Raw genomic sequence first — 61964 nt, 5'->3', positions numbered from 1 at the left:
CAGCAATCATCCTTTACATACTGAGGTCCTTTCTCTCTCAGTTAACACTTGAGTTTCTCAAAATCTACAGTCTTCTCTCCCTCCTGGTCAAGTCCATGTGAACAAGTCAACAGTACATGAACACCTTGCTGCTTACTTAAAACATAACCTTGGACAAGTTACTTAATCTCTTTGGACATTCTGGACACTCTTCTATAAGGTGTATGCTTCCCTGGTGGCTCAGAGGGTAAAGTGTCTGCCTGCAACACAGGAGACCTGGGTTTCATCCCTGGGTCAGGAAGATCCCTGGAGAAGGAAATGGCAACCCACTCCAGTACTCTTGCCTGGAAAATCCCAAGAACAGAGAAGCCTGATAGACTACAGTCCATAGGATCACAAAGAGTCGGACACGACTGAGTGACTTCACTTTCACTTTCTAATGATTAGATAATAGAGTTGTTTTGAGGATTCGATTCAGCAAATAATGTCAATTAGCTGAAAAGACATGTATACATCTTCTGGTAGAGTGTAGGTATTCAATCAAAATTTTGGCCACCTGATGTGAAGAGCTGACTCATTAGAAAATACTTTGATGCTGGGAAAGATTGAGGGCAGGAGGATAATGGGACAACAGAGGACAAGACAGTTAGATGGCATCACCGACACAAAGAACAGGAGGACATGAGTTTGAGCAAACTCTGGGGGATACTGAAACACAGGGAAGCCTGGTTTGCTGCAGTCCGTGGGGTCACAAAGAGCTGGGTATGACCTAGTGACTGAACAACCACAAATTCTTCATGTAATCCAGTCCTTAAGTGGAGTGTACTGTCCTGTCCTGTGCAATTCAAATAAGATAGACATCATCACTCATGATGTTTTCTAGAAGTCCAGAGCCTTCCTATAAGTTCTGTCATTTCCTAGGAATTTTGACTCTCACTGTCATTTCTCTCCTGGGGAAGGAAATGGCAACCTACTTGCCTGGAGAATCCCATGGACAGAGGAGCCTGGTGGGCTACAGTCCACAGGGTTGCAAAGAGTCAGACACGACTGAGGGACTGGTTCTCTTGGGCTCCCCATCTCATTCAACTCTACATTTCTTTCTTATCCTATACCCCATACGTACACATCTATATACTTGGCTGCAGCAGATTCAAGCATGCCTTCCTTTAATTCCCCCCAAAATTATCAGTATCAGGTAGTTCATGCAGTAAGCTCTTACCAAAGGTTCTGTAAGGCAATGTGTGCCTGTGTATGTACTATGCCTTAGCACAGGAAGGCTGGGATGCCAAAAATGAGATAAGACTTCTGGATAATTTTAAAGTCCCTGACATTTTACTAGCATGGATTAACTGTTGCCTCACTCTCCTCCCAATGTCCTTGGTCTCCAGTGACATTGCTGGTTTCCCCTCTCCAGGGTCCTCCTTCCCACAGCCCATCACACAAATGGTTTTCATAAATAAAATGTTCTCACACTAGGATTTCTCTCATGACAGTTGTGAGGACCAATTGGAGGAGGGGCTTGTACCTTGCTCTCCAATGCCCTGAAGGCAACCAATGAATGAGCAGCCAGTGTTTTAATTCAACATAAATAGTTTCCGACCACAGGATGCACACACCGCATTTATGCTGATTCATCTGCTATTAGGTGGAGTAGGGAGAAAATAAAACTAGTTTGAATACTCTCTTGTCTGGGATATCACAGAGAAGATTTTGGAAGGAGCACAGACTAGGCTTCAGAAGACTTGCTTGAAGCCATTAAGATGGACAGAGAAAGGGGCTGTGATTGGGGGGATGTGTCTTCAGCTTGCTGTCAAGAGTCCAGGTCTTGTCCTTTGTTTAGCTCTGCGACCTTTTACAGGTTACATCCATAAGAGATTTAATATGAAGTACTTAACTACCTTAAGTTCATGTTCATGGGGCCAGTCCTGTGAACCCAGCTCTGGGGCTTCCTGCCTGAGCAGCTAAGGGAGAAGCCTCAATGGGAAGGAAAAGGAGGTAAATTTAGAGGATGGTGCGCCTCCTCCAGAACATTGGAGGTGAGAGTCTGGGATAATGTGGAGTATCCACAATGGGGAGAAGCAGCCAAGGCCTAACCCTCAGCCAGTTGTGTGGATTTTGAAGCAGCTGAGGCTGTGGTCAGGAGGAGTGTGTAGATGTCTATCTCTTCCCCTCTGTGAGAGCAGGAATGGACCTGGTGGAGACTGAAGGGAAATGCTTGGTTGTGATACAATTTCTCTGGGGGCTCTGGCTTTGCCTTGTGTATACAGGGAGCACTGGTGACATCTGGGAAGGCCATACAGATGCAAGTGAAGTGAGGTCACTCAGTCGTGGCCCACTCTTTGTGACCCCGTGGACTGAAGCCCACCAGACTCCTCTGTCCATGGGATTCTCCAGGCAAGAATACTGCAGTGGGTTGCCATTTCCTTCTCCAGAGGATCTTCCTAACCCAGAGATCAAACCCTGGTCTCCTGCATTGCAGGCAGACGCTTTATCCTCTGAGCCACCAGGGAAGCCCAACACAGATGCAAGCAACAGGTAAATACCAATATTTGTGTTGGGATGTGGGAAGCTCACACTTCCCCCAAAGAATTTTGTTCCTTGCCCACAGCTTCTTACATAGGCAACTGAGAGCTGAAGTTTCTGAAAAATTAGAAAATTTGACTCATTAAATGGAAAAGAGACAGAGCAGCCACCAAGCCAAGATGGGGCTTTGTTGTTTAGTCTCTAAATCGTGTCTCTTTTCCGACCCCATGGACTGTAACCTGCCAGCCTCCTCTCTCGGTGGAATTTTGCCGGCAAGAATACTGAGTGGCCTGCCATTTGCTTCTCCAGGGGATCTTCCCAACCTGAGAACTGAACTTGCATCTCCTACATCTCCTGCGTTGGTAGGCAGATTCTTTACCCCTGAGCACCTGGGAAGCTCAAGATGGGGCTAGACTAGCCTTTTTGCAGAGCATGACTTCTGCGCCTGACCATAGCCTGGCACTGGTGAGCTGGGCTGCCCGGAGCAGAGCTGCTACCCCAGGGAATCATGGAAGAGTATGTTCCAAGCTGGCTATGACTTCACTGACTGGGGTCTGTCCAACAGTATGCCAGGCACATCACAGAGTGAGATTATCTATACCTTCATTTTAAAATTACTTATTGAGTGTGTACTGTATATGCTGGGGATAACATTAAAGGAGTTTCTCTAGACTGACAGAGCTCAGGCTTCCCAGGTGGTGCTAGTGGTAAAGAACCCGCCTGCCAATGCAGGAGAAATAGACTTGACAGAGAACTAACACGTTGGCCAGTGGTCAACTAGAAACAAATTTGTTAGCTCCACCCTGAGGGTGGGAAGCTGGGCCCCAAGCTTTTCTCTTCTCTTGCAGCTATTTTTATCAATATTTCCTCTACAGCCTAACTGGCTGGCACTTAACCTGCAATGAGGCCCTGCTCAGAAGACACCCACCTCTGCTGGGCCTCCTGGCTCCTGGGATTCATCAGTCTCCTTCTCAGTGAGTAGCCTGGGCTCCTGGGGAGGGAGGGATATTGGATAAAGCCGGCAAACCAGGACCCTACCTCTTGGAGTGCTCTTTAGGTTTTGACATCTTTGTTGAACAAAAAGGGAAAACAAATCTGTTACAAGTTTTGAAATGCAGTGTACTTGGTTTAGAGCCCCAGAGTGCAAGGAAAGGATAATATGGCCTTTTGATAATGTGGCAAGTCTGGGACCCCTGAGTTCAGGCAGCCTTGTCTGCATTAAGAGGACCATTTCCAGGGAGGTGAGGTTGCTTCTGCTGCAGTAACAGGGAAGCCAAGAGAGCCTGCCCGGGGTCCTGGGGAGAGAGAGGGAGACAAAGAACATGGCTCCTTGGGGGCAGAGGGCAAGGGAAAAATGTTCTCCTGGTCTAGACTCAGAGGGCCCCTGGAAGCTTACACAGGACATTGTGGAGGAGGAGGCCGACTAGAGCCCCAGGTCTGAGCCGGAGGAAGCAACTCTAGTCAGGTTCCTTGGGCTTCTCTACTAGAAAGGGATAGTGGACACGCACTCTCCACCAGGGTTTGGGGTGCAGATCCCAGCAGATCAAAGGAGAGGGTCCTTGCAGTCACCAATTTATCTCACAAGAGTTTATAAATTTTCCACCTCAGTGTTAGTTTTCATTTTGAAAAGTTGAAAAATTACCTCCCAGTAAAACAAGTTCTCTGGGAGGATGCCCTCTATAATGCAAAGCACTGTTTTAGGGCAAAACCCTAGAAACAATGAATCTTTACATCAATTTGGAAATGATTGAACAAGACGGGAAGTTTCTGTACAGTGGAGTATTATAAAGCCTTAAGATGAAAAACAGTCTACCAATTGGCTTGAAGGTATTTCAAATTTTTGATAGTGTCAGATGCACGATTTTCCATCAGTAAGATGCAGAAGACTGTATATAATAAAATCCTAATCTTGTAAATGAAACAGTAGTCTTTGATATTAGAAATCATCTATACACCCATGTTATTATGAGAGTAGGAAAAAATTCAGAAGAAAATGTAATAGATGACTAACAGGGGATTAAAATGGGGGAAAAGTTTGGAGGTGGGAGAAGAAAAAGTGGAGAGAATAAGGAGTTGAGCAAAAAAAGAGGAACTGAGAGAAAAAGAGAATGTCCTAAAGAAGGATGTGTACCAAGCAATTATCCTTCAATTAAAAATAAATTAATTTAGAAAATTCACAAGAATGATGTGAATACATCTATAAATTTATGAAAGATTAGACATTTGTACATATAAAAATTAATTACAAATGAATGAAGAAAAGATGAAAATATGGTAGATTGTGAATTCTGGATAAAATTAAACAAATTAGAGAGCACTTGTAAAAATGGGCCAACTTATATTAATAAAGGGCATTGAAATAAGGACTATATCCATTTAACTAGATTGTCCCTGTCTACAGTAAAATGTAGACTTTCTTCATTTTTCCAGTGTTCAGTTCAGTCGTGTCCAACTCTGCAACCCCATGAACCACAGCACACCAGGCCTCCCTGTCCATCACCAACTCCCATAGCCCACCCAAACCCATGTCCATAGAGTCGATGATTCCATCCAAACATCTCATTCTCTGTCATCCTCTTCTCCTCCTGTCCTGAATCTTTCCCAGCATCAGGGTCTTTTCCAATGAGTCATCTCTTTGCATCAGGTGGCCAATGTTTTGGAGTTTCAGCGTCAACATCAGTCCTTCCAATAAACACCCAAAACTGATCTCCTTTAGGATGGACTGGTTGGATCTTCTTGCAGTCCAAGGGACTCTCAAGAGTCTTCTCCAACACCACAGTTCAAAAGCATCAATTCTTCAGTGCTCAGCTTTCTTCACAGTCCAACTCTCACATCCATACATGACCACTGGAAAACCATAGCCTTGATTAGATGGACCTTTGTGGACAAAGTAATGTCTCTGCTTTTTAATATGCTGTCTAGGTTGGTCATAACTTTCCTTCCAATGAGTAAGTGTCTTTTAATTTCATGGCTGCAATCACCATCTGCAGTGATTTTGGAGCCCAAAATATCAGCCACTTGTTTCTACTGTTTCCCCATCTATTTGCCATACCACAAAAATATGTTCAAAATTATAGTCTTATCCAAAGTCTAGGACTAAAATTTCACAGATAAAATATAAAGAGATGGAGACAAACTGAGATAAAGGGAGAAAAACAGGGAGAGAAATGCTATGAATTTCTCATGTTAGAGATGAGACAATCTACACACAGAGAAGGAACATGACTTCCTCGGGGTCCCCCGGGGTTTTGGGAAGGAGTGAAACTTGTTGCCCCCTTAGCCCCAACCTCCATGGCACTGAATGTGATGGACACTTCCCAGCGGGGTCAGGCACCCTTGGTGAACCGGACGAGGCATCACCGGAAGGAATGTTAAACTGCTCTACACATTTGGAGGGGTGAGTGGAGAGGAGCGATGCTGTAGGTGAAGTATCTTTGTCTTTAACATTCTTAACATCTTTAACCCTTTTCTGGACACGAGTTTGGAAGTAGTGGGAAAGGAATCTTGAAGGTGAGTTCAGTTCACACTGCAATTTCCCAGAGACACAGAAGCTACTGGTGAGGTTGCGGAGATGCACTCACCATAGCAATAGTCTCCTTCATGCCCTCAGTGTGCCCCTGTGTCTACTGGCAGAACACAAAGAAGACAGGGTCCCTACCATCACTGGCATCTAGAGAGAGTCGTGGAGACGGAGGAGATGTGCAAAGGCACAGGTGGGTTGATTATGAGTTGAGAGAAAACGGTGATTGATTTCCTGGTGTGATGAGGAAGGAAGGGTCAGAAACAGGAACAAAATTTTATGTTGATTTTTAAATTTTATATCATTTAAATTAGCTTTACTCTCTTGTTTTAAACCACAGCCTTTCTGGCTTTTCTTCTTCAGGATTAGCCCTTTTGTAGTTCACAATGCTCTTACTGTCTGCCTTCTTTTTCTGTGTCTTTTATCTTCCTCACAGCTGGTGCTCACCACCAGCTTCTGAGTCCATCCTCCCTGCAGCCTGAGGGCTGAGCCTCCTCTCTCCCTGATTCCCTCATTTCCAGCAAGTGTAAGGTCAGGTGGGTCTGCTGTTTAACTCTGCTGGCCAGAAGTCCCTGCTCTGCTGTGTGTGCATGCTAAGTCGCTTCAGTCATGTCTGACTAGCAAATTCATGGACTGTAGCCCACCAGGCTCCCCTGTCCATGAGATTCTCCAGGCAAGAATACTAGAGTGTTCTATACATCTGTGTCTCTTTTGCTGTCTCACATACAGGGTTATCGTTACCATCTTTCTAAATTCCATATTTGATGTATGGCAAAACCAATACAATATTATAAAGTAATTAACCTCCAATTAAAGTAAATAAATTTATATTAAATAAACAAAACCAAGTTTTAAAAAAATAAAATAAATATTAAAAATTTTTGTCTTTCTTTTTTTCTTTTTTACTTTACAATACTGTATTGGCTTTGCCATACATCAACATGAATCCTCCACGGGTGTACATAAGTTCCCACTCCTGAACCCCCCTCCCACCTCCCTCCCCATACCATCCCTCTGGGTTATCCCAGTGCACCAAATTAAAAGAATACTAGAGTGATTTGCCATACCCTTCTCCAGAAAATCTTCCCGATCCTGGGATGAAACCTACAACTTTTATGTCTCCTGCATTGAAAGGCAGGTTCTTTATGACTAGTGCCACCTGGAAAGGTACCCCTTGCTCTGCTAAACCCCTGTAATTACTTGCTTGCCTTTTCCCAGGAGAGAAAGTTGGAGGATGAGCCTCCAGGAGCTGCTCAGATCCTGGTGATGAGACAGCAGTGCTGGGAGAGAAGCCCCCGGGGAGAGCAGGGACAGGGTCGGGGGCTGGTGGGAGCTCCTGCAGGGGAGAAGCCCTGGGCTGGGAGAGGGGACCCCCAGTGCCAGGTGTGGCTCTACCATGTGTGACCCAGGACAAGTTCACCTGCTGGGCGGCCTCCTCCTCTGTGACAGGAGAGGCCTGGGCAGATGCCCGCCTAAGGCCCTTCCCAGCCTGACTTTCTGTCCCCAGAGAGAACGCTCCTGTTGTCCATCAAGGCCTCTGCTCTGTCTCCTCATCCCATGTTGTCCTAGTCCTGTGTCACGACAGGGACCGACAGCAGTGAACCTGTTTAAGGTTCCTTCAAAGAGGAGAACCCAGACCATTACTGTGGTCACTTCTCAGCCCGTCATGGAATGAGGGATGCTCTTCTTCAAGCATCTCCTCTGGAATCCAGTCTGACCATTTCCTCTGCCTCTGCTCCTGAGAGGGGTGTTTAGACCACTTCCTGAAAGACATCATCTTTCACAGTCTATGGAAACTTTGTTTGCACACCATGCTCTGGAAATATAGTAAAACAGTATTAAGCCTAATGTAAGGCCCCAGGCCTGTGAGGGGAGCTGAAGGGACTGGGATGGAGACTTGACCTCAAGGAGATGCCTAATTCAGTGAATAAGTGATTAAATAAATACAAAGAGATATCTGAAATACACATATATATGAATACTGGCCTGAGTCATTCTCTGCTTCTAATGAGAGCCAGGAATGAGTATAGTTACAATAGAGGAAGTCAGGCTTGAGATGAGGAGAACTTACTCATTTGGAGAGAGAACTTTTTTTCCTGGCAGGCAGAGGCCAACCCAGGCGGATCCTGACCTCCTGGAAAAAGCAAGTTATTGTTTTGTTCAGGATAAGGCTGTTCTGCATTACTTTCTCTGGTCCTGTTCTGTCCTACCCTGTCCCCAAAAAGGACAAAGAATATCCAATCCCTGGGGCCACTGTCTGAAGAGGGAGGGTGGGCTCAGGATGGGGTGGCCCTGAGGGGAATGTGCCCACTGGTCACAGCTCTGCAGGAAAGTGATCGAGGAAGGCCCATTGCAACCTCTCGGGGACTGGCTAGGGAAGTGCTGACTCGGTGGCAGGGACAGCAGAGCTCACTAAATGGTCACTGGCTCACTCTCATATTCTCATCCAGGGCAGTTAGCCAGGGCCTTGTGAGCAGTGCTGGCCCAAAAGCAAGAGCAGACAGCATGCTACTTCTGGACAGAAGTCTGATTCTCCTGTTTCCCCTCTCTGCTGTGGGGCTGGGAACCTGTGAGGATGCTGTGGGCTCCATGGAGGTGGTGGAGCCTCCACTCTGTGTGACGGGAACCCTCCCTCACTCTCTGAGGGGACCTGTGGTGAGGGATATAAACTCCTCTTGTTCTAAGACCTTGAGGTATTAACTGCTTGTTACACAGTGCAGCCTAGCCTATCCTGACTACCACAATGCCTAGAAGCAAAAAGGAGAACAGCATTCATATTTGTATTAGGTATTTACTGTTGCATAACGCATCACCCCAAAAGTTAATGCCTTAAACATCATCAGATATAATGTCACAATTTTCTCTAGGTCAGGGCCCAGGGGTGGGTCAGCTGGGTCCTCTGGCTCAGGGTCTCTCAGACTGAAATCAAGGTCTTGATTGAGGCTACATCAGCTCAGGTCATCTGGGAAAGATCTGCTAGCAGGCAGCTCCTGTGGCTTTTGGACTGAGGGCCTCAGCTCCTCCCTGTGTTTTGACCAGAGGCTCCCTCAGTTCCTCGTTACATGGGTCTCCCCAATAGGGCAATTGACAATATGGCAGCTGGATTCCTCAGAGCAAGCAAGGGAGAGAGTGAACGAGAAAGAGGGTGTGTGAGTATAAGCAAGAAAGAAGTCACAGTCTTGTGTACTCTAAAATCACTGAGTGACATCCATTGTGTCTGCTGTGGTCCATTCCTGAGAGCAAGTCACTAGGTGCAGTCCACACTCCAGGGAAAGGGGTTAAACAAATATGTGAACACAAGGAGGCAAGGATGTAAGGAGACATTTTAGAAGCACCTTCTACAGTTTTGCACCTAATTTGTGCCTAAAAATGTGTTGGTGCTTTTCACTTGTGTCATTTAACTTATACTGACCTTATGAGGTCGGTAAGGAAATGTCAGGTAGGCAAATTTATGTAACCTATTCAATGTTAAACTTCATTAGAAGGAGGACTTGATTCCAAAAGTTGTTTCAATTAATTGTACTTGGCTGTCTTACTAAAATCAAGGGATTATCCGGGGTGGATTTCTTTACAAAGAGGTTTGTGTGGGTTCTTTCCTTTATTATTGATGAAAAAAACATATGTCCAGTTTCCAGTCCTTTAGGCATCTGCTGCACTGGGGCTAAGAGTTCTGCAGCACGTGGTTCTGAAGTTCATGAATCTGGAGCCCGTGTTCCCCTGCAGGGGATCCGAGGAGGTTCTGTGTTGTTTCATGTTATCAAGAAGCAAGAAGCTGAACCAGAGAAGGTCTTGTGGGCCTTTGGCCCTGAGTCAAACTACAGTGTCTTGCTGCAAGTCCACCATGGGGCAGACACTCCAACCTGGGTCAGCCTCCAGGACAAGTACCAGCAGAGGGTCCATGTGCCCAACATCTTGTCCCTGAAGATTGAGAACCTGACCTGTGAGGACAGTGGACAGTACCGGGCTCGACTCAGCTTCCATGGAGGATTGGAACTTGCCCAGGTTTTCCTCCTCACTGTCTATGGTAAGTGACACCTCCTCACCATGGCTTCCCTCCTGCTTTTGTCCTAGAAGGGTCACATAGACCCCATTCTGTAAGATTTTATTTAGACTCCAACCTTCAGACTCTGACTTCTCACCCAACAATAAGGTGAGCATGTTAGCCACAAAAGGAGAGCAGACTTGAGATTCAAAAACAGGAGAAAATCACTTCAGTATTTCGAGGGAGGAAAATGGGAATTTATATGGTAACATTTATTGTTCTTTCTAAAACTGAGTTGCTTAATTTCTCTATTTGTTTTCTGTTACTACTGTAACAAACTGCCAGAAAAACTTATGGCCTTAAAACCTCTCAAATTGATTATCTTACCATTTTGTAGATCATAAGTCAGACTTGGGTCTCGTGGGGCAAAATCAAGGTGTTGGCAGGCCTGTATTCTTACCTGGTGACTCAGGAGAGAATCCATTTCTTGCCTTTCCCACCTTCAAGTGGATACCTGATTTTCTTGGCTGGTGTCCACCCTTCATTCATTTTCAAATCATCAAATTCATCTCACATTGTATCCGTCTGATCTGTTCTTCCGCCTGTCTTTTTCACTTTATTTTTGATGAGAAGTATTTAATTTTTTTTAGAGTATGCCTTTTACTCTGATCTGTGACAAATAAACTAGATTCAGCATTGTAGCTAACAATGACAGCAATAACAACAGCTTGATAGCAGCAAGAAAATTTTTTATAAAAAAATTAAGAAGTCCTTGAACATTTGCAGTTGCCAAAATACATAGATACAAAATGCATAGATATATCAGATGGGCTCTTAAATTATAATAAAATTTATATTAATTATATAGTATCAGTTTTCAAAAGAACTACAGGTAATGTGTGTGTGTGTGTGTGTGTGTGTGTGTGTGTATGGATTTCCCCAGAGGCTCAGAAGTTAAAAAAAAAAATCTGCCTACAGTGGAGGGCCACAGAGGACATGGGTTCTATCCATGGTTTGGGAAGATCTCCTGGAGGAGGGCATGGTAACCCACTTCAATATTCTTACCTGAATATTCTCCATGAGAATCCCATGGAGAGAGGAGCCTGGTGGGCTGTGGTCCATAGGGTTACGAAGAGTCACACATGACTGAAGTAACTGAGCATGCACATACACTAGTGAAACTGTCACCATAACTTATGCCAAAAAATCAGATGCATCCTCTCCAAAAGCTTCCTCCTGCCTTCTTTATTTGATTGTTATTGTTGTTGCTTATATAACAGCTCAAAATTAAGTGTAGTCTATAGTGTTATTAATTATAGGCATTAAAATTACATTTATGTATATTATATAGTATTGTTAACTTTAGGCACTATGCCATACAGTAGGTCTCTAGGATTTATTCATCTTGTGTAACTGAACCTTTGTACCTTTTGACTAATACCTACTCATTTCACCCTCCTCCCAGATCTGTGCAAGAACCCTTCCACTCTTCACTTCTATAAGACTGATAATATTAGGCTCATCATATAAGTGGTTTCATGTAGTATTTATGTGTTCTTCTCTCTCTGGCTTGCTTTACTTAGTGTAATGTCCTACTGCTTCCCCTATGTTTGTCATAAAAGGTAAAATTTCCTTCCTATTTAAGTTTCAATAAGATTCTTCTAGATGAAAGTGAAAAAGGAGAGTGAAAAAGCTGGCTTAAAACTCTATGTTCAAAAAACTAAGCTCATGGCATCTGGTTCCATCACTTCATGAAAGGGGAAAAAGGGGAAATAGTGACAGACTTTATTTTGGGGGAGTCCCAAATCACTGCAAACAATGACTGCATCCATGAAATTAAAAGATGCTTGCTCCTTGGAAGAAAAACTATGACAAACATAGACAGCGTGTTAAAAAGCAGAGACATCACTTTGCAAACAAATATCCATCTAGTCAAAACTACTGTTTTTATTGTAGTCATGTACAGATGTGAGAGTTGGACCATAAAGAATGCTGAACATCAAAGAATTGATGCTTTCAAATAATGTTGCTGGAGAAAAGCCTTGAAAGTCCCTTGGACAGCAAGGAGATCAAACCAGTCAATCCTAAAGGAAATCAACACCAAATAGTCATTGGAAGGACTGATGCTGAAGTTGAAGCTCCAATACTTTAGGACCTGATGCGAAGAACTGACTCATTGAAAAAGAGCCTGATGCTGGGAAAGATTGAAGGCAGGAGGAGAAGGGGACAACAGAGGATGAGACAGTTGGATGGCATCACTGACTTGATGGACATGAGTTTGAGCAAGCTCGGGGAGTTGGTGATGGACAGGGAAGCCTGGCATGCTGCAATCCATGGGGGTCACAGAGAGTTGGACACAACTGAGTGACTGAACAACCAGTTATATTTTTAATTTTTGAGAAACTCTATACTATTTTCCAAAATGGCTACACCAATTTACAATCCCACCAACAGTGTATGAATATCCCTTTTTCTCTACCCCATCATCAACACATCTTTCTTTTCTTTTTGATAGTAGCCATTACAACTTTATACTCACTGTGGTTTTAGGCTTCCCCTGTGGCTCAGCAGCAAAGAATCTACCTGCAAGGAGGGAGACACAGGAGATGAGGGTTTGATACCTCAGTCAGGAATATCCCCTGGAGGAGGAAATGACACCCTGCTCCAGTATTCTTGCACACACTGTGGTTTTGATTTTCACTTTCCTGGTGATTAATAATGTTGAGTGATTTTTCATATACCTGTTGGCCATTTTTATATCTTCCATTGACAAATGTCTATTCAGTTCATTTCCCCATTTTTAACTGGATTATTTAGGTTTTTTCCTATTGAATTGTATGAGTTCCCTTATAAAATTGAGTATTGAGTAAAATAAAATTATGTAAAGTAAAAATAAAATTATGTATTGAGTTCCGTTATAAAATTTGGATACTAACCATTTATCAGATATATAGTTTGTAGCTATTTTCTTCCATTTTTTAGGTTTCCTTTTCACTCTGTTGATGTCTCCCATGCTGTGCATTACCTTTTCAGTTTAATATTATCCCATTTGCTATTTTTGCTTTATTTTCTATGCTGTTGTTGTCATAGTCAAACAATTATTGTCAAGGCCAGTGTCAGGAAGATTTTTCCCTTTGCTTTCTGCTAAGAGTTTTATGATCTCCAGTATTACTTTTAGGTCATTAATCCATTTTTAGTTTATTTTGTGTATGGTGTAAAAGCTTAATTTCATGCTTTTTCATGTGGATATCCTGTTTCCCCAGCACTACTTACTGAGAAGACTTCCCTTTCCCCATTGTGTTTTCCTAGTTTCCTTGTCAAAGATCAGTTGACCCTATATGCATGGTTTATTTCTGGGATTTTTACTCTGTTCCATTGGTTTATATGTCTGTTTTTATGTCTGTACTGTACTGCTTTAAAAGCATTGTGATATACTTTGAAATAATGAAATGTGATGCCTCCAGTTCAGTACCTCTAAGTGGCTTCTGCTATTTGGGGTCTTTTGTGGTTCCATATGAATTTTAAGATTTTTTTCTCTTTTTGTAAAAACTCCCTAATTATATTCACACAGTTTGGTTAGAATCTACATTGCTTTGGTACTGTGAACATTTCAACAATATTAATTCCTCAGATTCATGAACATGTAATGTCTTTCTATATATTTGTGTGTTTGCAAATTTCTATCATCAATGTTCATAGTCTCTGGTGTACAGATCTTTCGATCCTTAGGATTATTCCTAGGTATTTTATTCTTTTGGTTGTAATGTAAGTGGGACTGTTTTCTTGTTTTCCTTTTCAGATAGTTCTTTGTTAGTGTATAGAAGTGCAAAAGATTTTCATATGTTGATTTTGTGTTCTGCAATTTTGCTGAAATCACTGATTAATCCTAAAAGGATTTTTCTGTGGAATCTTTAGATTTCTCTACATACAAGATCATGTCATTTGCAATAAAAATAATTTTACTTCTTCCTTTCCAATTTGGGTGCCTTTTATTTCTTTTGCTTGCCTGATTTCTGTTGCTAGAACTTCCAGTCCTAAGTTGAATAGAAATAGCAAACAGACACACTTGCTTGTTCCTAATGTTAGAGGAAAAGCTTTTAATCCTTCACCACTGAGTTTGATGTTAGCTGTGAACTTTATATATGGCCTTTATTATGTTAAAATAACTTTCTTCAATTCTTAATTTGAGAGGTTTTAATCATGAAAGAATATAGGTTTTTTCTCATATGGTTTTTCCACATCTATTGAATTACTGTGTGATTTTTATCCTTCATTGTTTTACATAATATATCACATTATTGATTTGCATATGCTAAAACATCCTTGCATCTTTAGATTAAACCCCAATTGGTCATGGTGTTTGATCCTTTTAATATTTTGTTGAATGCCATTTGCTAGTATTTTGGTAGAGATTTGGCATTTTTGTTCATCAGGGTTATTGGCCTATAAGTTTTTGTGTGGTGTGTCAGTTTGGCTTAGGATATGCCAACATCTTTAAATGTGTTCCCTATACTGTGATTTTTTAATATATATTTATTTTAATTAGAGGCTAATTACTTTACAATTTAGAAGAATTTAAGAGGGATTAGATTAATTCTTTGGTATGTGATTAGATAAAATTCACCTGTGACTCCACTGAGTCTTGGAATTTTCTTTGTTGGAAAGTTTTTGCTGATTACAACTAATTATTTGTTATTATTAATCTTTGTGAGTTGTGTATTTCTTCTTGATTCAAGCTTTAGAAGATGTATGTTTCTCAGAATTTATCCTTTTTCTTTTCAGGATTGTCCAATTTGATAGTATATAATTGTTCATAAGAGTTTCTTATGATATCTTTATTTCTGTGCACCAGTAATCCCATTTTCTGATATTAATTTATTCTTTCTTCTTTTTTCTTGTCTTGCAAAGGGCTAGCCAATATTGCTTATCTTTCCAACACACTCTTAGGTTCACTGAATTTTTTATTCAATCTTTCTAGTCTCTATTTCATTCATTTGTGCTGTTAATCCTTATCACTTCCTTACTTCCACTAACTTCTGGCTTAGATTTTTCTTTGTTTTCTAGTTCCTTGAGATGTAAACTTAAGTAGTTTGAGACCTTTCCTATTTTTTATTCTGTTTATCACTATAACATTCTTTCTTGGTACTGCCTTTTTAAATTCATTTTTTAATTGAAGAATAATTGCTTTACAATGATGTGTTGGTTTCTGCATTACAACTCGTGAATCAGCCATAAGTATACATATGTTTCCTCCTTGATCCTCCCTCCCACTCCAGCTGCTGCTGCTGTTAAGTCGCTTCAGTCGTGTCCGACTGTGTGACCCCATAGATGGCAGACCATCAGGCTTTGCCATCCCTGGGATTCTCCAGGCAAGAACACTGGAATATGTTGCCATTTCCTTCTCCAATGCATGCAAGTGAAAAGTGAAAGTGAAGCCGCTCAGTCATGCCCGACTCTTAGCGACCCCATGGACTGCAGCCTACCAGGCTCCTTCATCCATGGGATTTTCCAGGCAAGAGTACTGGAGTGGGTTGCCATTGCCTTCTCAGCCACTCCAGCTAGACCACCCATCTAAGTCATCACAGAAAACCGGTCTGAGCCTGCTGTGTTAACTTCCCACTAGCTACCTATTTTGCACATAATAAGGTATATATTGCAAAGCTACTCTCTTAATTCATCCCACCCTCTTCTTCGCTCACTGTGTCCACAAATTTGTTCTCTACTTCTGCATCTCTATTCCTCCCTGCAATAAGGTTCATCAATACCATTTTTCTAGATTCCATATATATATGTTAATATGCAATATTTGTTTTTCTCCTTCTGACATACTTCATTCTGTATAACAGGGTCTAGGTTCATCCACTTCACTACAACTCAATCAAATTCGTTCCTTTTATGGTTGAGTAATATTCCATTGTATATGTAACAATTTATCCATTCATCTGCTGATAGACATCCAGGTTGCTTCCATGTCCTGGATATTGTAAATAGTGCTGTAGTGAACACTGGGGTACGTGTCATTTTGAACTATGGTTTTCTCTGAGTATATGCCCAGTAATGGAATTGCTGAGTCATATGGTAGCTTTTGAGAAAGGAGTATGACAAGGCTGCCTGCTGTCACCCTGTTTGTTTAACCTATACACTGAACACATCATGAGACATACTCAGCTGGATGAGTTACAAGAAGATCATGACATCCAGCCCAATTACTTCATGGCACATAGAAGGGAAAAAGGTGGAAGTAGTGACAGATTTCCTCTTCCTGGGCTCTAAAATCACTATGGATGGTGACTGCAGCCATGAAATCAGAAGACAATAGCTTCTTGGCAGGAAAGTTATGACAAACCTAGGCGGTGTGTTGAAAAGCAGAGACATTATTCTGCCGACAAAAGTCCATCAAGGCTATGGTCTTCTCAGTGCTCACATATGGTTATGAGAGCTGGACCGTAAAGAAGGCAGAATGCCAAATAACTGATGCCTTTGAGCTGTGGTGCTAGAGAAGACTCCTGAAAGTCCCTTGGACAGCAAGGAGATCAAACCAATCAATCTTCAGGGAAATCAATCTTGAATACTTATTGGAAGGATGGATGCTGAAGCTGAAGCTCCAGTGTTTTGGTCATCTGTTGAGAACAGCTGACTCATTGGAAAAGTCCCTGATCCTGGGAAAGATTGAGGGCCGAAGGAGAAGAGGGCATCAGAGGGGTGAGATGATTGGATGGCATCACCAATGCAATGGACATGAATATGGGCAAAGTTTGGGAAATGGTGAGGGACAAGGTGGCCTGACATGCTTCAGTCCATGGGGTCACAAAGAGTTGAATACAACTGGGTGACTGAACAACAACATGGTAGTTTTATTCCTAGTTTTTTAAGGAATCTCCATACTGTTTTCCATAGTGATTATATCAGTTTGCATTCCTGTCAACAGTGCAAGAGCTATATCTGTTCCCCACACTCTCTCCAGCATTTATTGTCTGTAGAGTTTTTGATGATGGCCATTCTGACCTGTGAGGTGATACCTCATTGTAGTTTTGATTTGCATTGCTCTAATAATGAGCAATTTTGAGTATCTTTTCATGTGTTTGTTGGCTTAGTACTGCTTTTGCTTCCTTCTGTGTTTTCTATTTTTTCCTTTTCTTTTACTCAAGATATTTTCTTATTCCCTTATGATTTCTTCTTTAACCCAATGGTTGTTCAAAGGTGTATTGGTAATTTCCATGTATTTGTAAATTTTCCCATATTCCTTCATTTATTGTTTTATAATTTCATTCCACTGTGATTGGAAAAGATATTTTATATAATTTCTTAAATAATAAGTATTGTTTCAGGGCCTAATATATGATGTATCCTGGAGAATATTCTGTGTGCACTTGATAGAAATATGAATTCTCCTGCTGCTGGGTATAATATTCTGTTTGTTAGGTCCATATAGTCCAATAATATATGTTTGTTAGATCCATTTGGTCTATAGTATTGTTCAAGTCTGCTGTTTCCTTCTTGATTTCCTGTCTGAATTTTCTATCCACTCTTAAAAGCAAGGTATTCAAGTCCACAATCATTCCATTGCTATTTCTTCTGTCACTGTTTGCTCTATATAACATAGGTGCTCTGATGTTGAGTGCATAAATATTTATCATTGTTATATCTTCCTATTAAATTGACCCTCTTTCATTATGCAATGACTTTCTTTGTCTTCATGACAGCTTATGATTTAAAGTCTATTTTGTCTGCTATAACTAGCCACCCACACTCTTTTTTGGTTCCCATTTGCATGGAATATCTTTTCCCATTCCTCACATTTAGCTTATGTGTGCCCTTAAAACTAAAGTGTGTCTCTTGTAGATATCACATATATATAATATATCTAGTTGAATCTTGTTTTAGTCATTCAGTCATTCTCTGTTTTTTATTGGAGAGTTTAATCTATTTATATTTAAAGTAAATGTTAATTGTAAGAATTTATAATTTCAATTTTGGTTTGGGGAGATATTTTTTTACTGGAGTATAATTGCTTTACAATCCTGTGTTGGTTTCTGCCATACAACAGTGTGAATCAGGTATAAGTATACATATATCCCCTCCTTCTTGATCCTCCCTCCCACCCCACTGCCTATCCCAGCCCTCTAGGTCATCACAGAACAAGATGAGTTCCCTGTGTTCTACAGCTGCTTCTCACTAGCAATCTATTTTACACACAGCAGTGTATTTATGTCAATGCTACTCTCTCAGTTCCTCCCACCCTCTCCTTCCCCCACTGTGTCCACAAGTTCATTCTTTACATCTGCCTCTCTAGTCCTGCCCTGCAAATACATTCATCAGTACCATTTTCTAGATTCCACATATATGTGTTAATATACAATCTTTGTTTTTCTCTTTCTGGCTTATTTCATTCTGTACAACAGGCTCTAGGTTCATCCGCTTCACTACAACTGACTCAGGTTCATTGCTTTTTATGGCGGAATAGTAGTCTGTTGTATATATGTACCACAACTTCTTTATCCATTCATCTCTTGATGGACAGCTAGATTGCTTCCGCATCTGGGCTATTGTAAATAGTGCTGCTATGAACATTGGGGTGTGTGTGTCTTTTTTAAAGTTTAACTATTTTTTAATGTTTGGAGTAGCTTTATTCATAATCACTCCAAATTAGCAACAGCCAAGATGTTTTGCTAAAAGACAGCTATCAGAAACAAACACATTTTTTAAAAGTTATATCTATACAACGGAATTCTAGTTGGCATTAAAAGTAACATGCTTGATGCATGCAACAGGTGGATGAATCCTAAATGTATTTTTAAAGCGAAAAAAGCCACAGCCAAAAGACATGTGTCTTTTTGAATTATGGCTTTCTCAGGTGTGTGCCCAGCAGTGGAACTCTGGGTCATATGATAGTTGTATTTTTAGTTTTTAGGGAACCTCCATACTGTTCTCAATAGTGGTTGTGTCAGTTTACCTTCCCACCAACCGTGCAAGTTCTCCACACCCTCTCTAGCATTTACCATCTGTAGATTTTCTGATGATGGCCCTTCTGACCTGTGTGAAGTGATACCGCATTACAGCTTTGATTTGTATTTCTCTAGTAATGAGCGATGTTGAGCATCTTTTCATGTGTTTGTTGGTCATGTGTATGTCTTCTTTGGAGAAACATCTGTTTAGGTATTCTGCCTATTTTTTTTTTTTATTTTTAAATTTTGAGCTCCATGAGCTGTTTGTATATTTTGAAGATTAATCTTTTATTGTTTCACTTGAAACATCTTCTCCCATTCTGAGGGTTGTCTTTTCACCTTGTTTATGGCTTCCTGTGCTGTTCAAAATTTTTAAGTTTAATTAGGTTATGTTTGTTTATTTATAAATGTCACCTTTTTACATTGTTTTCTGCTTTGTAGTTCTTTTGTTCCTTTCTTTCTCCCTTACTGTCTTCCCTTGTGACTTGATGATTTTTCTGTATTAACATGCTTTGGTTTTTTCCTCATTTTTTTGAACGTATCTCTTTTAGGTGTACTCTTTGTGGTTACCATGCAGCTTAGATGTAACATACTTACAACAGCCTGTTTTGAACAACTAATTGAATTTCAGTCGCATACAAAAACTCTACACTTTTACACACACACATTTTATGTTATTATGTCACAAATTAAATTTTTTCTATTTTGTACTTATTAACATACGTTTCTATTATAGTTATTCTGAATACTTTTGTCTTTAACTGTCATGTCAAAGTTAAAAAGTGGTTTATGCACCACAATTACAATATTATTGCAATATTGCATATTATATTTATCTATATTGTCAGTGAGATTTATATTTTCATATGATTTTGTATATTTTTAGCATCTTTTTTTTTCAACTTTAAGGGCTCCCTTTGGCATAGCTTATAAGGCAGTTTTATTGATGAAATACTCTCTCAGTTTTTGCTTTGAGAGTTTTTATCTCTTCTTCTTTTTTAAAGAACATTCTTACCAGGTATAATAATCTTGGTTACCAGTGGGGTTTTTTCAGTACTTTGAATACATCATTCCATTCTCTCTTGGTCTATAAGGTTTCTGCTGAAAAATCTGATGATATTCTTATAGAGATTCCCTTGTATATAATGCTCTTCTCTTGCTATTTTTAAAAGTCTGTCTTTGTCCTTGAATTTTGAATATTCAGTTACTATGTGTCTTGATTTATACTTCTTTGATTCTACCATCATGGGACCTTTCGGGTTTCTGAATGAATCTGAATGTCTATTTACTTGCCCAGACTTGGGAATTTTTCAGCCATAATCTCTTTAAATAAATTTTCAACATTTTTTCTTTGTGTTCTCTTTGGAACTCCCATAATGTGTGTATTGATTTTCCTATAGTGTCCCATAGACTTTTTTCATTCTTTTTCCTTTTCCTGCTCTAACTGGATAATTTCAAATGCTCTATCTTTGAGTTTGTTGTTTGTTTCTTCTGTTTGATCCAACCCACTGATGAGACACTTTATTCAATTTTTAATGCAGTTGTTGTATTTTTAGAACCCGAATTTCTGTTTGGTTCTTCTGAATGTTTTCTATCTCTGTGTTGAACTTCTCATTTTGGTCAAAAATTGTTTTCCAAATTTTGCTTAGTGATCTGTCTGTGTTCTTTGGTAGTTTGCTGAACTTATTTAATATGATGATATTGAATTCTCTGTTAGGCGATTCATAGATCTCTATTTATTTCTGATTGTTTACTGGAGTTACTTTTATTCATTTGGTATTGCTATGTTTTGCTGATTTTTCATTCTTGTAGCCTTGCATTGGTGTCTGTGTGTTTGAATAAGCAGTCTCTTCTTCCAGTCTTTTAGGGCTGGCTGTAAGGGGGAAAAAGACAGTCACTGTAAAGCTCAACAAAGTTTGAGGCTTCAGCTATAGAGGCATGTGGGATGTTGGCTGCAGGAGTATGTGAGGTTCTGGGTAGAGGGTTGTATAGACCACCATCTGTGGATATTTGTGAGAAATGGTTTTCAGGGCCATGTGGCCCAGTTGCTGCGATCTCCTTCCACTTATATTTGCTTGGAAAAGAATCCACCTGCCAATGCAGGAAACATAAGAGATGCAGGTTTGACCCTTGGATTGGGAAGATCCCCTGGAGAAGGGCATGGCAATCCATTCTAGTATTCTGGCCTGGAGAATCCCATCAGCAGAGGAGCCTGGTGGGCTACAGTCCATAGATTTACAGAGTTGGACATGACTGAAGTGACTTAGCATGCATGCAGGTACCCTCAAATAATGTCCTTAGTGTTCTGGGTGCAGTGAGACAGAAGCCAGCTTCCCAGGCAATGTCTCACAAATTATGGGGAAACTAGACTGTCACTTCATTCCCTCTTTTTCCTGTGGGAAAGGTCGCAGTCTAAAGGTATCTCTCTCAGCACTAAGTCATCCTGGCATGGAATCAAGGTGATGAGGTAAAATAAAAACTGTTCTTACCCTTTCCCTGTGGCTGACCTAGGATTTTTGGTCCATCAAAGTGCTGGAATCCCCCAACTGAACTCTAAAGATCTCGTAGGGGTATTTCTGACCATGGATAGTTGTTAAAATCATATATCCTGGTGTCTTGCTAACATCAATGACTTCTTTCTCTTTTAAGGAAACTTATGATTGCATTTTGCCCAGATAATCCAGATTAATCTCACTATTGTAAAGTCAACTGATTAGCAGCTTTCATTCTATCTTCTACCTTAATTCCCCTTTGCATGTAATGTAACATAGCCACAGGTTCCAGGGATTAAGACATGGACATCTTTGAGGGGCCATTACTCTACCATGATTTGGAAATCCAGGTGTAGTTAGTATCTCCTGTACACTGTCTTCTCACTCAGAGCCAACCTGTTAATGGCCTCACTCAGAAAAAAACACCACAATTTAGCTCTTAAACACTACATGAGCATAGGAGAAAGTTTACACTGCATTGCTTATTAAGGAACCCATTTAGCAAACACTGTCTTTCCCTAAAGATCCTCTCCGCATAGGGAAATATCCTTCTATGAAGAAGACAACTCATAAGTCCCCATGGGATTTCAAGGCAGCTTGTAAATCTGACACTTTTCTTCCTGTCTATACCACAATTTCATCGGCATGTTCTAACCACGCTTGGAATTGTCATTCCTAGTTGTTTCCACTGCATCTCCCACAAATGTCTCTTCTTCTAGGAAGGTAGGGCCTTTCTCTGGCCTCCCAAAACTAACCAGATGTCCTTCCCCATAAGAGCTGTGCTGTCCCAAACTTCAACTCAATTGGAGACACAGATAAGGGCCATGAACCAAGACAAGCCCTTCTGTCCCAAGCTTCTTTCTCTTCTGTGAAAAATTCCAAGTTTTTTTAAAAAAAATCATAGGCCTAAGAAAATGAAATCTAAATTTTATTTCCTTGTGGATGATTTATAAGGCTTGTGAAATCTAGTGATGTTGCATAAGCCTAACCCAACTGCCCCATTTCTAGTCTCTTGGTGAATGTTTAGCTTTAGAAAATTTAAGTATAAAATGCACCCACTTTCTTTATAGGAGAAGGAAATGGCAATCCACTCCAATGTTCTTGCCTGGAAAATTCCATGGACAGAAGTGACTGGCAGGCTATGGTCCATGGGATCACAGAGAGTCAGACATGACTGAGTGACTGTCACTCACTCACTTTCTTTATAAGGCTCCCTTATACACCTTGGCTTCAATGAGGTACTAGATATTAAACTGTGGCATGTAAAGTTTTCCACATATGTGAAGTTTAATTCTTTTGTTGCCTCCTACCCCAGAGCCCGTGCCTTCTCCCCAGATTCTGATGGAGTCAACATCCATCACACCAGACTGGTGCAACGTCACCCTGGAGTGCAGAGCCTCTGGGGCCAGAGAAGATCTGAATGTGACCTGGGAGAACAAGGGCCTCCCCAAAGAATGGGAGCAGAAAAGGACGTTAGAACCAGCCTGCAACTCATACATCCTGGCCGTGAGCTTGCCTAGAGGCCAGCCCAATGCAAGCCTCGTCTGTGTGGTCAGCAACCCGGTGGAACATAAAACTGCCTCCTTCGACCTTGGGGGAGTCTGCGTCCATGGTGAGTGCAATCTGCCAGAGGGGAGGAGCACTTTCAGAGCTCAAATAGCCCTGGGGTCTGGGGGTTCAGGGCTTTTCTTCCCACCATTTTGTTAGCACTGCTTTCTATCTGGCCACTTCATACACAAGTCGAGGAAAAACATTCAACTTATTTTTGCTTTTTGAATGTGTCTCACATCCATGACATAAACTGCTTGCCCCTGCTAGTCCAGGTAGTAGTTTTTCAGTACCTCTCTCCACCACTATCCAATACCCATTGTTCATTCAGCATGGTCTTCAGGAAAGTAATCATACTAGGTCATTTGTGCCTTTTCTTCAAGTCTGACCTCCATGACTTCCTCTAGGATGTCATGGAGGGGCTCAGACACTCCTCTGTCCACATTTCTGATCTTATTTATACACTTACCACTGAATTCCTTGTTTGTTGTTCCAGAATGTGCCCTGCTTTTGCAAGTTTTTACACCTCTGGACATGTTGTTTCCTTGACCATCAAGGGAACAACCATCAAGGTGCCCTTCTTCACCCTGTGTCCTCGCCTTCCTGTCTTACTCTTCATGAAGGAGTCTCCTCAGCCACTGCAGATATGTGGGCATGTGAAAATGCATTCACGCATGGCCCTGACCTAAGATAAGCCCCATGATTGGTCTAAAAATATGCTTATTTGTCTAAAAATCTACCAATGTTTTGAAAGTTCCATAATTTTTCAACAAGGAGTCTGCCTTTTCATTTTGCACAGAGCTCTGCAGTAATGTAGCCATCCCGCCTTCAGGCATCGACTCCCTCAGGGTGTCTGTGGCCACCCTACACTGAGTGGTGATTATCTGTTTATGGATTTGTCCCTCCATGAACAAGAACACTATGAAGGCAGGAGCCATGTTTTGTTCTCCTTTGGATCCCTGTGCAAGCACAAGCTTCTGACCAAAGTTTATGTAATCAAAGTTGCATTGAACGAATGAATAACTTTATCCTGTGTGCCGTCTCACCCTCTGTAAACCATCCTCCATGAGCTGGTGCAGGGGTCTGAAATGTCAGAATCACTTAAAACATCTGTTAATTGGACCTCTCTACCCCAAGGCTAGAGTGTCAGGTAACTTTCAATACTCAGCATTACCCACAAACCCTCACTAATCACCCTCACCTACATCTCATTCGCTGCCCAGTCCTGCCTGCTGCAATAAGGTGCTGGCAACTCCCAGGGGCTGGTTTTAGATACTGCCGTTTCCCAAATGTGGCATCCCTCCTTCCTGGAATGCTATGCCCACCCTGAATATCTGGGAAACTGCTTCTCATCCCTCAAGGTCAGTTTATGCATCGCCTCCTCTTGGAGACCCTCCCTGAGGACCTCTGTGCAAGAGGTAAAGCTCTATTTTACTGTAATCCCTCTGGTTAGCAGACTTTGATATTTTCTCAGTCCTCTCTGCTGGGTGACTCCATCTTACTCATCTCAGTACCCCTGGCACCAAGCAGAAGTTCAGGACCTGGTTGAATGAATGATACTACCAGGCTCCTCCCTTTTCAGCTTCTGAACCAAGACTCTTTAGACTTTTGCATTTGCTGTCTATCTTCCATGGCAGTGGGTATCTCAAGTTCTCTCTTGACTTTAACTTATTTGCCTTTGTGTTTGAGGAAAACAGATTCAGCCAACCAGGCCAATGCTGACCTCCTGCCAGGCATCCTCAGGGCAGTTGCAGCTGTGTTCTTGATCCTCGGAGGTGGACTGTGCCTTTGGAAGATACATGGAAAGAAGATGGAGACTGGAAGAGGCAGGTTGTCCTTCTCCTTCCATGCCCACATTCCTCTCTTCCTTCACTGGATTCTTGACATCCTTTCTCCTACAGTATATTGCCTGGAAATGTCCCTGCAGAGGGGTTAGTGGGTGTGGCCATGGTCTGTGTCCATAGCAGTGGAAGAGGGTACAGATTTCCAAGGCTTAGATTCAAGCCACTCTGCCTCTCTCTCAGGTGCAAGATCACAGGAGGATGGTGATGAAAGCATTCAGTATGCAGCCAGCAGGAATCTCTAGAGTGCATGAACAAGGTAAGAATTGGGCACTGTGCTTTTCCAGGTCTCTCACTGCCTGGCCTGGGTTTGTCAAATCTAGTCACTGGTGTTTCTTTCCCTACTTCCTCTTTAACACTTTCCAGAAAATCAACAGTGTTAACTAAGAAAATTTATGTTTTGGATGAATATACCTCTGGTCACTTAGGGGAATTCATAAGTATTACATATCAATAGCATTGATTATTTTCTGGTCCTCCTAGGGCTTCTCTATCCCTCAGCTGTTTCAGGAACCCTTTGTCTTCCATTTCCAGGTTACCAGGGAACAGCATCTCAAAGAAAAGGGACCTCTCACTACTATCTACAGTGAGGTCTATAAGCCAGGTCATGCCCTGAAGATAATTTAATTGGAGGAAACAGAAGAATTGGCACTCTTGGGACACCTCCACCAGGAGCTTGATCCCTGAAGACACCTGCCTGTTCTACCTCTGGTCCAGTTCCAACTGCCTTTTGTCTGTTACCTGGGCCTATGTGGTCCTATTACTTCCTCTAACACCTCTCCAAACTGCCTTCCTATTCAGGATCCTCACAGTTGCAGGATGAGCATTCCTCCTCTGCCATTGGCTCAACTCCTGACCTCTTGCCTTCTGAAGCTTTCAAAAGAAGACTTTTCTGACTGTGTTAATCTTCACAGCCTCTGCTGTGTGGTTCATGTGTCTTTCCTTGAGAACATGAGCCTAGGCATGGGGACTGTGAGGAGATGGTCCATGCCACAGAGGAGGGAGTTATGACCTTGGTGTTGAATGCTGAGTTGGGGGTCAATGGAAGCAGCATGGGTAGGTATGAATCTGTAAAGGACTGGCCTGAGGATTCCTTTGCACCTTACATAGAGCAAAGTGTGTGTCAAGTAGTACACTTGTACTGGGAAGAATGTCTAGTGTATCTTGTAACCTTCTTCTTGGTAACTTGTGTTAACCTAGACTTTGGCCTCAACTTGGCCCCTGGGCCCCAAACCCACCTTCCTGTAAAGTGGAAAGAGGAATTTGTAACTCTTAACCCCCTTCCAGGACTTGATTTCTCAGAAAATAATCCTAGAACCTAGATGTCAGGAATTTCATTCTTAGGAAAATAGCTTCAGCCTGTCCCTTTCTGGGATAGGGGTACTTGGTCATGATGATGAATGTGCAGTATCCTCTGACCATCCTTAATGAGGCTTCCAGGAGATAGGAAGAGTGAAGTTTGTAGGAAGATCTGAACCAGCCCTCTATGGTCTTTTTTTATTGAAGAGTCTTGCTGGCTTCAATCTAAATGTCAGCCTCCTCTTAGCTCACTCACATCCCTTTGTCCAGAAAGATGGTTCCCTCTTCCTGCTCCTTGCTCCCACTCCTGCCTACTGGAATCCTATCATTCTGCCCAAAGCCATCTTCAAAACCACATGTCCCATGAAGCCTATCTGGTTCCCAAAGGTTTAGAAACTGTCTCTCCTATATCTGACCTTTTCAAACACCTTGGAGGCCCTGACACAGTCTGCCCTGGATTGGTCATGAGTCTTTCCTGCTGGACTCACCTCGGGCTCCCTCAGGAGGGTGTTGGAGCCACAAAAAGCCAGCACCAAGGAGACAAGCACCTCTGTCTGTGAAAGATCTGAGCAACCCTTCTTTCCAACTCCTGGGGGGCTCAGCAGACTGAGACCAAGAGCAGAGGCTGCTGAAGGTTTTTCTGGCCGTGAGTCCACAAGGAAGCAAAGATGGATGTGATGACCTCCAGCAACCCCACCTGTCCCAGAGGTCAGAGGTGGGGATATCCTCACACCACCTCCAGCCTCACATGGCCCGAAGACCTATTTCAACTGCAGAGTTGTGTGTGAGAACTTCTCCTTTCTCTGGGGGTCCTCACCTCCTAGAAGCCCCTAATTCCTGCCTTGGGTCCCAGCTATTGTGTAAGAAGTGGACTCAATCTAGTAGTGAGCTGCTGTGGTTTCTAAACTGACCTAGATTCTTGAGTCACTTGGTTCTCCTCCTTGCTCAGCTCGGTTGAGCTGCTTCATATCTGCCTTCAGACTGTCTAAACATGGTTCCTGCTGAGGGCTTGAGCATCATGAAGCAATACCATGAGCCTATTGGATGGTAAGCAGGTGAGAGGGGGAGGTAAGGGATCTGCAATAAGTCACCTTTTCTGATCTCTTGTCCCTCAGGTGGAGCAGAAACCTGAGGGAGAGATAGGCACCATCTCCTCACAGACTTCCCATGTAACTGGTCTTGCTGGGCATCAGTGCCCATAAGCCCAAGAGCACTGTAAGATGGGACCATCCAGTAGCCATTTCCACCCCACCAAAAGTAGAAAAAAATAAAATGAAGGGACCTGGGTTTTTCTGAACCTATAGTGAACCAGGGTTTGTCCCATGCACTTTAGAAATATTATTCTTCTAATCTTTATAAGGACACTCGAAGATCGGTATAATTATTCTCATTTGAATAACAGGAAACTGATATCTCAGACTAGTTCAGTGGTAGAGCAAAACCTTAATCTAACAAAGGTTACAGCTTACCACTTCACCATTAGTCACTGGAGACCTCGGAATTCTAGAGTATTCAGATGGGACTATCCAATTTTTCCTCTCCCAAGGATCTTGGACTCTGACTAAGGTGCCTCAATATCCTAATTGATATGGAGCAGCTGGTGGGTTAAAAAGGAATTACTCCTGAAGTGGACAATGTGGCCTTGGTGGGTGGGAAACCATAGAATGAAAGATCTTGACTTCTGATGCAAATGAGACATTTTAAGAGATGTTTCTGCCTCTTGAGTCTCTTTCCATGCAAGGTGTGTGTGGAAGTCATCACCTCATCTTCAAACCAGCTTCCCCTTTGCAATGTTATTCATAAAATCATTCAACATTCAATAGGCTTTCCATAAGTCTGCTGCTGATGCTGCTAAGTCACTTCAGTCATGTCCGACTCTGTGTGACCCCATAGACGGCAGGCCACCAGGCTCCCCCATCCCTAGGATTCTCCAGGCAAGAACAGTGGAGTGGGTTGCCATTTCCTTCCATAAGTCTAGGTTTGCCTTTAACAATTCTGTGAGCAAAGATCCCCATTATATAGATGAAGACATATAACCCACAGATATTAGGTACTTCCATAAAGTCTCGTGAGTGTAAATGATTTGGGTCACATAAATCATAATTTCATTCATTTTGACTCCTTCTTCTCCCCCATCCCAGACACCCGATCAGTCACCATGTGCCATTGAGATAATCCTCATTAAGTTTCTTGTATTCCACTCTCTTATTCTTTTAACCCCATTGTCTACCTAAAAGATCTACTACTTACATGACATCTTCATTTGGATGTCTAGCATGTCTAAACTTGAACTCCCTAAATGTTCTTTCCATATACATCCATTAAATAAATATTACCTCTGTCCTTTCTTTTGTGGATACCAAACATTGGTGTCATCCTTAATTTTTTATTTATACTCCAAACTCTCTCAGTAAATACTAATTATCTTTTCATTTTATATATATAAACACACACATAATTTATAACTACCTGTCGCTACCTATTTGATCCAATACGACCATCATCTCTCATCTGGACTTCTACAATAGTCTCACAGTCTTTCTGTTTCTGCTCTTGGTCTCTTAAAAACTGTTCTCATGCATGATACTGGATGCTTGGGGCTGGTGCACTGAGACAACCCAGAGGGATGGTACAGGGAGGGAAGAGGGAAGGGGGTTCAGGATGGGGAACACGTGCATACTTGTGGCGAATCATGTTGATGTATGGCAAAACCAATACAATATTGTAAAGTCATTAGCTTCCAATTAAAATAAATAAATTTATATTAAAAAATAATTTTTAAAAACTGTTCACAAAATAGCATCAAAAATGATCCCTTCAAACATGTTTAACTTCATTACTCCTTAGCTGAATATTCTTCCTTCACTCCCACTTTTCTTGCAAGGCCCTACACCACCTGACCCCATCTCCCACACTCCTTCTTTTTCTTACTCCACTCTAGGACACTAGGGCTTTTTGCTATACCTTTAACATAACAGTCATGCTCCTGCCTCAGAGTCTTGGTTTCTGCCTAGAATACTCTTATTCCAGGCATTTATATGTCTCATTCTTACCTTCTTACCTTCTTCAGGTCATTGCACAAATTTTATCTTCCTCACCCCCCTGTTTAATACTTCACCCTTCTTCTGGTACCTCCTCACTCCTCCCTGATCTGTTTTATCTACAGCACTCATAATAAGGATGTACTTAATCTAGGCTGTCCTCTAAGACAAATATGCAAATCAATTCTCAAAGAGTAACCTGCAAATGCTAATACAAATATAATTATTATTCCCAGGAAATTGCAACACTGATAAGTTAATAAACTTGCTCCAGGTTATATAGCTAATAAGTTGGCAGAGCTATGATTTAAATGTTTGAGTCAGATCAAGTTCCTGATCTTGACCACTGCATTATATTGATTAAATAAATTATATGAAGAGATACTATTTAGGGTTAAAAATAGTGAAATACATCTTTATATATTTAAACTGCAGAGTGTCTATGAATATTAAATGTTCTAATCTATTGTTGATTCCTTAGAGTGAAGTTTTTAGTTCAGAAGAAAAAATGCATGAACACAGTGAGATGTTGAACAAACAATTTTTTTAATTTTTATTTTTACTTTATTTTACTTTACAATACTGTATTGGTTTTGCCTTACATTGACATGAATCTACCACGGGTGTACATGAGTTCCCAATCCTGAACCCCCCTCCCACCTCCCACCCCATATCATCTCTCTGGATCATCCCCATGCACCAGCCCCAAGCATCCTGTATCCTGTATCGAACCTAGACTGGCGATTCATTTCTTACATGACAGTATACATGTTTCAATGTCATTCTTCCAAATCATCCCACCTTCTCCCTCTCCCTCAGAGTCCAAAAGTCCATTCTATACATCTGTGCCTCTTTTGCTGTCTCGCATACAGGGTTATCATTACCATCTTTCTAAATTCCATATATATGTGTTAGTATACTGTATTGGTGTTTTTCTTTCCAGCTTACTTCACTCTGTATAATCGGCTCCAGTTTTATCCATCTCATTAGAACTGATTCAAATGTACTCTTTTTAATGGCTAATACTCCATTGTATATGTGTACCACAGCTTTCTTATCCATTCATCTGCTGATGGACATCTAGGTTGTTTCCATGTCCTGGCTATTATAAACAGTGCTGCGATGAACACTGGGGTACATGTGTCTCTTTCAATTCTGGTTTCCTCGGTGTGTATGCCCAGCAGTGGGATTGCTGGGTCATAAGGCAGTCTGTTTGCAATTTTCTAAGGAATCTCCACACTGTTCTCCATAGTGGCTGTACTAGTTTGCATTCCCACCAACAGTGTAAGAGGTTTCCCTTTTTTCCACACCCTCTCCAGCATTTATTGCTTGCAGACTTTTGGATTGCAGCCATTCTGACTGGTGTGAAATGGTACCTCATTGTGGTCTTGATTTGCATTTCTCTGATAATGAGTGATGTTGAGCATCTTTTCATGTGTTTGTTAGCCATCCATATGTCTTCTTTGGAGAAATGCCTATTTAGTTCTTTGGCCCATTTTTTGATTGGGTCATTTATTTTCCTGGAATTGAGCTGCAGGAGTTGTTTGTATATTTTTAAGACTAGTTGTTTGTCAGTTTCTTCATTTGCTATTGTTTTCTCCCATTCAGAAGGCTGTCTTTTCACCTTGCTTATAGTTTCCTTTGTTGTGCACGTTTTTTTTTTTTATTCCATTTTTTTTTTATTTTTGCTTTTATTTCCAATATTCTGGGAGGTGGGTCATAGAGGATCCTGCTGTGATTTATGTCGGAGAGTGTTTTGCCTATGTTCTCCTTTAGGAGTTTTATAGTTTCTGGTCTTACGTTTAGATCTTTGATCCATTTTGAGTTTATTTTTGTTTATGGTGTTAGAAAGTGATCTAGTTTCATTCTTTTACAAGTGATTGACCAGTTTTCCCAGCACCACTTGTTAAAGAGATTGTCTTTTCTCCATTGTATATTCTTGCCTCCTTTGTCGAAGATAAGGTGTCCATAGGTGTGTGGATTTATCTCTGGGCTTTCTATTTTGTTCCCTTGATCTATATTTCTGTCTTTGTGCCAGTGCCATACTGTCTTGATGACTGTGGCTTTGTAGTAGAGCCTGAAGTCAGGCAAGTTGATTCCTCCAGTTCCATTCTTCCTTCTCAAGATTGCTTTGGCTATTCGAGGTTTTTTGTATTTCCATACAAAGAGGACACTAATAGATGGAGAAATATACCATGTTCATGGATTGGAAGAATCAATATAGTGAACATGAGTATACTACCCAAAGCAATCTATAGATTCAATGCAATCCCTATCAAGCTACCAGTGGTATTTTTCACAGAACTAGAAAAAATAATTTCAAACATTTTTTTTAAAAAAAGGACTAAACAGAACTGAGAAACATAATAACTGAACTAAAAATTACACTATAAGGAGTTAATAGTAGATTAGATGCTACAGAAAAAAAAAGAAGATCAGCAAACTGGAAAAGAGAAGAGTGGAAATCACTCAAGTTTAACAGACAAAAGAAAAAAATTTAATTATGACCATTTAAGAGACTTTTAAGACAACATCAAGCATCCTAGCATTCACTAGACAGTGGGTCCCAAAAGAATAAAAGAAAGAGAAATGGGTATAGAACATATTTGAAGACATAATAGCTGAAAAGTTCCCTAATCTGAAAGAGGACACAGGCATCCAGCTCCAGAAAGAACAAGGTCCCAAGGATGATCAACCCAAATGGAATTACACCAAGACACAATGTAATTAAAATTGGAAAAATTAAAGAGAAAGAGAAAATATTAAAAGCAACAAGTTACGTGTAGAGAAAAATCACATAAGACTATCAGCTGATTTTTCAGCAGAAATTGTCAGTCAGAGGGTGTGGCATAATAACATGATGAAAGGGAAAAGCCTACAACCAAGATCATTCTATCTGGCAAGGCTCTGACTCAGATTTGATGGAGAAATCAAAGTTTTACAGACAAGCAAATTCTAAAAGAGTTCAGCACCAACGAACCAGCTTTATAACAAATGTTAAAGGAACTTCTCTAAGCAAGAAAAGAAAATACCACAACTAGAAATATAAAAACTACAAAAAAAAGTTAATAGTAAAAGCAGACTTGTAAACATAAGAAATCATCCATACACAAAGCTAGGAAGAAGGTTAAAAGAGAAAAGTAGTAAAAATTATCTACATTCAAATAAGCAGTTAAGGGATACACAAACCAGATATAAAATATGATATCTAAAACAGTAATAATGAGGGGAGGAGAGTACAAATGCAGGATTGCTAAAATGCATTTGAACTTGATATCAGTAACTTAAAATTATATACATTTTATATATATATATATATATATGCCAATATATATGCCTTATATACATTTAAACCTCATAGTAATCATAAGACAAAATCTATAACAGATTCACAGACAGAAAGAGAAAGGAATCCAATCATAATCCAATCATAAGAGAAGAGAGCTAAAGTAGAAAAAATAAATAAAAAGGAACTACAAAAACAATGAGCAAAATGGCAATGAGTACATAATTATCAATAATTACTATAAATTTAAATGGACTAAATGTGCCAATCAAAAGACATAGAGTGACCAGATAGATATCCCCCCAAAAAGGATCCATCTGTATGATGTCTGCAATAGGCTCACTTCAGCTCTAAACACACACTGAATCAAAATGAAGAGAAGGAAAAAGGTATTCCATGCAAACAGAAACAAAAATAAGCTAGGGTAGCAATACTTACATAAGACAACATATACTTTAAAGCAAAGATTGTAACAAGAGACAAAGAAGGACATTATATAATGATAAAAGCATTAATTTCAGGAAAAAATATAACAATTGTATTAATAGCTGTATTTGCTCCAAAACAAGAGAACCTAAAGCAAATATTAGCACACATGAAAGTAGAAACTGACAGTAATACAGTAATAGTAGGGGACTCTAACACCACATTTACATCAGTGGAAAAATCATCCAGACATAAAATCAATAAGGATACATTGACCTTGAATGACACATTAGATCAGATGGACTTAGATATCTACATAGAACATTCCATCCCAAAGTAAAAGAATACATATTCTTTTCAACTGTGCATGGAGCATTCTCCAAGACAGATCAGATTCCAGCTACAAAACAAGTCTCAGTAAATTTAAGAAAACTGAAATCATATTAAGCATATTTTCTGACCACAATGCTTTGAGACTACTATGCTCATAGTGTGATGCTCATAGTATTCTGACTACAATGCTATGAGAACAACTACCAAAAAAAAAAAAAAAAAAAAACAACCCACAAACATGTGGAGACTCTTATCCTTAAGCCTCTTATCCTTCTCCAAAAAGGGCAGACAGACTGAAAACTACAATCACAGAAAACTAACAAATCTGATCACACAGACCACAGCCTTGTCTAACTCTATGAAATTGTGAGCCATGCCATATAGGGCCACCCAAGATGGATGTGTCATAGTGGAAAGTTCTAACAAAATGTGGTCCACTGGAGAAGGGAATGGCAAACCCCTTCAGTATTCTTGCCTTGAGAAATCCATGAACAGTGGAAAAAGCAAAAAGATAGAGCACTGAAAGATGAACTCCCCAGATCAGTGGGTGCCCAAGATGCTACTGGAGATCAACGGAGAAATAACTCCAGAAAGAATGAAGAGACGGAGCCAAAGCAAAAACAACACCGAGTTGTGGATGGGACTGCTGATAGAAGCAAGGTTTAATGCTGTAAAGAGCAATATTGCATAGGAACCTGAAATGTTAAGTCCATGAATCAAGGCAAACTGGAAGTGATCAAACAGCAGATGACAAGAGTGAACACCAACATTTTAGGAATCAGCAAACTAAAATGGACTGGAATGGGTGAATTGAACTTAAATGACCATTATATCTACTCCTGTGGGCAGGAATCCCTTCGAAGAAATGGAGTAGCCATCATAGTCAACAAAAGAATCCGAAATGCAGTACTTGGATGCAATCTCAAAATCGACAGAATGATCTCTGTTCATTTCCAAGGCAAATCATTCAATATCACGGTAATCCAAGTCCATGGCCTGACCAGTAATGCTGAAAAAGCTGAAATTAAATGGTTCTTTGAAGACCTACAAGACCTTCTAGAACTAACACCCAAAAAAGATGTCCTTTTCATTATAAGGGACTGGAATGTAAAAGTAGAAACTCAAGAAACACCTGGAATAACAGGCAAATTTGGCCTTGGAGTACAGAATGAAACAGTGCAAAGGCTAATAGAATTTTGCCAAGAGAACACACTGGTCATAGCAAACACTCTCTTTGAACAACATATGAGAAGACTCTAAGCATGGACATCACCAGATAGTAAACACTAAAATCAGATTGATTATATTCTTTGCAGCCAAAGATGGAGAAGCTCTATACAGTCAGCAAAAAACAAGACAAGGAGCTGACCGTGGCTCAGATCATGAACTCCTTATTGCTAATTTCAGACTTAAATTTAAGAAAGTAGGGGAAACCACTAGACCATTCAGGTATGACCTAACTCATATCTCTTACGATTATACAGTGGAAGAGACAAATAGATTCAAGGGATTAGATCTGATAGATAGAGTGCCTGAAGAACTATAGACAAAGGTTCATGACACTGTACAGGAGACAAGGATCAAGACCATCCCCCAGAAAAAGAAATGCAAAAAAGCAAAATGGTTGTCTGAGGAGACCTTACAAATAGCTATGAAAAGAAGAGAAGCAATAAGCAAAGAAGAAAAGGAAAGATATACCAATTTGAAGGCAGAGTTCCATAGAATAGCAAGAAGAGATAAGACAGCCTTCCTCAGTGATCAGTGCAAAGATATAGAGGAAAACCAATAGAATGGGAAAGACTACAGATCTCTTCAAGAAAATTAGAGATACCAAGGGAACATTTCATGCAATAAAGAACAATATTGAACAATATTAGAACAATAAAGAACAGAAATTGTATGGACCTAACAGAAGCAAAAGATATTAAGAAGAGATGGCAAGAATACACAGAAGAACTATACAAAAAAGATCTTCATGACCTAGATAATCACAATGGTGTGATCACTCACCTAGAGCCAGACATCCAGGAATGTGAAGTCAAGTGGGCCTTAGAAAGCATCACTACGAACAAAGCTCGTGGAGGTGATGAAATTCCAGTTGAACTATTTCAAATTCTAAAAGATGATGCTGTGAAAGTGCTGCACTCAATATGCCAGCAAATTTGGAAACAGCAGTGGCCACAGGACTGGAAAAGGGCAAGTTTTCATTCCAATTCCAAAGAATGCTCAAACTACTGCACAATTGCACTCATCTCTAGTAAAATAATGCTCAAAATTCTCCAAGCCAGTCTTCAACAGTATGTGAACCAGGAACTTCCAGATGCTCAAGCTGGATTTAGAAAAGGCAGAGGAACCAGAGATCAAATTGCCAACATCTGTTGGATCATTGAAAAAGCAAGAGAGTTCCAGAAAAACATATATTTCTGCTTTATTGACTATGCCAAAGCCTTTGACTGTGTGGATCACAACAAACTGTGGAAAATTCTGAAAGAGATGGGAATACCAGACCACTTGACCTGCCTCTTGGGAAATTTGTGTGCTGGTAAGAAAGCAACAGTTAGAACTGGACATGGAACAACAGACTGGTTCCAAATAGGAAAAGGAGTATGTCAAGGCTGTATATTGTCACCTTGCTTATTTAACTTACATGGAGAGTACATCATGAGAAACACTGGGCTGGATGAAGCACAAGCTGGAATCGAGATTGCCAGGAGAAATATCAATAACCTCAGATGTGTAGATAACACCACCCTTATGGCAGAAGGTGAAGAAGAACTAAAGAGCCTCTTGATGAAAGTGAAAGAGGAGAGTGAAAAAGTTGGCTTAAAGCTCAACATTCAGAAAACAAAGATCATGGCATCTGGTCCCATTACTTCATGGCAAAAGATGGAGATACAATGGAAACAGTAACAGACTTTATTTTCTGGGCTCCAAAATCACTTCAGATGTTGACTGCAGCCATAAAATTAAAAGACACTTACTCCTTGGAAGGAAAGTTATGACCAACCTAGACAGCATATTAAAAAGCAGAGACATTACTTTGCCAACAAAATTCTGTCTAGTCAAAGCTATGGTTTTTCCAGTAGTCATATATGGATATGAGAGTTGGACTATAAAGAAAGCTGAGCACTGAAGAATTGAACCCTTTGAACTGTGGTGTTGGAGAAGACTCTTGAGAGTCCCTTGGACTGCAGGGAGATTCAACCAGTCAATCCTAAAAGAAATCAGTCCTAAATATTCATTGGAAGGACTGATGCTGAAGCTGAAACTCCAATACTTTGACCACCTAATGTGAAGAACTGACTCATTTGAAAAGACCTTGATGATGGGAAAGATTGAAGGTGGGAAGAGAAGTGGATGACAGAGGATGAGATGGTTGGATGGCATCACTGACTCAATGGACATGAGTTTGAGTAAACTCTAGTGATGGACAGGGAGACCTGGCATGTTGCAGTCCATGGGGTTGCAAAGAGTCAGAGACAACTGACAACTGAACTGAATTGAACTTATGTGGAAACTAAACAGTATGCTACTAATCAATGACAGTCATTGGAGAAATTTAAAAAGAAATCAAAAACTACTTGGAGACAAATGAAAATATATGATTCTTATTTTATGGGGTGCAGCAAAACCAGTTCTAAGCAGAAAGTTTATAGCAATACAAGCCTACTACAGGAAATAAGGAAAAGCTCAAATAAACAACCAACTTTATACCTAAAGGAACTTAAAAAAATATATACCAAACCCAAAGTTAGTAGAATGAAAGAATAATAAAGATCAGAGCAGAAAATAGAGACTAAAAATACAATATAAAAGATCAATGAAATAATAGCTTTGTTCTTTGAAAAGACAAGCAAAGTTGGTAAATTATTAGCCAGATTCATCAATAAAAAAATGAATCACCAGTCTAGGTTCGATGCAGGATGCTTGGGGCTGGTGCACTGGGATGACCCAGAGAGATAGTATGGGGAGGGAGGTGGGAGGGGGGTTCAGGATTGGAAACTCATGTACACCCGTGGCGGATCGGTGTTGATGTATGGCAAAACCAATACTGTACTGTAAAGTAAAATAAAAATTAATAAATAAATAAATAAGAAAAAAAGTAGACACAAATAAATAAAATAAGAATCTTTTTTTAAGTTACAACTGACACCACAGAAATAGCAAGGATCGTAAAAGTGTAATGCAAACAACTTTACACCAATAGAATGGACAGTCTAGAAGAAATGAACAAATTCCAGAAACGTACAATCTCCCAAGACTGAATCAGGAAGAAATAGAAAGTATGAACAGACTAACTACCAGTAATAAAATTGTATCAGTAATGAAACTAAAAAGCAAAAGTCTAAGACCAAAAAATTTCACAAGTTACTGCTACCAAACATTTAAAGATGAGTTAACAACTATCCTTCTCAAACTATTCCAAAAAATCACAGAGCAAGAAAAGCTTCTGAACTCATTCTACAAAGTAAGCATCACCCTGACATCAAAAACAGACACAGATATTACAGAATAAAAAATAATGTGAGTCAATATCACTGATGAACACAGATGTAAAAATCCTCAACAAAACATTAGCAAACCGAATTCAACAATACATTAAAAGTAGGATTTATCCCAAGATTTCAAGAATGGTTTAATACTCACAAATCAATCAATGTGTATATCACTTTACCAAATTGAAGAATAATATTTATAGAATCATCTCAATAGATACAGAGGAAGCTTTTGATAAAAGGTATATTCATTTATGAATTTTAAAACCCTTAACAAATTAAATATAGATGGTTTGTACCTCAACATAATAAAGGCCATATATACATAGGACAAGCCCACAGCTGACATTATACTTAACAGTGAAAAGCTTAAAGCTTTCAGTCTAAAATCAAGAAAAAAACAAGGATACCCACTCTCATTACTTTTATTCAACATAGTATTGGGAGTTCTGGCTAAAGCAACTGGGAAATAAAAAGAAATAAACATCATCAAAATTAGAAAAGAAGAAGTAAAAATGTCACTATTGCGGTAGACAGAATATTATATATAGAAAACTCTAAAGACTCCATCAAGAAACTGTTAGAATTAATAAATTCAGTAAAGTTGCAGGATTAAAAATCAATACACAAAAATGCTGTATGTCTATGCATTAATAACACTTATCAAAGAGAAATTAAGAAAATAATCCTACATATAGCTTCATCAAAAAGAATAAAACACCTGAGATAAATTTAACAATAGAGATGAAAGACCTGTATATTGCAAACTATAAGATATTGATGAAATAAATTGAAGAAGACACAAATAAATAATATTCAGTACTTCAATATTGGATGAATCAATATTGCTAAAATGTGTACACTACCCAAAGCAATCTCTAGATTCAGTGCAATCCCTACCAAAATGCCTGTGATATTTTTCAAAGAAATAGAACAGGTAATCCTAAAATTTATGGAAAAACACACACACTCAGAGCAAAAGCAATATTGAGAAAAAAGAACAAACTGGGAGGCCTCACATTGCATGATTTCATAATGTATTACAAAACCATAAGAATTAAAACAGTATGGTGTTGACATAAAGACAGACACATAGCAATAATCAGAACTGGGAGCCAAAAACTAAACTCATGCATATACAATTATTATTATTAATTGTTACAATTAATTATTAATTGTTACCATTAATTATTAACAAGGGACCCAAGAATATACAATGGGGAAAGGACATTCTTTTCAATAAATGGTGTTGGGAAAACTGCACAGCCATATGTTAAAAAATGAAATAACCATGACTTCACACTATAAACAAAAATTAGCTCAAAATGAGTTAAAGACTTAAATATAAAACCTGAAATCATAAAACTTCTAGAAGAAAACATAGGCAGCAATCCTCTTGAACTAGGTCTTGGTGATGATTTCTTTAATCTGATTCTAAGAGCAAAAGCAAAATCAATAAAAGAAAAAATAAATAAGTGGGACCACATAACCCCTAAAACCTTGTGCACAACAAAGGAGACCACCAACAAAATGAAAACACAACCTACTGAAAGGAATTGATTTTTAAAAATTCAAAACCAGTACAATATTGTAAAGTAAAAAAAATAAAAATAAAAAGGGGACATAAACAAAAAAATTCAAAACATATCTGATAAAGGGTTAATATACAACCTTTATAAATAACTCATACAACTCAATGGGGAAAAAAGCTAATGTTCCTCAAGAAAATAAATAAAACTACCACATGCCAACTTACTTCAGTCGTGTCCAAATTTTTGCAACCCTATGGACTCCTCTAGTCTCCTGTGTCCATAGGATTCTCCAGGCAAGAATACTGGAATGGGATGACATGCCCTTCTCCAGGGGATCTTCCCAGCCCAGGGATCAAACCTGTGTCTCTTACATCTCATATACTGGCAGGTGGGTTCTTTACCACTAGCACCACCTGGGAAGCCGTGAAACTACCACATGATCTATCAAACGCATTTCTGGGTATATATCCAAAGGAAATGATATCACTATCTGGAGGAGATACCCAGCTTTCATGTTCACTGCAGCATTATTTGCAGTAGCCACAAGAAGGAAACCTAAATATCAATCAACAGAATAAAGGATGAAGAAAAACGTAGTATATACATAAATAAATGTTGTTCAGCCATAAATAAAAAGAAAATCCTGCTGTTTGTGAGAAGATAGATGAACCTTGAAGGCATTAAACCAGCAACAGAGAAAAACAGATACTATATGTTTCTTACTTATGTGTGAAATTTTAAAAACCCAAACTCATAGAAATATGGTAGAATGATACTTACTAGGAGTCAGGATGCAGGAGATTGGGAGCTGTTGGTCAAAACATACAAATTTCCACTTACAAGATGAATAAGCTCTTTGGATCTAATGTACAGCATGGTGACAATAATTAACAATACTGTATTATATAGGGGACTCCCTGGTGGCAAAGATGGTAAAGAAACAGCCTACAGTGTGGAAAGACCTGTGTTCAGTCCCTGGGTTGGGAAGATCCCCTGGAAAAGGGAATGGCTACCATTCCAGTATTCTTGGGACTTCCATGGTGGCTCAGACAGTAAAGAATATGGAGAAGGAAATGGCTTTATATTACTTGCAAGTTGGATATCTTTTAATTCTTATTACCAAAAAAAAAAATAGTAATTATGTGGGGGTGAAAGTTTGACTAACCTCATTGTACTAATTATTTCATAATATTATATGTTTCATAATCACGTTAAACACTAGCTTACATGTCCTATAAATCAATAATATCTCAATAGAGATGGAAAAAATAGAGTATTTTGATGGCTAGCTTTGTGAGGTGTGATAACAAGTGATTTTTATTCTTCTGTATAATTTTTCAATGTTTTTCAAATTTTATATAATCAAAATGGATTATTGATTACCATGGATTATTCTTACCAGGAAAAAATTCACTTTTAAAAATTTGTTTGTCCTAATGCTAAAAGAGCAAAAGTGTGTTGTATTAGTGAATAATTAATGATTCTTTGTTACTGAGATCTGATTTCTGTATTTTTTAGTCACAAAGTTTATAAGATTTATAAGAGAGCTTAAGGCTAATGATCTCAGAGTTTCCTTGTTATAAATATTTCAAATATACCAATATCTTAATGTTACTAATGTGCAGGCTTAAAAATCAAGCCAACTATATTTTTTAAATAGTTTTATAGTTTTCTAACATATAACTGATTAAAGCTCAATTATATAAATATTTATACAATTTTCATTAAAGTTAGACACTTAAATGAATGTATAGTCTTTTGAATAAAGCTGTGTGCAGGTTTTTGTGTGGACCTGCACAGAAGTCTTCAACTCTTCTGAGTAAATACTACGGAGTACAATTGCTGGGTAGTTTGGAAAGAGTATACTTGGTTTTTTAGGAAACTGCCATATGGCCTTCCAAGACTGCTGTGCTGTTTTGCACTCTCACCAGCAGTGGATGATACTTCCTATTGTATCTCATCTTGTTGTTAGTGTCCTGGATTTGGCCATTCTGATTGGTGCATAGAGATGTCTTATTGTTGTTTTGATTCACATTTCCCTGATGACACATCATGTGAAGCATTTTTTTTCATCTGTTTATTTGTCATCTGTGTATATTCTTTGGTGAGGTGTCTGTTGGAGTCTTTGGCCTATGTTTTATGTGTGTTTTTTAATTTTTTTATGTGTGTATTTTATTTTTTTATTTGTTTTCTTATTCTTGAGTTTTTAGAGTTTCTCTTATATTTTGGATAAAAGTCCTTTATCCAATGTGTCTTTTGTATTTTCTCCCAGCATATAATTTAACTTCATATTCTTTTGTCATCGTCTTTCACAGAGCGATTTCTTTCATTGATTATGTCTTTGGTGTATTTAAAAGTCATCACCATACCCAAGGTCATCTAGGTTTTCTCCTATTATATCTTCTGGAAGTATCATATTTATTTTTTTAAAGAAGCATAATTACCTTACAATGTTGTGTTAGTACCTGTACAACAATGTGAATCAGCTATGTTGTTCAGCTGCTCAGTTATGCCGACTCTTTGCAGCCCCCCATGGACTGCAGCAGGCCAGGCTTCCCTGTCCTTCACGATCTCCTGAAGTTTGCTCAAATTTGTGTCTATTAAGTTAGCAATGCTGTCTAACCATCTCATCCTCTGTCACATCCTTCTCCTCCTGCCCTCGATCTTTCCCAGCACCAGGGTCTTTTCCAATGAATCAGCTATATGTATACATATATTCCCTCCCTCTTGAACCTTCCTCCCACTCCCACATTCCACCCCTCTAGGTCATCCAGAAGTTTTATAGTGCTATATTTTATGTATAGGCTTATGGTCCATTTTGAATTAAGCTTTGTGAACGGTGTAAATTTTTTTTCAGATTTTTAATTTATTTATTTATTTTTTACTTTACAATATTGTGTTGGTTTTGCCATACATCAACATGAATCCACCATGGGTGTACATGTGTTCCCAATCCTGAACCCCCCCCCCCACCTCCCTCCCCATACCATCTCTCTGGGTCATCCCGGTGCACAAGCCCCAAGCATCCTGTATCCTATATCGAACCTAGACTGGCGATTCGTTTCTTATATGATATTATACATGTTTCAATGCCATTCTCCCGAATCATCCCACCGTCTCCCTCTCCCACAGAGTCCAAAAGACTGCTCTATACATCTGTGTCTCTTGCTGTCTCGCATACAGGGTTATCGTTACCATCTTTCTAAATGCCATATATATGCGTCTGTATACCATATTGGTGTTTGTCTTTCTGGATTACTTCACTCTGTATAATCGGCTCCAGTTTCATCCACCTCATTAGAACTGATTCAAATGTATTCTTTTGTGTCCAGATTCATTTTTTTGTATGTCTGTGTACAATTGTTCTAGTAGTATTTGTGGAGAAGATTGTCATTGCTCTACTGTGTTACCTTTGCTGCTTTGTCAAAGATAAGCTGACAATTTCTGGGCTCTCTAGTCTATTTTCATTGATCCATTTGTCTATTGTTTTGCCATTGCTGTGTGTCTCAATTACTGTAGCTCTGTGTAAGTCATGAAGTTGAGTAGTGTTAGTCCTTCACCTTTGCTCACTTTCAATATTGTGTTGGCTATTCTGGATTTTTATCTCGCCAGATAAACTTTAGAATTTGTTTATCAGTATTCACAAAGTATTTTGGGGGGATTTTTATTGGAATTGCAATGAATCTATAGATCAACTTGTGAAGAACTGACATCCTGAGGTGTTGAATCCTATCCATGAACATGGAATATCTATTTATTTCAGTTCAGTTCAGTTCAGTCGCTCAGTTGTGTCTGACTCCTTGTGACCCCATGAATCGCAGCATGCCAGGCCTCCCTGTCTATCACCAACTCCCGGAGTTCACTCACACTCATGTCCATCGAGTCCGTGATGCCATCCAGCCATCTCATCATCGGTTGTCCCTTTCTCCTCCTGCCCCCAATCCCTCCCAGCATCAGAGTCTTTTCCAATGAGTTAACTTTTCACATGAGGTGGCCAAAGTTCTGGAGTTTCAGCTTCAGCATCATTCCTTCTAAAGAAATCTCAGGGTTGATCTCCTTCAGAATGGACTGGTTGGATCTCCTTGCAGTCCAAGGGACTCTCAAGAGTCTTCTCCAACACCACAGTTCAAAAGCATCAATTCTTCGGCACTCAGCCTTCTTCACAGTCCAACTCTCACATCCATACATGACCACAGGAAAAACCATAGCCTTGACTAGATGGACCTTAGTCGGCAAAGTAATGTCTCTGCTTTTCAATATGCTATCTAGGTTGGTCATAATTTTTCTGCCAAGGAGTAAGCGTCTTTTAATTTCATGGCTGCAGTCACCATCTGCAGTGATTTTAGAGCCCAAAAAAATCAAGTCTGACACTGTTTCCACTGTTTCCCCATGTATTTGCCATGAAGTGATGGGACCAGATGCCATGATCTTCGTTTCCTGAATGTTGAGCTTTAAGCCAAATTTTTCGCTCTCCTCTTTCACTTTTTTTTTTCCTCTTTCACTTTTATCAAGAGGCTTTTTAGTTCCTCTTCACTTTCTGCCATAAGGGTGGTGTCATCTGCATATCTGGGGTGATTGATATTTCTCCCGGCAATCTCAATTCCAGCTTGTGCTTCTTCCAGTCCAGCATTTCTCATGATGTACTCTGCATAGAAGTTAAATAAGCAGGGTGACAATATACAGCCTTGACATACTCCTTTTCCTATTTGGAACCAGTCTGTTGTTCCATGTCCAGTTCTAACTGTTGCTTCCTCACCTGCATACAGATTTCTCAAGAGGCAGGTTAGGTGGTCTGGTATTCCCATCTCTTTCAGAATTTTCCACAGTTGATTGTGATCCACACAGTCAAAGGCTTTGGCATGGTCAATAAAGCAGCAATAGATGTTTTTCTGGAACTCTCTTGCTTTTTCGATGATCCAGCGGATGTTGGCAATTTGATCTCTGGTTCCTCTGCCTTTTCTAAAGCCAGCTTGAACATCAGGGAGTTCACGGTTCACATATTGCTGAAGCCTGGCTTGGAGAATTTTGAGCATTACTTTACTAGCATGTGAGATGAGTGCAATTGTGCAGTAGTTTGAGCATTCTTTGGGATTGCCTTTCTTTGGGATTGGAATGAAAACTGACCTTTTCCAGTCCTGTGGCCCCTGCTGAGTTTTCCAAATTTGCTGGCATATTGAGTGCAGCACTTTCACAGCATCATCTTTCAGGATTTGAAATAGCTCAACTGGAATTCCATCACCTCCACTAGCTTTGTTCATAGTGATGCTTTCTATGGCACACTTGACTTCACATTCCAAGATGTCTGGCTCTAGATTAGTGATCACATCATCATGATTATCTGGGTCGTGAAGATCTTTTTTGTATAGTCCTCCCGTGTATTCTTGCCACCTCTTCTTAATATCTTCTGCTTCTGTTAGGTCCAGACCATTTCTGTCCTTTATCGAGCCCATCTTTGCATGAAATGTTCCCTTTGTATCTCTAATTTTTTTGAAGAGATCTCTAATCTATTTATTTAGTACTTCTTTAATTCATCAGATTTTTATAATTTTCCTCATATAGATCTTATACCTACTTTGTTAGACTTATACCTAAGTTGTTGATCTTTTAAGAGTACTAAAGTAAATTAGATGGAAATGAGGACTTAAAGCTTGTGCTAATCCAATATGACTGTGTACTTATAAGAAGAGGAAATTTGGACACCCAAAGAGACATCAGGTGTATATGCCCACAAGACCATGTGAGAACTTAGCAAGAAGTTGATAATCTGCAAGCCAAGAGGAGAGTTTTCAGAAGAAACCAAACCTGCCAACATCATTATCTTGAGTTTCTAACCTCCAGAACTATGAAAAATAGTGTCACAGGGCTCCTTCTTGAAAGTGAAAGTCATTCAGTCACGTCCAACTCTTCACAACCCCATGGACTGTAGCCTGCCAGGCTCCTCTATCCATGAAAAGTAAATCTCTATTAAGTAAATCTTAAGTAATATTAAGTAAATATTGAGTAAAAGTAAATCCCTATCTCATCCAAAAAAAAAAATCCCTTTAGCTCATCAAGCAAGGAGAGACTTTTCATAGTTCTTTCTGCAGCAGCTGATTCCCCACCTAGACCTTCATGTTCCAAATCAGCCTCTCTTTTGGGTAACAGAACAGGCCATTCCATCCCTCAGAATATGAAAATCACCATTAAACTTCAAAAGGCAAATATTTGTCCTGCTCTGCTCAGCTACTGCAGCTACCATCTTAAGTTCTTGTTGTTTCTCAGTCTTAAGAGTGGTGTTTTATCTTCCAGTTCCCTGTTTCTTGGGAGTACAGTGTCCACAACCTGAGGCCCATTTCTCCACCCAGTATTGTCCCCTCAACCTTCTTCCTTCTTCTACTCCCAGACTGAGAATATGTGGGGTGAGTGTGAAGCCAGGACAGCCCTCCATTGCCCCATCATTCAGGGACAGCTGACCTATAGCGCCATCTGCAGACACAGGATGGAGAAGGAAATGGCAACCCACTCCAGTACTCTTGCCTGCAAAATCTCATGGACGGAGGAGCCTGGTAGGCTACAGCCCATGGGGTTGCTAAGAGTTGAACACTTTTTACTTTCATGCATTGGAGAAGGCAATGGCAACCCACTCCAATATTCTTGCCTGGAAAGTCCCAGGGATGGAGGAGCCTGGTGGGCTGCCATCTATGGGGTCACACAGAGTCGGTCACAACTGAAGCAACTTAGCAGCAGCAGCAGCAACAGCAGACACAGGAGAGAAGGTACACTGGGATCCCTGTGGCCTGTGGCTGGTGACCTCTGTGGTTTCAAGATGTTTACACACTCTCTATGGAGGGAGGCTGGTATACTGCAGATGCCGCCTCATGTGAAACAAGCTTCAACATGGTCACCGTGCCCCTGCCCTTGTCCCCAAAATTTCCTTATGTTGGAAAGAAGGGCTGAACTCTGCAGTCAAACAGTGGGTCTCAATTTCTGGTTCTCCCATTATTGGCTAGAAAGTCTTGGGCAACTCATATATACCTTAAACAAGTGGCTTTACCTCTGAGCTTCAGATTCCTCTCCTGATAAACGTTACTGATTTGTGAGGGAGAACTGACTTTTCTAGAAGTTTCCACAATGTTCCCTATTGTAGAGGAGGTGGAAAGGGCTAGAGAACATAGGAAAGTGTGTAATCTGTGTGTTACTTGTCAGGACCAGCTCAACAAGGAACTGACCTGAGGGAGCGGTGCCACAGAAGAATAAGGGAAAGACAAGACTCAGAAATAAGGTGGGGATCAGGGGGCTGATGGCATTTGCAGGCAAAAGCCCAGATTCTAATCCTTGCCTTTTATTGTTAACTTCTACTTCCTTGCTCATGCTCTAGAGATATCTGTTCTTTACAATCTCAGATCAGGGATAAAGATATACAATGCACAGTCCTCAATGTCAAACCGCTGGGCCTTTCATGACTTTGTTTAGCCCCTTAGCTCCTAAGTCACTTCAGTTGTGTCTGACTCTGTGTGACCCCATAGACGGCAGCTCACCAGGCTCTCCCATCCCTGGGATGCTCCAGGCAAGAACACTGGAGTGGGTTGCCATTTCCTCCTCCAATGCATGAAAGTGAAAAGTGAAAGTGAAGTCACTCAGTCGTGTCCGACCCTCAGCTACCCAATGGACTGCAGCCTACCAGGCTTCCCTGTCCTTCACTATTTCCCCAGAGTTTACTCAAACTTATATCCATTGTGTCAATGATGCCATCCATCATCTCATCCTATGTTGCCCACTTCTCTTCTGCCCTCAGTCTTTCCCAACATTAAGGTCTTTTCCAGTGAGTCAGCTCTTGCATCAGGTGGCCAAAGAACTGGAGCTTCAGCGTTAGCATCAGTCCTTTCAATGAATATTCAATCCTTCCAGTCCAAAAGGTTCATTTCCTTAGGATTGACTGGTTTGATCTCTTTGCTGTCCCAGGGACTCTCAAGAATTTTCTCCAGCACCACAGTTATAAAGCATCAATTCTTCAGTGCTCAGCCTTCTTTGCATCAAACTCTCACATCCATACACGACTACTGGAAAAACCATAGCTTTGACTAGAGGGACATCTCTTGGCAAAGTGATGTCTCTGCTTTTTAATATTCAGTATAGGTTTGTCATGGCTTTCCTTTCAAGGAGTAAGTGTCTTAATTTCACAGCTGCAGTCACCATCCACAGTGATTTTGGAGCCCAAGAAAATAAAGTCTGTCACTGTTTCCATTGTTTCCCCATCTATTTGCCATGAATTGATGGGACCAGATGCCATGATCTTCATTTTTTGAATGTTGAGTTTTAAGCCAGCTTTTTCACTCTTCTCTTTCACCTTCATCAAGAGGCTCTTTCTGCTCTTTCTGGTGTCATCTGCATATCTGAAGTTGTTGATATTTCTCTTGGCAGTCTTGATTCCAGCTTGTGATTCATTCAGCCTGGCATTTTGCATAATGTTCTCTGCATATAAATTAAATAAACAGGGTGACAATATATAGCCTTGATGTACTCCTTTCCCAATTTGGAACCAGTCCATTGTTCATGTCTGATTCTAACTTGCTTCTTGACCTGCATATAGTTTTCTCAGAAGGCAGGTAAGGTGGTGTAGCATTCCATTTCTTTAAGAATTTTCCACAGCTTGTTGTGATCTACACACTCGAAGGCTTTAGTGTAGTCAATGAAACAGAAGTAGATGTTTTTCTGGAATTCTCTAGCTTTTTCTATGATCCAACAGACGTTGGCAATTTGATCTCTGGTTCCTCTGCCTTTGGTAAATCCAACTTTTACATCTGGAAGTTCTTGGTTCACATACTCCTGAAGCCCAGCTTGAAAGATTTTGAGTATTACCTTCCTACCATGTGAAATGGGTGCCATTTTGTGGTAGTTTGACCTCTTTTTGACATTTCCCTTCTTTGGGATTGGAAAGAAAATTTACCTTTATATTCCTATGGCCGCTGTTGAATTTTCCAGATTTGCTGGCATATTAAGTGCAGCACTTTAACAGCATCATCTTTTAAGATTTGAAATAATTCAGCTGAATTCTATCACCTCCACTTGCTTTGTTCATAGCAATGTTTCCTAAGGCCCATTTGACTTCGCATTCCTGGAATATTGGCCTATAACTCTGTATGTGTGAATGTGTATGTGTTAGGGCACCTGCTCTGACTTTGTCTAGCTTTGGTATCAGAGTATGACAACTTATTAAATGAATTTGGTGGTGTTCCCTCTCCTATTTTGTGGGAGAGTTCAACAAAAATTAGTGTTAATTCTTCTTTAACTGTTTGTTAGAGTTCACTTCTGACTCCATCTGATTTTAGGCTTTTCTTTGCTGGGAGGTTTTTGATTGCTGATTCAATCTCCTTATTGGTTATTTTAAACTGCTCAAGTTTTCTATAGTATTTTTTTTTATTCAGCCATGAAAGTTTATATGTTTCTAGGAAGTTATGCCTTTTTTTCAGACTGTCCAGTGATTGTGTAGAATTGTTCATAATAGTCCCTTACGACCTCTTGCATTTCTATGGCTTAAGTTGTAATATCTCCACTTTCTTTCCTGAATCTACCTTCTTTTTTCTTTTTGTCATTTTTTATCTTTTCAAAAAACCTCTTAGGTTCATTGAATTTTTCTTTTTTATCTTTTTAGTTTCTATTTTATATAATTATCTTTCTAGTTTCTGTTTTATGTAATTCAGCTCTAATTCTCATTGCTTCTTTCTTTCTGCTAACTTTTGGTTTGTTCTTTGTTTCCTAACTTCTTTGACATGTAAAGTCAGGTTGTTTATTTGGGATCTTTCTTATTTTTGATGTGTTTATTGCTATTAATTTTCTTTTACCACTCTTTTTGCTATCTTCCATAAGTTTAATGGATTTTTTCCCATTTCTTTTGATTCAAGATAATTTTTTACTCGCCTTTTGATTTCCTCCCTACCCAATGATTGTTCAAGACTCTGTTACTTAATTTTCATATATTTGATAATTGTTCTATTTTCTTTCATTTGTTTTTCTAGTTTCACTCCATTGAGGTTGAAAAGACACTTGATATAATCTCAGTCCTGTCAGTTCTTAAGACTTGTTTTGTGGCCTAACATATGATATATCCTGGAAAATATTCTGTGCATGCTTCAGAAGGCTATGTATTCTATTCTACTTCTGTCGTGTGTATGTTCTGAATATATTTGTTAGGTTCATTTGCTCTATAGTGTTGTTCAAATCTGCTGTTTTTTTCTTGGTTTTTTATCTGTTTGTTCTATCCATTATTGAAAATAGGATATTCAACTATACTATGATAGAACTGCTATTCCTTCATTCTGTCAATGTTTGCTGTATATATTTTGGTGCTCTAATGTTGGGTTGTTGTTGGTATTTAGTCATGTCTGAAGATGAAAGTGAAAGAGGAGAGTGAAAAAGTTGGCTTAAAACTCAACATTCAGAAAACGAAGATCATGGCATCCGGTCCCATCACTTCATGGGAAATACATGGGGAAACAGTGGAAACAGTGTCAGACTTTTTTTTTTTGGGGGGGGGGCCTCCAAAATCATTGTAGATGGTGATTGCAGCCATGAAATTAAAAGACACTTACTCCTTGGAAGGAAAGTTATGACCAACCTAGATAGCATATTCAGAAGCAGAGACATTACTTTGCCGACTAAGGTCCGTCTAGTCAAGGCTATGGTTTTTCCAGTGGTCATGTATGGATATGAGAGTTGGACTGTGAAGAAGGCTGAGTGCCGAAGAATTGATGCTTTTGAACTGTGGTGTTGGAGAAGACTCTTGAGAGTCCCTTGGACTGCAAGGAGATCCAACCAATCCATCCTGAAGGAGATCAGCCCTGCGATTTCTTTGGAAGGAATGATGCTAAAGCTGAAACTCCAATACTTTGGCCACCTCATGCAAAGAGTTGACTCATTAGAAAAGACTTTGATGTGGGAGGGATTGGGGGCAGGAGGAGAAGGGGACGACAGAGGATGAGATGGCTGGATGGCATCACTGACTCGATGAACATGAATCTGAGTGAACTCCAGGAGTTGGTGATGGACAGGGAGGCCTGGCGTGCGGCAATTCATGGGGTCGCAAAGAGTTGGACACGACTGAGTGACTGAACTGAACTGAACTGAACTGAACTGAACTGACTCTTTTTCCACCCATGGACTGTAGCCCACCAGGCTCCTGTGCCCATGGGATTTCCTAGGCAAGCAGGCTGGAGTAGGTTACCATTCCCTTCTCTAGATATTCCCACCAAGAGATCAAACCCACATCTCCTGTGTTGCAGATGACAGATTCTCTACCTCTGAGCCACCTGGGAAGCCCTGCTAATGTTGGGTGCATAAATTGTTATATCATCCAGTTGAATAAACTATTCAACTTTGTCTCTTGTGACAGTTTTTGCTTTAAAGTCTATTTTCTCTAAGTATAGCTATCTCTGCTCTCTTTTTGTTCTCTTTTGAATAGACTGGGTTTTTGCATCCCTCACTTTCAACTTCTATGTATACTCTTACATCTATAATACTCTTACATCTATAATAAGTCTCTTTTAGACTCTATATAGTCCCCTCTTGCTCTTTTATCTATTCAGCCACTCTGTGTTTTGATTGGGGAGTTTAATCATTTAAATTTAAAGTAATTACTTATAAGTGAAGGCTTACAGTTCTCATTTTGCTATTTTTCCCCCATTTTATTGGTTTTCTTATTGTTGTTGCATCTTTTGCCCTTACTTTCATTCTAATTTGATGATTTTTTGTATTGATATGCTTTGTTTCCTTTCTCTTGTCCTTCTGTCTTTTTGAGGTGTCTACATTGTGGTTACAATGACACACATAAAACATCTTATAGAAGTTCCTTTAAAGCAAAGAACTTAACTTCAATTACATACAAAATCTCTATATTTCTATAATTTACCCCAAACATAATTGATATCACAATTTACATAATTTCATAGTGTGCACCCATTAACAATTTTCTCTTAAAGCTATTCTTAATACTTTTGTCTTTTAACTTTTATATCAGAATTAAAAGTGATGTATATAGCACAATTATAATGATATCATTACAGTATCAGATTTTGTATTTGTCTCTTATTGATTTCAAAATTCTTTCTTTGAGTTTTAAGTAGTCTGTCTTGATTTAGATTTCTTTAGATTCTACCTCTTTGGGATCCTTTGGGATTCATAAATCTGGGTGTGTATTTATTTCCACAGACTTGGTAAATTTTCTGGCATTGTTTCTTTCTTTTTTTTTTTTTTTTACTTTACAATGCTGTATTGGTTTTGCCACACATTGACATGAATCCACCACGGATGTACATACGGGCATTGTTTCTTTAAATAAGTTTTCTTCTTGTTTCTCTTCGTCTTCTCTTTCTTGCCATAATGTGGATATTGGTTTCCTATGGTGTCCCATGAGCTTTCTTCACTCTTTTCCCTTTCTGCTTTTCTGACTATATAATTTTAACTGAGTATCTTTGAGTTGGCCAATTGGTTTCTCCTGTCTGATCAACTCTGCTGTTGAGGCCCTCTATTGAATTGTTCAATGCAGTCTTTGTATTCTTCAGCTCCAGAATTTTCTGTTTCTTTTTTATGCTTTCTGTCTCTGTATTGAACATCTCATTTGTACAGGTAATGTTTTTCAAATTTCATTGCTTTGTCTGTGTTATCTTGCACTTCACTGAGCTTCTTTAAGATAATTATACTAATATTTTTGCTAGGCGACTGAAAGATCTCTGTTTCTTTGAGGCTGGTGATTAGAGATTTATTTTGTTCCTTTGGTAGTCTCACATTTTCATGATCCTTCATGACCCTAATAGCCTTGAACTAATTTATGTACATTTAAATAAGCAATATTTCTTCCATTCTTTAAGAACTGGCTTTGGTAGCAAAGATATTGATTAGAAAATCCAAAAAGGCCTTCAAGGGCATCAACTTTATGAGCATTTGGGACACTGGCTTCAGGGGCACATAGGGTGTTTGCTATAGGGTAGCACTGATCAACATCAGTGGGGATGTGCAAGACATGTTCTGCAGGGGCATGTGAGCCAGTTGCTGTGAGCTGCTACCATATATGCTTGTTCCTAACTACCCCCACATCATCCATCCCAGCTGATTTACTCACTGTTCTGAGTGCAGAGGCAGATCTCCCAGGCAGTGTCCTAAAAGCATGGGGGAGTTGGGCTCTCACTTCATTCTTTCTTTCACCTGTGGAAGAAGTGACAGGCCAAGGTATTTTTTGCAGCCCTGAACAATGCTGGCATGTGGTTAAGGTGTCAACATAAAGAAAAACTACTCTTACCATTTCACCACTGCTAATTTAGGGTTTTGCACTTAACTATCATGCCAGAATGCTCCATCTGGACTTTAGAGTTCTCATAAAGATATTATTGACTGTGTATAGTTTTCAAATGTTTTATCCTGCCATCTTGCTGGCATAATTGCCTTTTTTTGGTTTTAAAGACCCTTGTGACTACATCACATCCATCCAGATAATCAGAAATATTTTCCTGTTTTGTTAACTGGTCAGCAACTTTAATTCTATCCACCATTGTAATTTTCCCTTTCGTACAACCTAACAAATCCACAGCCTCCAAGGATTAAAACATGGACATCTTTGAGGGTCCATTATTCTGCGTACCACAATTTGGAAATCCAAGTGTAGTTAGCTTCCTCTGTTTCTGTGCTCTCACTCAGAACTAGCCTAGTACCAGCCTCACTCAGAACTAGCGTAGTACCAGCCTCACTCAGAAAACACACCATAAATACAGCTGCTAAAACCTGTGCAGATATAGGAGAAAATTTACACTGCAACACTGATAAATAAATCCACTTAGCAAACTCTTCCTTTCCATAAATTTCCTCCCTACAAAGGGAAACGTACTCTTATGGATAAAACAGCTGCGGGGTTGCCTCGTGATTGCAAAGGCTAGATTGTACATCTGTCACCTCTCTTCCTGTATGTACCATAAAATCACTGACACGTTCTAACCACACTGGGAGTTGTCATTCCTAGTTGCTACCATTGCATCTCACATAAATATCTCCACCTTTGGAAGCACAGAGCTTTTCTCTGGCCTCACAGAGTTATCCAGACCATTCCCCTAAGGGCTATGCTGCCTCAGACATCATCTCAACTGGAGATGTAAAGAAAGGGCTTGGACCAGGACAAGACCTTCTGCCCCAGGTTCTATCACTTCTGGGACAAACTCCAGGTTTTTAGAAATAGTAGGCTTTGAGAAAGTGGAATCTAGCAATTTTTTCTTCTGAATGATTTCTAAGTCTTGTTCAATAAATAAAGCGCTTTATAGTTTAACTCAGTGGGTCCTTTCTTTACTGTCTCTTGGTGAATATTTATCTTTAGGAAATTTGTGTTTTGTACATAAAATGCACCCTCTTCTCATACAGGCTCCCTTATGAGCCTGGGCCTCAGTGAGGTAATAGATGTTTAACTGTGACATGCTATGTTTTCTGCATAAGTGAAGCTCAATAGTTTTGTTGCCTCCTACCCCAGAGCCTGTGCCCTCTCCCCAGATCCTGATGAAGTCACCATCCATCACACCAGACTGGTGCAATGTCACCTTGGAGTGCAGAGCCTCTGGGGCCACAGAAGACCTGAATGTGACCTGAGAGAACAAGGGCCTCCCCAAGGAGTGGGAGCAGAGAAGGACATTGGGACTGGCCTCCAACTCCTGCACCCGGACTGTGAGCCTGCCCCTAAGCCACCCTCATGCCAGCCTCATTTGTGTGGTCAGCAACCAGGTGGACAAGAAAACTGTTTCCTTAGAACTTGGGAAATTCTGTGCCAGTGGTGAGTGCAACTTGCCAGAGGGGAGGAGCACTTTCGGAGCTCAGATAGCACTGAGGTCTGGGGGTTCAGAGCTTTACTCCCCATCATGTTATTAGCACTACCTTCCATCTAGTCACTTTACACAGGAATCTAGAACACACATCCAATATATTTTTGCCTTTAAATGTCTTCACATACAAGCTTACCTCTAAATCCCTTGCCCCTGAAGTCAAGGTAGTAACTTTCTAATAACTCTCCCCATTCCCCATTGCTCCTTCATGATCTTCAGGAAAATAAATCATACTGGGTCATTTCTCTGTGCTCTTTCTCTGATTCTGACTTCCATGATTCTCTTTACAATTTGGGGCTCAGATTGTCCTCTGCACATATTTCTGGTCTCACTTACCAGCTCCTTACTCACCTAAATTCCTTGCTTGTAGTTCCAGAATGTGTCCTGCTACCGCAAGCTATTTCACCTCTGAAAATGCTGCTTCCCTATCACTAGCCCTTCTTCACCATGTATCCTTGACTTCCTGTCTTATTCTCTATGAAGAAAACTCTATCACTGCTAGATTCATGGGGATATCAACATGCACACACATATATGACTCTGCCCTTACAAGGGCCCAAAGATTGGTTAAAATCTGTACTGTTGACTTGAAACCTTAATATATTTTCAACAAGCAGTCTTTTTAATTTCTGCACAGAGCCCTACACTGATGTATTCACCCTCCCCTCCAGCATCACCTCCTTTAAGGAGCTGTCATTAGCCACCCCCACAATGAGTGGTAATGTTCTGTTGTATATTTGTCTCTTCCATAGTCAGGAATACCTTGATGATAAGAGCCACATTTTGTCCTCCTTGGAATCCATGGGCCAAATACAACTTCCACCCAAATTCTACTTGTAATCAGTATTTTATTGAATTAATGAATGACCTTGTAATCCTGTGTGCAGCCTCATCCTCTAAACCATCCTCAATAACCTGGTGTCTAGAGATATCTGATGTGTCAGTCTCACTTAAAATGTCTCTTACTTAGCTTCACTTCTAAGTAAAGGCAGAAGTGTCAGATAAATTTCTACAGTCCCTTGACCAGCAGTAGCCCTCTAAAACACCTTGACCACATCTCCTCCCTGCTCTATCATCCTACCTGCCTCAATTGGGTGCTGGCAACTCCCAGGGACTGACCTTTTGACACATTTTCTGCATGTGGTGCTCCTCCTATCTGGAATGCAAAGGCCTGCCAGGATGGTAAACTCCTACTCCTCCCTCAAGTCTCATGTTACACATTACTTTGTCTGAGAAGAAGCCAGAAAGTCCTGTGTACAAAGTATAAAGCTCTATTGCACTGCAGTTTCTCTGGCTGGCAGACTTTGGCTGGTATCTTCTCAGTCTTCCCCGTGGGTGACAGCATCTTGTTCATTTCAGTATCTCTGACATCAAGCAGCAGTTCAGGACCTGCCTGAGTGAACGCCATGTCCTCCCACTCAGCTTCTGCACCAGGCCCTTCAACCTCTCCACCTGCAATCTCCCTTCAGCAATGGGAATCTCAGGTTCTTTCCTGTCTTAACATTCTTCGTTCTCTCTGTGTGAGAGAAACAGGTTTGCATCAAGAGACTAGTGCTGTGCCCCTGCAAGTCATCCTAGGTGCTGTCCTGGTCACGCTATTGATCCTCTGAGGTGGACTGTACCTTTGGAAGACATGTGGTAGTTCAGTTCAGTTCAGTTCAGTTCAGTTGCTCAGTCATGTCCTGTGAGCCCAGGGACTGCAGCAAGCCAGGCCTCCCTGGCCATCAGCAACTCCGGGAGATTACCCAAACTAATTTCCATTGAGTCAGCGATGCCATCCAAACATAACATCCTCTGTTGTTCCCTTCTCCTCCTCCTCTCAATCTTTCCCAGCATCACGGTACTTTCAAATGAGTCAGCTCTTCGCATCAGGTGGCCAAAGTATTGGAATTTCAGCTTCAAAATCAGTCTTACCAATGAATACCCAGGACTAATCTCTTTAGGATGTACTGGTTGGATTTCCTCGCAGTCCAAGGGACTCTCAAGAGTCTTCTCCAACACCACAGTTCAAAAGCATCAATTCTTCAGCACTCAGCTTTCTTCACAGTCCAACTCTCTCATCCATACATGACCACTGGAAAACCATAGCCTTGACTAGGTGAACCTTTGTTGGCAAAGTAATATCTCTGCTTTTTAATATGCTGTCTAGGTTGGTCATAACTTTCCTTCCAAGAGTAAGCCTCTTTTATTTTCATGGCTGCAATTACCATCTGCAGTGATTTTTGAGTCCAAAATATAAAGTCAACCACTAGGTCCACTGTTTCCCCATCTATTTCCCATGAAGTGATGGGATCAGATGCCAATCTTAGTTTTCTGAATGTTGAGCTTCAAGCCAACTTTTTCACTCTACTCTTTCATTCTCATCAAGGGGCTCTTTAGTTCCTCTTCACTTTCTGCTATAACGGTGGTGTCATCTGCATATCTGAGGTTATTGCTATTTCTCCCAGCAATCTTGATTCCAGCTTGTGCTTCTTCCAGCCCAGTGTTTCTCATGACGTACTCTGCATAGAAGTTAATTAAGCAGGGTGACAATATACAGCCTTGACATACTCCTTTTCCTATTTGGAACCAGTCTGTTGTTCCATGTCCAGTTCTAACTGTTGCTTCCTGACCTGTATACAGATTTCTCAAGGGGCAGGTTAGGTGGTCTGGTATTCCCATCTCTTTCAGAATTTTCCACAGTTTATTGTGATCCACACAGTCAAAGGCTTTGGCATAGTCAATAAAGCAGCAATAGATGTTTTTCTGGAACTTTCTTGCTTTGTCCATGATCCAGTGGATGTTGGCAATTTGATCTCTGGTTCCTCTGCCTTTTCTAAAGCCAGCTTGAACATCTGGAAGTTCACGGTTCACATCTTGCTAAAGCCTGGCTTGGAGAATTTTCAGTATTACTTTACTAGCATGTGAGATGAGTGCTACTGTGTTGTAGTTTGAGCATTCTTTGGCATTACCTTTCTTTGGGATTGGAATGAAAACTGACCTTTTCCAGTCCTGTGGCCACTGATGATTTTTCCAAATTTGCTGGCATATTGAATGCAGCACTTTCACAGTATCATCTTTTAGGATTTGAAATAGCTCAACTGGAATTCCATCACCTCCACTAGCTTTGTTCGTAGTGATGCTTTCTAAGGCCCACTTGATTTCACATTCCAGGACGTCTGGCTCTAAGTGAGTGATCATATCATCATGATTATATGGGTCGTGAAGATCTTTTTTGTGCAGTTCTGTGTATTCTTGCCACCTCTTCTTAATATCTTCTGCTTCTGTTAGGTCCATACCATTTCTGTCCTTTATTGAGTGCATCTTTGCATGAAATGTTCCCTTGATATCTCTAATTTTCTTGAAGAGATCTCTAGTCTCCCATTCATTGTTTTCCTCTATTTTCTTACACTGATCACTGAGGAAGGCTTTCTTATCTCTCCTTGCTATTCTTTGGAACTCTGCATTCAAATGGGTATATTTTTCCTTTTCTCCTTTGCTTTGGTAAGATAAAGAATATAGAGCCTGGAATATGGAGACACTTTGTGCTTCTCCTTCCTGCCTGAGATACCTGCCCACCCACATTGGACGTTGGTCACTTTCTTCTGCATTTTGCTACACAAGGAATCTCTCTGCAGAAAGAGTGGTGGGTATGGCCCTAGCTTCAGAGATCATGAGAGTGGAAGAGGACTCAAGCTCCACCCTGTGTCTCACTCAGGAGCAGGATTGTGGGAGGACAGCAGGGACCGTTCAGACAGCATCTTCTGTTCAGAGTTGAGTCAGCAGGAGTCTTGAGAGGGCAGGGGAAAGAAGACAGCTTGGACCAGAGGTAACACTGCCATAGAGGTAAGTTGTCATAGAGGATCTTCCTTTGATTTATGTCACTGAGTATTCTCCCTATGTTTTCCTCTAAGAGTTTTATAGATTCTGGTCTTATATTTAGGTTTTTAATCCATTTTGAGTTTATCTTTGTATATGGTATTTTGAAGTGTTCTAATTTCATTCTTTTACACATAGCTGTCCAGTTTTCCCAGCACCATTTATTGAAGAGGCTGTCTTTGCCCCACTGTATATTCTTGCCTCTTTGGTCAAAATAAAGTACCCATAGGTGCATGGCTTTATTTCTGGGCTTTCTATCTTGTTCTGTTGGTCTATATTTCCATTGGTACTGTTTTTGTGCCAGTACCATACAGTCTTCATGACTGTTGCTTTGTAGTATAATCTGAAGTCAGGAATGTTGATTTCCCCTGCTCCATTCTTCTTTCTCAAGACTGCTTTGGCTATTTGGGGTCTTTTCTGTTTCCACATGAATATGAAGTTTTTTGTTTTAGTTCTGTGAAAAATGCCATTGGTAATTTGATAGGAATCACATTAAATCTGTAGACTGTGTTTGGTAGTACAGTAATTTTCACAATATTCATTCTTCCTACCCAGGAACATGGAATATCTTTCCATCTGTTTATGTCATCTTTGATTTCTTTCATTAGTGTCTTATACTTTTCAGTGTACAGTTATTTTGTCTCCTTAGGTAAGTTTATTCCTAGATACTTAATTTTTTTATTGCAATGGTTAAAGGGATTGATTCCCTAATTTCTCTTTATGAATTTCCATTGTTAGTATAGAGAAATGCAAATGATTTCTGTGTACTGATTTTGTATCCTGCAACTTTGCTAAATTCACTGATTAGCTCTAGTAATTTTCTGATACTATCTTTAGGGATTTCCATGTACAGAATCATGTCATCTGCAAACAGTGAGAGCTTTACATCTTCTTTTCCGATCTGGTTTCTTTTTCTTCTCTGATTGCTGTAGCCAGGCCTTTCAGAACTATGTTGAATAATAGTGGTGAAAGTGGACACCCATGTCTTATTCCTGACCTTAGGGGTAATGCTTTCAATTTTTCACCATTGAGAATAATGTTTGCTGTAGGCTTATCATTTATGGCCTTTACTGTGTTGAGGTAGGTTCCTTCTATGCCCATTTTTTTGAAGACTTTTAATCATAAATGGGTGCTGAATTTTGTCAAAAGCTTTTTCTGAGTCTATTGAGATGATCATATGGTTTTTATCTTTCAATTTGTTAATATGGTGTATCTCATTAATTTATTTGTTTATGATGAATAATTCTTACATTCCTGGAATAAACCCAATTTGATCAAGGTGTATGAGCTTTTTGATGTGTTGCTGAATTCTGTTTGTTAAACTTTTGTTGAGGAGTTTTGCATCTATGATCATCAGTGATACTGGCCTGTCATTTTCTTTTTTTGTCTTGTCTTTGTCTGGTTTTGGTATCAGGGTGATTGGGCCTCATAGAATGAGTTTGGAAAAGTTCCTTCTTCTGCAATTTTTTGAAAGAGTTTTAGAAGGATAGGCATTAGCTCTTCTCTAAATGTTTGATAGAATTCTCCTGTAATTTGAATAGAATTCTCCTGTAATTCTCCTGTGAAGCCATCTGGTCCTGGGCTTTTGTTTTTTGGGAGATTTTTTATCACAGCTTCAATTTCAGTGCTTGTAATTGTGTTGTTCATAATTTCTATTTCTTCCTGGTTCAGTCTTGGACGATTGAGTTTTTCTAAGAATCTATCCATTTCTTCTAGGTTATCCGTTTTATTGCCATATTGTTGTTCATAATAGTCTCATAATCCTTCATATTTCTGCATCCTCTGCAGTAACCTCTCCTTTTTCATTTCTAAATTTGCTGATTTGATTCTTCTCTCTTTTTTCTTGAATAGTCTGGCTAAAGGTTTGCCAATTTTGTTTATCTTCTCAAAAAACAGGCTTTTAGTTTTATTCATCTTTACTATTGTTTCTTTCATTTCTTTTTCGTTTATGACTTCTTTCCTTCTACTAATTTTGGAGGTGTTTCTGTTCTTCTTTTTCCAGTTGTTTTAAGTGTAAAGTTAGGTTGTCTAGTCGATGTTTTTCTTGTTTCTTGAGGTAGGATTGCATTGCTATAAACTTCCATCTTAGAACGGCTTTTGCTGCATCCCATAGGTTTTGAGTTGTCATGTTTTCATTGTCATTTGTTTCTAGAAAATTTTTTATTTCCCTTTTGATTTCTTCAGTAACCTTCTGATTATTTAGAAATGTGCAGTATAGTCTCCATGTGTTTGTGTTTCTTACACTTTTTTCTTGTAATTGATACCTAGTCTCATAGCATTGTGGCCAGAGAAGATGCTTGATACAATTTCAATTTTCTTAAATTTACTGAGATTTGATTTGTGACCCAACATGTGGTCTATCCTGGAGAATATTTCTTGTGGACTTTGAGAAGGTGTATTCTGCATTTTGATGAATGTCCTAATGATACCAATGAAATCCATCTCATCTAATGTAACATTTAAGACTTGTGTTTCCTTATTAATTTTCTGTTTTGATGATCTGTTCATTGGTGTGAATGGGGTGTTAATGTCTCTTACTATTATTGTGTTACTGTCAATTTCTCCTTTTATGTCTGTTAGTGTTTGCCTTATGTATCGAGGTGCTCCTATGTTGGGTGCATAGATACTTACAATTGTTATGTCTTCCTCTTGGACTGATCCCTTGATCATTATGTAGTGTCCTTTTTTATCTCTTATAAACTTCTTTATTTTAAGGTCTATTTTGTCTGATATGAGGATTGCTACTCCAGCCTTCTTTTGCATCCCTTTTGCATGGAATATATTTTTCCATCTTCTCACTTTCAGTCTATATGTGTCTTTAGGTCTGAAGTGTGTTTCTTGTAGACAGCATATATATGGATCTTGTTTTTGTATCCAGTCAGCCAGTCTGTGTCTTTTGGTGGGAGCATTTAAAGTAGTTCTTGATATATATGTCCCTCTTGCCATTTTCTTAATTGTTTGGGTTTGACTTTGTAGCTCTTTTTTTTTTTTTTTCCTCCTGTTGTATTTCTTGACTATATAAGTCCCTTTAACTTTTGTTGTAAAGCCGGTTTGGTGGTACTGAAAGCTGTTAACTTTTGATTGTCTGAAAAGCTTTCTATTTCTCCATTAATTTTGAATGAGATCCTTGCCAGATACTGTAATCTTGGTTGTAGATGGTTCCTTTTCAGTGCTTTAAATATATCCTGCCATTCCCTTCTGGCCTGCAGAGTTTCTGCTGAAAGATAAGCTGATAAACATATGGGGTTTCCCTTGTATGCTACTTGTTGCTTCTCCTTTTCTGCTTTTTATTATTCTTTCTTTGTGTTTAGTCTCTGTTAGTTTGATTAGTATGTGTCTTGGCATATTTTTCCTTGGGATTATCCTGTATGGGACTCTTTGTGCCTCTTGGACTTGATTGACTATTTCCTTTTCCATGTTGGGGAAATTTTCAACTATAATCACTTCAAAAATTTCCTCATACCCTTTCTTTTTCTCTTCTTCTTCTGGGACCCCTATAATTTGAATGTTTGTGTCTTTGATATGGTCCCAGAGGTCCCTGAGATTGTCCTCAGCTCTTTTCATTCTTTTACTTTACTCTGTTCTTCAGAAGTTATTCCCACCATTTTATCTTCCAGCTCTCTGATTTGTTCTTCTGCTTCAGATATTCTGCTACCAATTCCTTCCAGAGTATTTTAATTTCAGTAATCATGCTCTTTGTGTCTGTATGTTTATTCTTTACTTATTCTAGGTCTTTGTTAATTGATTCTTACATTTTCTCCATTTTGTTTTCATGGTTTTAATCATCTTTACTAACATTATTCTGAATTCTTTTTCTGATAGTTTGCCTATTTCCTCTTCATTTATTTGGACTTCAGTGTTTGTCCCTTCATTTGTGCAGTATTTCCCTGCATTTTCATTAACTTACTGTTTTTGAGGTCTCCTTTTCCCAGGCTTCAAGGAAAGTGGAATTCTTTCCTTGAAGAAGGTTGAATTCTTTCTTCCTTTTGCTTTCCGCCCTCCTAAGGTTGGTCCAGTGGTTTGTGTGAGCTTCAT

General features: G+C 39.8%; 1 protein-coding gene across 1 annotated transcript; it reads left to right on the top strand.

The window, feature by feature from the left end:
• Positions 1 to 3342: 3342 nt before the first annotated feature.
• Positions 3343 to 27415, top strand: LOC138433781 (T-lymphocyte surface antigen Ly-9-like). Its single transcript, XM_069577030.1, has 6 exons — positions 3343 to 3476; positions 9651 to 10046; positions 22757 to 23053; positions 24687 to 24815; positions 25014 to 25089; positions 25365 to 27415. Exons 1-5 carry the CDS (start codon positions 3404 to 3406, stop codon positions 25073 to 25075), a joined length of 957 nt encoding a protein of 318 aa, XP_069433131.1. The 5' UTR covers positions 3343 to 3403; the 3' UTR covers positions 25076 to 25089; positions 25365 to 27415.
• The last annotated feature ends 34549 nt before the right edge of the window (positions 27416 to 61964 follow it).

This window comes from Ovis canadensis, chromosome 1 (genome assembly GCF_042477335.2).
Source record: "Ovis canadensis isolate MfBH-ARS-UI-01 breed Bighorn chromosome 1, ARS-UI_OviCan_v2, whole genome shotgun sequence".
NCBI lineage: Eukaryota > Metazoa > Chordata > Mammalia > Artiodactyla > Bovidae > Ovis > Ovis canadensis.
This window is presented reverse-complemented; position numbering and strand designations above follow the sequence as displayed.

Bases quoted from the DNA above. Each gene is read 5' to 3' on its own strand.
- LOC138433781 (XM_069577030.1), top strand. From the start codon at position 3,404: ATGAGGCCCTGCTCAGAAGACACCCACCTCTGCTGGGCCTCCTGGCTC. The intron at 3,477-9,650 runs GTGAGTAGCCTG...ACATATGTCCAG, and splicing joins ATTCATCAGTCTCCTTCTCA to TTTCCAGTCCTTTAGGCATC. The intron at 24,816-25,013 runs GCAGGTTGTCCT...CCTCTCTCTCAG, and splicing joins GAAGATGGAGACTGGAAGAG to GTGCAAGATCACAGGAGGAT.